This window comes from Pelodiscus sinensis, chromosome 8, assembly GCF_052426305.1.
Source record: "Pelodiscus sinensis isolate ZL-2025 chromosome 8, ASM5242630v1, whole genome shotgun sequence".
In the NCBI taxonomy this organism is placed as follows: domain Eukaryota; kingdom Metazoa; phylum Chordata; order Testudines; family Trionychidae; genus Pelodiscus; species Pelodiscus sinensis.
The window spans coordinates 48,011,936-48,084,024 of NC_143059.1; the positions used below are offsets into that span (position 1 = coordinate 48,011,936).

Consider the following 72,089-nt stretch of genomic DNA (forward strand, 5'->3'; position numbering starts at 1 on the left):
GCGCATCCAGAAATATAATCTACGCTATCATGTGCCGAAAGTGTCCGTCTGCTATGTACATTGGACAAACATCTCAGACACTTCGCCAAAGGATTAATGCCCACAAAACAGATATCAGACAAGATCACAAAGAGAAAACAGTTTCTTGCCACTTTAACCAGAAAGGACACTCTCTAAATGACTTAGCCACCTGCATTCTGCTACAAAGACCTTTTACATCTGCACTTGAAAGGGAATCCTCTGAACTGTCATTCATGTTAAAATTCGACACTTACCAACAAGGACTTAACAAGTCTTTGAACTTTCTCACCCATTACCAAGACAGTTTCCCCAATTATCACCTGTAATACCATTAACTCACAAACATCCCACTCTCCCTACCTTTAATATCAGCAATTCACAGACACTTACCTTCCTTCCTCCCCCTTCCCACCCCCCTGCATCCCCCTTCTGTTCTGCAATGTGATTTGTCCTTTTCATATTTGTTCATTTTTTTAAATTGTATCCTTTGGTATATATGGTTGTGACTACTTTCTTCCACTATTTGATCTGAGGAAGTGGGTCTGGCCCACGAAAGCTCATCATCTAATAAACCATCTTGTTGTTCTATTGACAGTTTGTCAATAGTTCAATTAACTAGTTTATTTTAATGACCATCTGGGGACTCCCCCACTGATCCTGGGTTCTACGTGGCTCTGCCATTTTGAAACACCACAGGGAGTGCAGGGCCAGCGGGGGACTGCTTGTCTCTCCCATTGGCCCCGTGCTCCCCTCAGTACTTTTGCCTTTGAAGTATAGCAACAGCCCTGGGGCTACTGCTATACTTCAAAGGTGGAGATGCCCTTATCAACTAATCGAACAAATGATGCAAATTGCATGGACTACTTGATTAGCCAATTAATCTAAATTTAACATCTCTGGTGCAGGCATCAAGGCAGGGATTTGGGGATGTGGGGAACTCAGGGCAGGGGGTGAGGGTGCCAGAGTCAAGGCAGAGGGTGGGAGGCTCAGGGCAGAGGCTTGGGAGGGCAAGGGGAAGGAGGTGAGGGTACAGGATTTGGGGAAGAGTGTGAGGGGCTTAGGACAGGTTTGGGGATGGCTGTACATGTTCCACAGACTGTGAGTTTCAGTCCCCTGTTCTAAACTTTGTATTTCTAATAGTCTTGTTTAATTGTAAATTTTAGTCAGTCAATTAAGGAAATTAAATTAGCTTTAACAGTTCTTAGCTTTAGCTTCTTCTATGTTTGAGACCTCCCACTCAAGAGCTGAGGAACCTGGACCTGAACGGTCTTGGCATACTCGAAGAGAGATTGGTCTTTTGTTTCTTACCACTAGGTTACCAAGGAAGGATGTGAGCATGTTAATCAAAGCTTTAGAAAATACAATTACATAAGTATCTTTAGAATAATAATTCTGCATTTGTAACCTTGATTCATTTTACCAATTGATTGCTATTTGATTACTATTCCATATAACTTAATAAAGTTTTAAATTATTTTTGTTTCAGTATGAGCATCCTATCATAACCCCAACAACAGAACTCCTACCACATACAATGGTACAAGGTTAGCGATAAAAGCTCTGTATCTCTTAAGCAAACAAGATAGCTGCTAGAGCAAGTAAGCCTTTTCCCTGCTCACAGGACTCAAAGCATGCTTATTTTCTACATTAATCAATCTTTTTAACAAACAGCTGCAGCTTGTCTAACCTACACCCAGTGTTTATGACAGAGGTATCCACTAAATGTTTCATGAGTACATAACAAAGTAAGCAAAGAAAAGTGTAGAGATATGTGCTTATATATTTCAATTATCATTTCAGTTTTAAAAGCATTGCAGAATTATTTTTGAGGCAATATTTAAATTCCTATAACAAATGGTGCGTTAGTAGGACACTGTTGATAATATCAATTCAAACTGCTCAGAAACAGGGTTTCCACAGCCCAGGATTGTGGTTCCTCCGCTATGCAGCACACCAAACAAGTTACAAAGAGCATTTCTGCTTCACCACACTGACTATCAAGAAGTCAGACAAGCAATTACCTCAGAAACTCCTGAGTTTCCCAGTATCACCATCTATAGCACTCCTTATACAGATGAGTGGTTATGAAAACAAATCTCATCAAATAAAAGCTTATTCTGATCCCAAAGGACCAGTCACACCCTAGGTCAATATATATCCTCTAATACAAAAGAGACACATGCATATGAATGGTATAATCATAAGGTTTTCATAAACACCTCACTTGGCACACTTTGTAAAATATTTGTTGCAAATATATAACAGTGGTTGCAACAGTGATCTATATGGTCAAATTTTAATCAGATAACATCACACTCCCAGTGGGGGAAAAAACAATATAGGCCTCCTCAGCCTCCTTTATAAGTGATTTCTTTCCAAATTATTTAGGGTATGTCTATGCTGCAATCAGAGGCATGTCTGTAGCTGTTGTAGGTTTATCCAAGCCTCCTTTGATAGAGTCAATAGAATGGTAGTGACAGTGAAGCTGCAGCAGCACAGATGGCAGTACCGCCTAAGTACCCAGGTTTCACATCCTATACTTCCGCAGTTTCACTCTATTGTTTGGAAATATGGCATTGGAAAAGGTCCAGAAAACGGCAACAAAAATGATTAGGGGTTTGGAACAGGTCCCATGTGAAGAGAGATTAAAAAGACTTCGACTTTTCAGCTTAGGAAAGAGGAGACTAAGGGGGGATATGATAGAGGTCTATGAAATCATGACTGGTATGGCAAAAATGAATAAGGAAAAGTTATTTACTTATTCTACAATATAAGAACTAGGGGTCACCAAATGAAATTAATAGGCAGCAGGTTTAAAACAAAAGGAAGTTTTTCTTCACTTAGCGCACAGTCAACCTGTGGGACTCTTTGCCAGAGGATGTGGTGAAGGCTAGAACTTTAACAGGGTTCAAAAAAGAGCTAGATGGATTCATGGAAGTTAGGTCCATCAATGGCTATTAGCCAGGACGGGTAGGAATGGTGTCCATAGACTCTGTTTCTCTGGAGGTGGGTGACAGGGGAGGGATCATGTGAGGATTACCTATAGTGATCCCTCCCTGTGGGGCATTTGGTCTTGGTCACTATCGGCAGACAAGATACTGGGCTGGATGGACCTTTGGTCTGACCCAGTATGGCTGTTCTTATGTTACTGAAGCCAGCTAGATCAAATGTGGCAGCCATTCCTCTTATTGTTGTGCACATATAGCCATAGTAAGGGATGTTCAGAAAACCTTAGAAAATTTGTCAGACAAAGATACATTGGGACAGTCTCTACTGCAGATTTTGGCCCCTGTCTGCCACTTAGGAGCTTCAAAAGAAGCGAGAGAGCAGCTGCAGCTGTCCAGCTTAGAATTCTGGGAAAGAGGTGCTCTCTGTAAGTGCAGGCACAGTGTACATGGCTCCTATCCCAGTGGCTCCCTTCTCCTATGCAAGGGATTGTGAGAGACAGTTAGGGAAAAGCTGGACCACCACTGCACTGCAGCAATCCTAAGGCAGTATATGATCATAGCTAGGAGGTACAAGTTAGCACTTGCCAAGGATAGAACTGCAATGGGAAGAGCCATAAATGGCTCCCCAAAAGCTCCAACCTCACTACAAGAGATAATTAGGACCAGTATGTTATCTTCTACGAATATTAATTAATGTTGCACAATACATGGAGTATGCATGTCAAAGGACTTTACACATTTTGGGTATTACTATGTTCACATTCCATTCAACTTTTGTTTGCCACAATATGATGTAAATATTTTAAATCATAAATTTAAGTTGGAAATAAGACAATATAATCTAACAGTTCATTCTTCACACCTTCCATAGAACAAGTCAGTCCCTGAATATTTTCTCTTTTGATATGTTTATACACAGAAAATGTGCAATTACTGTGATCAAGCCAAATTTATTTTTGTTAATTATACTGTCCCAGCAAAGTATAAGTATTGGACATTCCCCCTCAAATACTTTAATGTTAATTCCTTCCAAGGCATTTCACCCATATGTAACATTACCATGGCTCACAAGTATTTAGGCTCGCATTGCAATAAAGTCTCCAGATTTTATGTAGAATGAATATGGAAATTATCCCTAGCTCTTGATAATTACGCCTTATGAACTGATAATTATGCCTCATTAAATATTATATCATTAATTCTTTCAAAGAACTAAAACATATCTTCCAACCAATGTTTTAAAAAATTGACACTCCTTTGGGCTGCTTCCGTTTTTGAGTAGTCTCTCCCATAAACATTTCAAATTGAGCATCTAGTATCAGTGAAGGATGTCAGCTTGGGTTTTGCTATACCAATCCTATTAAGAGCTTCCCCAGCCCTTTATTGCTGTCTGAGTTTTATCTCATGGAGTTTTCCCTTTTTTTTTTTTTTTTTTTTTTTAAAGGGTTGATTTGCACCTTCTCCATAAGACAATAAAGGCCTCCTCAGGCTGTGAAATCACTTAGGTTTACACAAATCTCAGTATCCAATAGACCAAGGGATATCCACATGAATGGATTTTAGTTCCCTTCTATTATCCCTATAAATTGTCTAGGCGTAGCCTCCATGTGTAGAGGCAGAAGGAAGCATGGGATCACTCTTAGCTCTTGAGGACAGGAACTGTGTCCTGCAATAACTGTTGCAGCACCTAACACAAATAAGTCCTAATCCTGACTGAGATCACTATACCCTGTTGCAATTATAGAAACAATTATAGTTTTATTACATTTGTTTGTGAATTAGTATCTGGCAATTCTCCATGTTAGAGGCAGACTATAAATGGTTAACAAAAATGAACTAATAGGAAAAGGTCACTTGGAGTACAGCTATCACATACCCAAGATCTATATTGTTAAGCTACAGGCCTGTTTAAATTTATGGTACCACACTCTCATTTATCTTTAGCTAATATGAAAGTACATAGCACTAGTTATGATGTTAGTTCAGAATACAAAGATTAAAAGTACAGGAAGATTTAAGTGATGTTTTGATTGGACTAACAAGAAATAAAATAGACTATTTTGCTATATTCTCTCTCTCGCTCTCTTTCTCTCTGTGGGTAATGGAAAACAGACTGGAATTTATTTGAATTACATAAATCTCCTTTAATCTAATAGGCATTACATTGAAATATGAAGCATGAATTAAACCTCCCCACTATGGCTCTGATCCTGCCATTGGATTGATACAGGGAATCCTTATACCCAGACACAGCCCACACCAATCCAGCTGCAGATTGGGTCCTCTCTCTCTCTCTCCCCATTACTCTGTTCTATTTTCTGCATTCTCATGACCAGGATTCCATTTGTGTTCATTCTTTATTTTATATGAAACACTTTCATACAGTATGTTCTTATTTGAATGGTCTCCCCCTTTCTCCATGTATGTGGAAAACACAACAATAACGAAGTAAGGGGCAATGCCAGGGGGTTAATTATAACTCTCAAAGTAATTTAATTAAAAAATCCCTCCTTCATTTCTCTATGTTCCAGGGTTCTCTGTAAGTAGTAGATCACTTCTCATTCTGGACCAATTCATCTGTGCTAACCAGGGCATTGAGATTGATACCAAAGGCTCTAATTACACTGGTCTACAAATTTTTAGAAGTCGTCTGCTTCAGAGATAAAAAGTGCTATTTATTATGTATTTTGATGTGCTGAATTCAAATATGACAATTAAAACAACTGATTGGCTACTGTTTCCAAGATATTTAAGTTTTTACATTTTACGTCTATGTATATTGTGTAGATAGTAGAGTTATAATCATAAATTGTAAACCTAGGTCTTTTCATGTGTTTATGGTTGCTTTACATGATAATATTTCACCTGTCCTGTTTATGTAACACTTTAAAAATCAGCAAAAGGGTTATATAAATAAAATTTATTATGAAACCAAAGGCAAAAAACTATTATGTACATAGTTTAGTCCTATTCAGTGTCTACTCGGCACTTCTTGGCTTGTCTCTTGTATTCATTAAATGGAGCATCTCTTGTCACTGTCCAGCAATGGGCTGCAAGCACTGATGGGCTCCATTTGCCCTGATAGCGTTTCTCCATTGTTGCAATGTCCTGGTGAAATCGCTCGCCGTGCTCGTCGCTCACTGCTCCGCAGTTCGGTGGAAAAAAATCTAGATGAGAGTGCAAAAAATGTATCTTTAGTGACATGTTGCAACCAAGGCTTTTGTATGCCTTGAGGAGGTTTTCCACCAACAACCTGTAGTTGTCTGCCTTGTTTCCGAGAACATTTATTGCCACTAACTGGAAGGCTTTCCGTGCCATCTTTCCTTTGCCACGCAGTGCATGGTCAAATGCATCATCTCGAAGAAGTTCATGAATCTGAGGACCAACAAAGACACTTTCCTTTATCTTAGCTTCACTTAACCTTGGAAATTTTCCACGGAGGTACTTGAAAGCTGCTTGTGTTTTGTCCATGGTCTTGACAAAGTTCTTCATCAGACCCAGCTTGATGTATAAGGGTGATATAGGGCACTTTGTTCAGCAGAGTGATGTAAGCTTCATTATGATTGCATCATCCATGACTTCTAAAAATAACATGATGCAATTCATATCATGTATGATGCAATACCAGCTTCAGATTGCATCATTCATTGTTTTGCCTAAAAAGCAAGTACTGTGCAAACCCAGTCATAGATTTATTCATAGATCCAGTCAAAGATGTATTTTAGTCATTTCTGGTTTAAATTGAGATCCCTTCCCTTTATAACTCACATATCCTCTGCCATTCGCAAGTCAAGGGTCGTACATACTGACCCATTAGCATATCTTGAAAACTAGAGCCAATCAACAATTTTAAGCATCATTTTCGTTCTCAGTGACCCAGAATTAGTAAAGTTTGACTACATTTATTTCAGAAGCATTTTGGCTGTAGAGCAGTGTTACTTACTATATCTGTGTAGCCACCCACTCCTTACCCACCTGCAGTGGTTGTCTTCCCCATGCTGTGACATATCTGCACCTGTAGTTTCTTAAGGGCAGAGCACAATCTTGCTAATAGCAGTTACATAACTTTTTACATTTCTGATCTCTGAATAAGCCTTACATCACAGGGACTCTCTTCTCTGTGTTTGTGTGCCAGTCTAGATTGGACCTTTGAGTGCTATAAATATTTAATAATGAAGCAGCAAATAAAACTCTTTTGATTGCAAATGTTAGCTACTTACACTAATAGGTACACCTTTCAGGGTAGAAATATTACTTTCGATACAAAATGTAGCACTTGAAAAGGCCAATTTTAAAAATGCTTTCTCCAAAGGACCACAGTTAAGTCTGCTCTTTTTTTTTCCCTTGGTGCTTTAATAAAATTTCAAAGAAACAGAATAAAACTGGCATTGTTTTCTATTTTTCAAATTGTTCATTTTTCCAATAACCTGTATAAATTCTCAAATTACTCTATGGATCAACTCATGTTGCACTTCTTTCATACCACTAAGCTCCTCTTATGCTGATGACTTCATTGTTTCCATAGTAACAAATATACTTTGAAAGGGAAAAATACAAAGAACAATGTAAAACCAGAACAAAACCTGATCAGAACAAGAGGCACATATAAAACATTATTATGATGAATACTTGATTATTGTAATTTGGCTTGGAAAGAGCTGCATAGCTCATGAATAAGAATGTGTTCCTCCCCAAAAGAGCAGTTAAATTTTTATAGCATCACTATCCTGTATCTTCTTTCTAAAATTCCTCCCTCTAATATAACTATCTACCTATGATGTTTCTAAAGTGCTCAGCATTATAGAATCCAGGCAATATATTAGGAGCATGTGCTAGAATTCATGGGAACTCATTTCCTGCTATTAGTAAACAGCTAAAACAAATCATTTTATCCACAGTGATGACAGAATTGAAATGTCCTCTATATAAACTACACAATCAAACAATCCATGGGGCCACTAGTTGATTGGTAATCTAAAGGAAAATTCAAAGACAAGGCTGTTGCAGAGAAGCTATATGGATCCTTTGCATTGGCCTTCACTTCAGAGGATGTATGGGAGATCCCCACACTGAAGCCATACCTTCCAGGTGGCAAATCTGAGGACCTTCCCCTGACTAAAGTGTCGATAGAAGACATTTTGGAATCAACTGATAAATTAAACAGTACAAAGTCTCCAGGACCAAATGACATTCACCCAAGAGTTCTGAAGCAACTCAAATGTGACATGGCAGACCTACTAACTGTGCTATGTAATCTATTGCTTAAATCAACCTCAGTACCAGATAACTGGAGGACTGCTAACATAAGGCCAATTAAAAAAAAAAAAAAAAAAAGCAGCTCCAGAGGCAGTTACCAGGCAAATTGTCTAAAACTATAATAAAAGCGGAAGTTTCTTCCTAAAAGTGGGGGGCACAAGTCCTCACTCCCTCTGAGGCCCTGCCCATACCCCTTTTCTTCCCCCAAAGCCCCACCCTGTGGTCAAGCTGAAAGCCAGAGTCAGGTCAAGGAACCTGGTCTCCTTCACTGGCTTGTGTTGGTGGGGCCCAAGAGCAGTCCCTGGCCCACTTCTCTGCTTCCTAAGTTCCTCCATCTAAAGAAGGTTGGAAGGTCCATGGCTTCCCACAGCTATCCTTACCCAAGCCTGGCTTGGTGACAGGGCCTTGGGGGCCAAAAGCTGCAGCCAGACCATGCTGCAATTTTCCCCTCACATTAGGAAAATGTTCCAGGTTTCACAATAAAGTTTCAGATAAGTTACTTCATGTGAATTTATGTAATAGATATGTTTCAAATTAAATTCAATAGGTATTTTCCAGGATCAAGCCTTAAATTCAGTGGATCTTACTGTATTTCAGTTCCATTTATTATTTATAAAATGACTGTACAGTATACATAATAGTATGTAGTTTATTTACCATTTATGTACCCTAACAACTATATCGTGAATTTAATTCTGACCCTTAAAAATCAGGATATTCAGGGAAAACGTTCTTGATACATCCTTAATTCTGTCCCCTTTTCTTATTTCTTGATGGGATAGGCGTAAGAGAAGTTGAAATCTACAGCTCTGAATCTCTGGATAATTTCAATTTCTTGATAAAGATAATAGAAATGACTAAATACATTAAAATAAAATATTTTCAGAGAACTAATTATAAAGACGGTATCTTATAATATCCAACAGTACATGGAAAAAGCACTGAGAGGAATTTTATAAGAGGAGCCATTTAACAAAAGTTGTTTTACCTGCAGCTTTATTTTCTTAGCTGTAATATTGTGTCCTGCATGATCAGTGCACCTCTCATGACATCTATTAAGAAGTGTAATTTTAATGTACAGCTTTTTGCTAACAGCGACAATGAGTTAACTGCCAGAATAAAGCAAGATAGCAACCTAAATACAAAAAAAAGAGGGTCTGATAAGGAGTCAAGCAAATGATGTTTATACTTTTTCTTCACACAAACCTGAGACATGTATAAATTTGAGAAAATGGAAGCAGGCAAAAATAATCTCATCACAATTTAAGAATACCTCAGTGTTGGTAAAGTGTTATTCCTACCTTAAAATTCCCCTCTACTCACCAAGAATATAAAAAAAAGACAGAAAATGCCTTCCTTCTATATCATTCTATGGAGTGAGAGAGATGCATAGATGCTTTTTATCTGGACTCACCTTCTAGAGACACATTTATACAAGTAGATATAGCTGAACACAATAATATATCTGCTCTGCCTATGTCCTAGTTTATACTGCCAATAAGAGCAGACAACATTCATCTTGAGCCATGTCTACATTAGGAAACTATTTCAAAACTAGCCAATTAGCCCATCATAAGACGGGATTTTCAGGTGTCTCATTCACATTGGTCTTCTCTCCTGAGCCTCCGGTCTCTCGCTCCGTCTCCCTTTCTCTCTCTCCTCCTCCTCTTCCTACTGCGTCACCCCCCACAGTTCTCCTCTGCCTTCTGCCTCTCTCTCCATGGATATGTCTACACTACAAAGTTAATTCGAACTAACAGTCAAATTAACTTTAATAGCGGCTATACATGTAAACTGCTATTTCGAATTAAATTCGAAATAGCAGAGAGCTTAATTCGAACTTGGTAAACCTCCTTCTATGAGGAGTAACACCTAATTCAAATTAAGTAGTTCGAATTAAGTGCTGTGTAGCCACTTAATTCAAACTAGCTGGAGGCTAGCCCTTCCCAGGTTCCCCCTGGTGGCCACTCTGGGCCAAACCAGGAAAACTACTCTCCTCTCCCCCAGTTCCGGGGCCCTTAAAGGGGTAGACTTTGACCAGACGGCACTTGCCAGAGCCAGCCCTGCCAGTGGTCTCTACCCCTAACCCAGTGGCCCCATGATGAGCCAGGCTGCCAGTGACAGCCAGCCATCCCCCGCTCAGTCCCCCAGCACCCAGGGGCCAGCCAGGGGCCGTAGACAGCACGCGCCCTCCTGGACTAGTGCAGAGGTCATGGACCTCATTGAGGTTTGGGGGCAGGCCCCCAACGTCCATGATCTCTGCACTAGGAGGAGGAATGTGGTCGTATATGGCCGCATAGCGGCCACCATGGGCTGAAAGGGACACAGGCGCACCCAGGAGCAGGTGTGCCTGAAAGTCAAAGAGCTATGGCAGGCATACACCAGGGCCACCAAGGGTGGTGCCATAGCAGGGGCAGCCACCTGCCACTACTTCCCCACCCTCGACAAACTCCTGGGGGGCGGGGCGGTTCACACCAGCCCGGGAGGCAGCGAGCCGGGACCAGAGGGCCCTGACCGGGGCGCACTGTAGGCGCCACTGCCAGCTGTTCCAGCACCGGAGTCATCAGGGTCAGCCAGGGAGGCCATCCCGGGTCAGTGCCAGCACTGTCCCCTGCCCGGAGGGGAGGTAGGGAAGGAGACCATGGACCGTGCACGTGAGCCATGCCTCCCACAGATCATGCAGCCATCCATGCACGTGTGAGCATGTGCCATTGCACCCTTGGGCAGGTGGCTCCAGCTGCATGACACCCAGGGGCCATAGCCCAATAGGCACATGCGAGTGTGAAGAGACCTGACACGTTCCCGACTCCGGGGTGAGAACCAGCAGGACACTCTCCCTTCCCACACCCCCTCTACACAGAGTCAGGGGACATCTCCCCCTCGCCTCGGACACACTATACATGGAACAGGGGCATGGGTACAGTCTTGGGGCAGCTTCCACTCCCGGGGAGAGCCAGACATCCTGACCATGGCCTCTGTGCAAGCACAGCGGCTCTGACAGTGCAGGGCATAGTTGCCCTCACCTCACAGAAGTGGGGGCTGGGCATCATCCACTGTGTCCCCAGGGAGAACTGACCACTTCTCTTCTTTCTCTACAGCTACACCAGCTGCTCATGCAGGGCACAACACCCCACCCAGGACATGCTCCCGCACCCGTGGCCTGCTCCGGACCACCACCACGCAGCAGGAGTACTGAGACCAGCACCTGGGGGCCCTGCGAGCCCCACACCGCACCGTCCAGGCCTGGATGCTGGAGGACCTGCAGCTCTGCCGGGAGCAGCTTGCGGAGGGCCAAGCGAGGAACTGTCACCTGTAGGCCCTGCTGCAGAGCATGTTGCCCTGTGCTGGTCCTGCGCCTGCTGACCCCCCAACTACTGTCCCTCTTCCCACTCCTGCCACCCTCCCACCTCTTCCTCTTCAACCTCCACACCCTCCCCTCAATGTCCATACCCCCCATCTAAACCTCCACACCCTCCTTTCCATCCCCCCAAGGATGCCGAGGTCCCCTCCCTCGCCGTACTGGGAGGCAGTTGGCCTGGCGAGACCCCAGCACTGAGTGCTGAGCTTCCCCTCCCCCTTCTTCCTTTTGCTTCCCCCTTCCAGCTCCCTCCTCCCAGTTTTCCCCCTACCCTCTCCCACCCTCTCTCCTGCCCTCTCCCACCTCCTTTCCCCCATCTCCCCAGTTTCATTCCCCCTCCCCAGTTGTGTTCAATAAACCAAGTTAATATTTTTGAAAATACATGTCTTTTATTTGAAATCAGTAAGTGGGGGCTAGGGAGGGGTAAGTGGAAGGACGTGAGGGAGGAATGGGGCAGGAGCCCCCGATAGGGAGGACCGGGGTGGCTCTGAGGGCTCCTCTGGGTGGACGCTTTCCCGCAGGGCCTCCTAGATCCTGACAGACCCCTGATGGACCTCCCAGATGGCAGCCTGCAGCAAGTGCTGCTGGGCTGACGGCAATGACCCCATGAGACATACCGGCGTGTCCAGGGACATGGCTGGTTCCGTGTTGCAGAGTGCTGTGGTGTCCTGAGCGAGGGCAATCAGAGCACTCCGAGATACGAATGCTTTGCTGTCCCTCAGCGAGGTGGACCAGCCATGAGAAACCTGAGAACTGTCTGTTCAAGATGGGAGGTTGGGTCCCTTAAAGCACAGACCTCGGCTAGCCTCAGGCCGCAGCTCCACACACTAAGTCCGACCCTGATGCCCTTTTGGCACTGTTTCCGGCCAGCCTAACCTTCGATTCAGGGTCCACTCAATGTGGACGTGCTATTTCAAATTAGAAAAATGCTATTTTGAATTAGTTTTTGTGTCTAGATGCGTTATTTCGAATTAGCTTAATTTGAATTAACTAATTTGAATTAAGTTAATTTGAAATAGCACTGTAGTGTAGACATAACCCATATCTCTCTTTCTCCTCTCTGCCTCTCACTCTCTCTCCGCTCTCCTCTGTCTCCGTCGGGGATGCACGCTCGTCCAGGCCCCGCCACCTGGGCATGTACGTCACCACCCTGCCCCCCTTTGTCTCCCGCCATGGCACTCGGCTGACTTCTGCTCCGCTCAGCTGGGCCACCACATGGGAGCAAGCAGCATAAACTGCCTCTCTCTCTCTTCTCCTCCTACTGCCTCGCCCTCTCTCTCTCTCTCTCTCTCTCTCTCTCTCTCTCAGCTCTCGTCCGCCTCCTGCCTGTCTCTCTCTCTTTCTCTTCTCCCCCTTCTGCCTCTCACTCTGTTTCTCTTGTCTTCCTCCTGCTGCGTCTCTCTCACTCTTTCTCTCGCTGTCCTCCACCTCCTCCGTTCTCCTCTCTGTCTTCTCTGCGTCCTCTGTGTCTGCTCCGCTTTCCTCCTTTTGAATATGGCACCCTTTCCTGACGTCAGAGACACACGCTCATCCAGAACCTGCCTCCTGGCTGTGCTCTCTGGGCAGTACTGTTGCCCCCTGCCATGGCACTTGGCTGACTTTTGTGCCGCCGCACAGGAGCAAGCAGCCGTTTGGGCCCCATGCTCCCCATGCAGCACCTCAGTGATGCATGGGGAGTGAGGACCCCAAACAGCCGCTTGCACCGCTTGCTCCCATGCAGCGGCCCGACTGAGTGGCACAGAAGTCAGCCAAGCGCCATGGCGGGAGGCAACAGCGCCGCCCAGAGAGAACAGCCAGTGTTTCAGCATTACAGAGTCACAGACATTTTATTTGATTTATCTCCCAATTTAACAAATTCGAACTAGCATGTCCACACTATGGGGAAGCCTTGAAATTAGTCTGAAGCAGGCTCCATTAATGTGGATGTACTACCTCAGACTTAGAGCCTCAGGAAGCACTGGGGGGTAATTTGTTCAAATTGCTCTGGGGAGCAGTTATTTCAAAATAATAGCATTGGAGCTTCCACACTACTGTTATTTTGAAATAACTATTTCAGAATTAGCATTATTCCTGATGAAAAGCAGGAGTACAGATTTCAAATTCCACGGCCCGTTATTTTGAAATAATAGGCTTGGTAGTGTGGATGCTCTGCTAATAAATTTTATTTTGGGAGGGTTATTTCAAAATAAAGTCCTAGTGTAGACCAGGGCTTGGATATTGGTATGATGACTACTGTTAATAACCCCATATCTGCATTGTTAGTAAGAAAAGCAGCAAGAGAAACAAAAATGCCTTTGGTTACATTAGTAAACTATCAGAGTTACTTATGCTATGCCCAACAAGGTACAATATATCTGTATCTCAAATGAAGCTGAAGTGAAACCAGTCTTTTGGTTGAATAATATCAGGTACTACAGTACCACAGAAACTTGGTATCTGGGAGATATTGTAATATTGCCTGTTTCTTTGAAAAGATTCTTTTCCTATCTGACTTGACTAAGTTAATCTCCAAATAACAGATGCAGGCTAGGGAAAAAAACCCTCTCATTTTTCTATGTATTGAACTTGTCATAGTAAGCATCATTTACTCTTTTGTTTCTCACTAGAATCCTTTAATATGCAGCATTTAAAGAAAAAAGAAACCACCAGCTCTCTGGCCTTGATATGCCCCTCTTCATTGTCATACCCAGGGCTCAATCAATCAATGCTATAGTCAGCAGAGGTAAGAACCATGCTGCTGTGGCAAATGTACACTTTCTCTTGCTTGAGCTGCAGGGAATCTTCTGAAGAGTTTTCCCCAGAAAAGAAGGCTCTCTGTCCTTCCAAGTTCCAAAAATTAAAAACAACCACCAAGACAAAAAGCCTAGCTCCTTCTCTCACAATGCAATATTTCCCCTGGCAAAAAAGAGAAAAGGGGTGGGAAGGAAGACATACCCATTGCTGGTAATTCACTCCCTCACCATCAAGTGCAGCCCCACTCACCACCGTTCCAACCCTGCCCAAGACTATTACACCCATGTTAAATAGTAATGGGGCCATAGCCTCCCTGGGACAGACTTCACTCATTCCAGCACCTCACCTGAATTAATATTCAGAGTCAAAACTTGAGATTGCTTGATTATTTGATTAATCTTCAACGAGGCTATAAAATCAGGAAACACATGGGGAAATATCTGTAGGAAAATAAAGAACAGAACTTTTTAAAAGCATGATTTAGCCAAGGGAATGATTATGTGAATCAATGAGCCTATAACTGTACAAGCCAGTATCTCTAACTCACTTATTTGTCTATCTTACATGTCTCCTCTATGCTCAAACCATGATGGATAAAAGCTAATTACAACCCACATCTTATTTAGCAGCTGCCATATTGATTAACATCAGAAGGGACCTTAAAAACTAAAAACAGGAGTGTCTGAAGATGTAGCTAAAGATACTGCAATAGATTCACATTCTCTGTGTTTTGGGAATAGAGGGGTAAATGTAATAAATACTTACTAATATGTTATAAATACACATTATATGTTTAATCAAAGTGGCATGAACTTATCTGACATGAATTTGGAATGATATAGATTACAGATGGAACCTTGCTTTAGACAAAACTTTTCATTTGGTTACATGAGTTTTGAATCTTCTTGTCTTGATAAAAAGAGTGGATCAATTAACATACTGTACATTGGACAGATGAAAAGAGCAGGCTCTTCTGAAACACAATGGAAATAAGTGACTAAAATTGAATAAGTTAATATTCTGCTCACAAAACTAACTCAGCTTTTATTGTTTCATAATTTCCCTGTGCTACACCTGTCTGATGTATGCACGTTATCTCTTTCCTTTTACATACATTGTAATCCCTTCATGCTATCTTTTTGTTGTTTGTGCAGCACCTTGTGTTTTGGTCTATGGCTGTGACCCTTAAGCATTACTACAATACAAATAGTAATAATTGTTACACATTTCTATTTGTGCTAAACTGGTGTATCATTTATTTTTGCACCTATATTTTATAATCTAGTGTACAACCTTTGGGTTATGGTTGGATGAAAACTAGGAGCTGAACAGACACTGCCAGTTCCCAGTAGATTTAACAGAGTAGCTATGGTTTATAAAATATATAGGACAACACAGCTTTTCATCTTAAAATAGCACCTTGCAGTGAATTTAAAGAAAAGCTGACATTGAAAAAAATTTCAGAGACATACCCTGAATTATATTAAGTAAATCCCATTGATATACATGAAAGTTTGGAAATGTCATTAATTATAATTTTTCTAAGAGCTGGTTTTCACCAGAATGCATTAGACACATTTTTAGGGATTATTTTGCATTTTTATTTCTTGAGTGGCCTATTTTGTTGATAGTTCAAGAAGCTTAGAGACTAGCACAAAACCTTTGATGCTTTCTCACAAGCTTCTGATAAAACAACATGATGGGTCAGATCTTTGGCTGCTGTGAAGCCAATGGCACTAGCCTAAATTATGCCAACTGAAGACTCAGCTTTTTATATTTTGAAGGTTTTATTATAATTATTGGCATTTCTATGATGTTTAGTTTTCAGGAGTTGACTGCTGTTATCAATGATCCGGTCCTCCAAAATGCTGAACTCCACTGACTTTTACCATTGTTCAGTAAAGACAAATACTTACAAATTGACATTTGACGGCCATAGGAGTTAAAGGTTCAACAACTCTTCCACACAGAAGTAAGAGAAGTAATTCCCTTATTCCAACATGTCAGATCAGTGTTGAAGTAAAAGCAGCATAGAATCCCTCCATGCCAACTCCTGGACTGAAATCTACACAACACCTCTGGAGAACAGGAAGCTCCTGAAAATGTCACTTTCTGTCCTTCAAGAACCCTTCACAGATTTCCCCTATTCATGATCCATAAAGACATTTTTGCTTATCAGCTGTGTGGAGAATGAACTAGAGTCAAAGCAAAAAGATAAACACAACTTGTAAGTGAGTTTGAAAGGTCATATAAAAGTGCAGTACAGTCTCCACTTATATCCTGATTGCAATGAGCAACATACAGACATCCTTTCTCACTGGATCTAGGCCTTTTGACCCATAGGGTATGTCCAGACTACATAGCTCCGTTGACTGAGCCATGTAGATGAGTTTACTAGACATAGGAAAATGAAGTGGCAATTTAAATAATCACCGCTTCATTTATATCAAAATGGCTGCTGTGCTATGCCAATCAGCTGTTTGGCAGCACAGCGGGGCAGTCTGGACACTCCACAGTTGATAACGGAAGCCTTTGTCAACCGCTCTGGTATACCTCATTCCACGAGGCATAATGGAGTGGTCAACAAAGGCTTCCGTTGCCAACTGCGGAGCATCCAGACTGCCCCACTGTGCCGCCAAACAGCTGATCAGCACAGCGTGGTGGCCATTTTGATGTAAATGAAGCGGCGATTACAGGTATTTAAATCGCCGCTTCATTTTCCTATGTCTAGTAAACTCGGAGCCATATAGTCTTCTGGCTGTCAAACAACTGAGGAGAACCCTGCTTCTTTCCCCATTTCTCCTTTTGTCCTCCTTCACACACACTTTAGGCATTAGAGAAAGCAATCACTGCCTCCCAGCTGTGATTCCCCAGCTTCTATCACTGTCATAAATAGTAATATAACCACTCACATGTGTTCCACTTCCTCTGTCCAGGGCTGCTCTGAACAGCTGCACAGAAGCTATGTAGATGCTCATGGGAGGACCAGGGTTCCATTTATCTTCTATTGCCACAGAGACATGGTCAACTGGCATTCTGAGGGCAGCATGGTTCACGTATTTGTCCCAGAGTGGAGACAAACCATAAAGATTCAGCTAACATTGTCCATAAATTTGTTGTGCTGTATATTAAAAGTTTTTGTTTTAATTCATACCGCCTCAGTATCTTTAAATTCAAAGATGCACTTATAAATATTTTGTCATAAACAGTATTATCTTTCATCAGTTTATTACAGAAAGACCTAATTCAATCCATGTGGTACGCTCTTGCATGGCTGTGGAAAGTATTTTTGAGTATGATGTCTCAAAGGCAAATCTGGCTGTAAATTCAAATACCAAGGCTTTTGCAAAACTTTAGCTCTGCTACAGTTAAAATAAAGCAATGCTGTATTAATGGATTTAAAAGAAGAGTCTGCATGACCCACATGTCCAAAAGGTAGTCACAGAATCTATTTTAATTGGGGCCCAATATTCAGGAGGTATTGAGGGAAGCTAAAAAATGATTCCTCTTCTCCCAAACATATTTAAGCTTTTTAACTACCAAATAAATTATATTGTATATATTGTATACATGCGATTTGCTACACTGCAGGTAGAAGCTCCTCCTGCACACTAAGCCCATATCATTCTACAACATTATTTTGCTGTATAAGTGCAAAGAATGTACTAAGAACATAGGACGTTATCATCATCTAAAAACTGAGTCAAATTAATTACAATTAGCACACTTCATTAACTAGAGGCATTCTGAATCAGTCTGCATGAAGGTGCTACTGAAAGACAGAATTCTGATTTCCAACACTGTAAATGAAAAATGTGTATTTTCTTATGAACTCTTAACTTATTCTCTGTAGTTGGTTAAACAAAATATTTTCCATCATCTATCTCACCTTGCAGGTTTCTAAGGCAGCATTTAAAATAGCATGCACCGGCATTTAATTCACTGTTCCATAAGAGGAAGAGAGATGAATTTAGTGACAGGCAATATTAAAGAAGGTTCAGACCCTTATGGAAAATTTTAAAAATGCCGCTATTCACTCAAATTAAAAGAAATAGAAAGAAAAATAAATTTGCTTCAGCTGTGCTCATGTTACTTTCATATTTAGCATTCTCTAAATACCATGTTAAGAATTTACTCAAAGGAATGTTAATGGTATCAGCAAATTTTATAAGTACATTTGAGAATAGTTATGGAAAGTGAATTTTGAACTTTGAAACACATTTACACTGGAAAGCTAACCAGGAAACTTACAAAAAAAATTTGTAAATGAAACCATCTTCATTCGTCAAACACATCCAGGTTTCTATTAAAATCATACTTAGCCCTTACACAGCACCTGTCTTCCATAGAGCTCAAAGCACTGACTGAAGTAGGTAAGTATCATCCCCAAATCACAGGTGAAGAAACAGAAAAGTTAAAAGTCACACAGCCATGGCCATCTCTATGCGGGTGCCTTGCCAGGACACAGGTGCAAAATTTCTAATCTACCAGGGGATGCTCCCCCATGGCAGTCCAGGCTTCACCCCCAACTCTACTCCTTCCTCCAAGGCTTCTCTCCCCACCTTATTTCTTCCCACTTCTACACTTACCATGTCTCTTCCCATCCCTGCCCACCCCCGCCTCTCCACCATGCAGATCAGCCCCCACTCCCTAGTGCACTGCATCCTCACGCCTCTTTCCTTTCTCCCAGTGCCTCCTGATGCCAAGAAAAATCTGGCCCATGGTAGGTGCTAAGAGGGAGGGAGAGGTGAGGATCGGTGGAACTTGCTAGTGGGCAGGAAGCACTGGGGGAAGGGAAAGACTTTGGAAGGGGCCTGCTCAACTCCTGCTTCACCTCCCCACCTGAGAGTTTATTGAAGCCAAGGGATGGATTCGTATGCAGCATGTCAGTGACAGTGCCTAACCCACTGTTCTATTTACCAGATCATGCTACCTTCCCATGGGCTTGTGTAGATGAACAATTAGTGCATGGCAAGCTAGGGTATATATTTACCTCATTATTGTTAGAGGGACTCTAATGTTATAATGTTGACCTGTTCATAATGCTTATAGTGCAATTGTTGTGTACAGAAATTGGGTAAGGTGCACACTTAAAATGACGATTGTCATCAGTGACTGGAAAACAAAATGAAGTTTGTGGACAGTTGAACTTTGGACTTTTCCTACCTTAAATGTTACTTGTTGCTAAAATTGCACATGACACACTAGAACTGCACGTGGCACATCACAGCACGATAGAACTATGCACTTGGCACACTAGAACTGTGCCCGCGACACTCAATCTTTGCACCCAACACACGTGCCAATTTCCCGCCAAAGAAAAGATAAAAGTGCCACGCCCCGTGAGAGGGTGTGCGCCTTTTGTCGGTGGTCTGTGAGGACAGCACCTGTTAGGCCTTGGGACTTGTGCATCACCCATCACCTGTGCCGAAGGGTCAGGATCCAGAGACGTCTCTCTGCACCAGTCATCTCAGCCTGTCACTTCCAACCAGATTACACTGCTGTGATGAAGACCCAGTAAGGACTGTAACCGCTACCACCATTTACCATCATCATGCTTTGGTTCCTGTGGTGAATGCCTGGGATCGAGCCAACCAGCAAGGGAACACTCCCCAAGAGCTGTTCCTCCCCAAGAGCTAACCGTAGCCTAAGGGTCGAGGTCTCAAGCACCGCTTTTACCATCAGCATCAAGTATACCTACCCTTATTTGTACTGGGAATCTTTCTATCTTCTTTCTCTTCTGTCTTTGGGGTGGAGGTTGGGATTGTTGGTTGTTGTTTTGGATTTGTTTCATGTAAGTGTCATCCTAAATTTCTATAATACATGTTGTTTAACTTTAATCTGGACTCTGAGTTTTTTTGTTAGGAAAAATCATCAGTGACAGATACAGTGTCAGGGGATTTCCCTTCTGGTAACCAGAGCACTTAACGTCTTCAATCAGATCCTTATCCTAAATCCTAAATTAAATCAAAAGATTCTATTTGTTACTGAGACTCTGGGGTAACATTATCACCTGTTGCACAGTAAGGGTACGTCTAAACTACATGGCTCTGTCAACGGAGCCATGTAGATTTGTTTGTTTGGCAAAGGGAAATGAAGCCACGATTTAAATAATGAAGCTTCATTTAAATTTAAATGGCTGCCGCGCTGAGCCGATAAACAGCTGATCAGCTGTTTGTCGGCTCAGCACGCTAGTCTGGATGCTCCCGCGCCGACCTGAAAGCCCTTTATCAACCTCCCCGGTAAACCTCATCCTACAAGGCATAACAGGGAGGTCATTCCACGAGGAGTAACAGTAGTTCGAACTAGGAAGCCTAGTCCGAACTACCTAGTTCGTGCCGCGTGTAGCCGCGCGGCACGGGGTTCGAACAAGCAGGGATTTAAAAATGGCAGCGCCCAGTTTATGCAAATGAAGCCCGGGAAATTCAAATCCCGGGCTTCATTTGCAAGTGCGGTATGCCTACATTACCCTCCTAGTTCGAACTAGGAGGGTAGTGTAGCCATACCCTAGGATATGTTGAGCTAATGAGACTGAAATTATTTGTAGACGTAATTATGCATATAAAGTAAAAAATGAAGGAATTAAGAAAAAATGTAATAGTTTTTTTGTACTGCACTGACTATATTTCTATTAAAAGAGAAGTAGTAGTGCATTACAGAGGCTGGAAGTTCAACTGCTTTCAAATATATAGCTTCTGGAACCCAAGCTGATTTTAATCATATGTGTTGCTACTGTGAAATACATGCATTGCTACTAGAACAAGGTCCAATTACATCATGAAAGAGTATTGAATGTCTGGAACTAATCATGGCTTTCAAGTGCATCCACCAGGAAAGGCCACAGGAGTACCCAGGAGTAGGTGAGCCAGAAGGTGAAGGAGCTGCGGCAGGCAGACGCCAGGGCCACCAGAGGCGGCGCTGGAGCAGGGACTGCCACCTGCCCCTACTTCCTTGCCCTCAAATGAATCCTGGGGGGTGGGGCAGTCCACGCCAGACTGGGAGGCAGCGAGCCAGAAGCTGAGGACTCTGACCCGGGTGCCGCAGAGGTGCCACCACCCGCTGTCCCAGCACCGGAGTCGGCAGGGTCGTCCGGGGAGGCCATACCAGGTAAGTGCCAGAACTGTCCCCTACCCAGGGGAGAGGTAGGGAGGGAGACAAGGGACCGTGCACATGGGCCATGCCTCCCAAGGATCATGCAGCCACCTGTTCATGTGCGAGCACATGCCATACCACCTTGGGCAGGTGGCTCCAGCTGCATGACACCAAGGGGTCGTGGCCCAATAGGCACACGCGAGTGTGAAGAGACCTGACATGCTCCCGACCCCGGGGCGGGACCCAGCAGGATGCCCACCCTTCACATGCCCCCTCTACACAGAGGCAGGGGACATCTCCCCTCCACCTCAGCCACACTATACACGGATAGGGGCTTGGGTGCAGTCTTGGGGCAGCTCCCACTCCCGGGGAGAGCCAGACATCCCGACCATGGCCTCTGTGCAAGCACGTCAGCTCTGATGGTGCAGGGCACGGTCATCCGCACCTCGCAGGGGGCACTGGGCATCATCCACTGTGTCCCCAAGGAGAAATGACCACTCCTCTTCTTTCTCCACAGATGCACCAGCTGCATGTGCAGGGCACACCACCCTGCCTGGGACATGCTCCCACACCCGAGGGCTCCTCCAGACCACCAGCATGAGGCAGTGGTACTGGGACCAGCACCTGGGGGCCCTGTGAGCCCTGCACTGCACCATCTAGGAGGACCTGCAGCTCCACCGGGAGCAGCTTGCTCAGGACCTTGCCATGTGCTCACACCTGCAGGCCCTGCTGCAGAGCTTGCTGTCCCGTGTCGCCCCAGTGCCTGCTGCCCCGCCAGCTACTGTTCCTCTTCCCACTCCTGCCCCCCCACCTCTCCCTCCTCAACCTCCTCAATCTCTACACCCTCCTCCCCATTCCGCTGGGGACTCCAAGGCCCCCGCACCCGCCATGCTGGGAGACATGTGGCTCTACGAGACCCCCACCCCTGCGCGCTGAGCTTCCCCTCCCCCTTCTTCCCCTTGCTTCCCCCTTCTAGCTCCCTCCTCCCAGTTTTCTCCCCTCCCCTCTCCCACCTTCTCTCCTTCCCTCTCCCTCCTCCTTTCCCCAGTCTCCTCAGAGTTTCATTCCCCCTCCCCAGTTTTGTTCAATAAACCCAGTTAATATTTTTGAAAAAAAGTATATTTTATTTGACATCAAGAAGGGGGGTTAGGGAGGGGTAAGTGGAAGGACGTGAGGGAGGAATGGGGCAGGAGCCCCCGATGAGGAGGACCGGGGTGGCTCTGAGGGCTCCTCAGAGTGGATGCTGTCCCTCAGGGCCTCCTGGATCCCCGATGGACCTTCCGGATGGCAGCCTGTAGCAAGTGCAGCCAAGCTGATGGCAACAACCCCACGAGACGCACCGGTGTGCCCAGGAACAGGTCTGGTTCCATGTTGCAGAGTGCTGTGGTGTCCCGAGTGAGGGCAAGCAGAGCACTTCGAGACATAAATGCTTTGCTGTCCCTCAGCGAGGTAGACCAGCAAGCAAAGAAACCTGAGAACTGTCTGTCCGGGATAGGGGGTCGGGTCCTTTTAAGCACAGACCTTGGATAGCCTGAGGCAGTAGCCCCACACACTAAGTCCGACCATGATGGCCTGCTGGCACTGGTTCTGACCAGCCTTACCTTCGATTCAGGGTCCACTCAATGTGGACACGCTATTTCGAATTAGAAAAATGCTATTTCAATTTAGTTTTTGTGTCTAGACGCGTTATTTCGAATTAGCTTAATTCAAATTAACTTGTTCAAAACAAGTTAATTTGAAATAGCACTGTAGTGTGGACATACCCCCAGTTTCCAAACTAAATTAAGTAAAGTGAGAATTCTGGGATCATGGTAGGTGTTGAAGGGGGCATAGCCAGGGCACACTATGCTCCAGAGATCTTGAACCAACCTATAACAACTCAAACCAGCTTCCCAGAATTGCTGAGTATGGAAAGTGCAAAGTGGTAGCCAGGTATCTATATTCCTTTCTCCATCTGTGAGGTCTACCCAAACTCAGTGCCATCTGAGGATCTAAATTCTAGATTCTTTGGGATGGAGGACAAAAACACATTAAACGCCACATGTCCTCCTATCAAAGAACTCTACCATTCATTTCATAGCAAAGCTTTCCCGTAGTCAATAGTACTCATTGCCAGGTTTCCAAAAATTGTGATTAAAATCAACTATGTGCCCATCAACAATGCCCTTCATCAAGAAGGTAGTGTTTAGAGATGCATTTTCTGATTATCATATAAAGTATGCCTACACTGCAGGGGTTGTCCAGAAAAAACACACTTACGTCCACACTGCTATAGCATTCTTTTGACAGAAAGTCGAAAGAACAGAGGGGTTTTTCTGACAGTGGTAAACCTCTTTCTACTAGGAAGAAGCCTTTTTTCTGAAAGAGCTTTTTCAGAAAAAGGCTTGTGTGGACGAAGCTTTTTTTTCTTTTTTTCTAAAAAAGAGGTCTTCAGGAAATAACACAGGTGCCCTGGTGGCCACTCCATTCAAACTAATCAGAACTCTATAGTTCCTGTCTCCTGCCAGATCTTAAAACTGCAGGCATCCAGAACAAGCCTTGTGGTAGGAAGCCAGCCCTGGAAGCTGCACTTGACCACACGGCTCTGACTGGCACCCACATTTGGACCCGTGGCCCAGCCACAAGCCCTCCGAAACCCCCCTGGCCCTCACAGGGAGCAACACCACAGCTCTCAGGACCCAGCCAGGGGGAGCAAACAGTGTGCACCCTCCTGGTCCAGAGCGAAGATCCTGTCCCTCCTCCGGCAAAGTGGGGAGGAGGAGACCATGCGGGATCTCTGCTCCCAGCACAGAAATGCCGACATCTATGGCCGGATGGCCGAAGCCCTGGTGGAGAGGAGATACCCTTTCCCTCCCGGACATTGGAACAAGTCCCAAGTAAGGGGAAGGAGCTCCACCAGAGCCAGGGAGTGCAGCTCCCACACTGGGACAGAACCCTACTCCTGCCCCTAATTTCAGGAGCTCCACCAGATTCTGGGGAAACCTTTTCCCCACCCATGGTGGTGGACTCGGAGCTTGAGACGCTCGTTGTCGCCCGCCTGGAGCTCCTTGCTGAGAAGGAGGAGAAGGAACATCAGGTGCAGGAGGAAGAGGACACAGCCAGTACTGTCACCCTCACCCTCAAGCCGGTACCCCAGGCATCCTCTGATGGCAGGGAGGGATCATCAGGTGAGTGCTCTCAGTTTTACACACACACACACACACACACACACACACACACACACACACACACACACAGTGCGGGGGAGGCGGGCGAGACAGGTGTGATCGTTGCTTGGCCTTCTCTGCCTGGACATCGTGCTGCAGTCCATGCATGTGGAAGCATGTGCAAAACCAGTCTGGCCACGGAACACCCCCAGGATCCTGCTGACAGCTTCAGGAAGGCCACACATCTGACCCCTGGAAGCAGGCTGGGCACAAGGGTGCTTGCATGACCCTATAGAGACCGAGAAGGGCTGCACAAGCACACAGGCATGCCTGCACACGCAAGGCACCACCCACTCCCGTGGACAGCGCTGTCAGGCGCAAGTGTGTGTGCAGGCCCCTCTCCTACCCATGGGATTCCACTGTGGCTGGATACTTCCCTTGCTTGCTTGTTCGTGGGACAGGGGGAAGCGGGAAGCATGGTCCCCTAAGCACCTCGGGGCCACACATGGCCTTGCTCCTAGGACATCTCCATCCTCTGGCCCAAGGACTGTTGGTTGCTGCTCACAGAGGACAAGGCCTCAGGGACAGTTTGTGCCTGGGTGACTGACTGCCTCTTTATTCTCCACAGCCAGACCAGCCATCACTGAGGGGTGATCCACGCCACCCGAGGCAGCTACAAGCTCACGAGGGTTCATGAGGACCTCCTGTGGCAGCATGTGGGCATCCTGTGTGACATGCAGTAGACCCTAGTGCAGAAGGTTCAGGAGGATGCTGAGTGGTGGAGTCGCATGTGTGACCAGCTTGTGTGGCAGGGTAACAACACGTGTCCCATCATACAGGAAATGATAGCACACTCGGCTGCTGTCCCTACTCCTGCCCCCCACCCTCCTGCCCCCTCTGCTATGCCCATTCCCCCTCCGTCCCTCTGCTATGCCCATTCCCCCCATCCCCAAAGCAATGTCTCTGCCCTCTATCCCTGCTATACCTCTGCCATCCCTGATCCCAGCCCCCCCTCCTGCACACCCACCTGTTGTCCCAGGCCCCACCCAACCCTAAGTTCGCCGAGGACCCCGGAGCCAACATGTAACTTCCAGCCACCCCATGTGTCACTCCCAGCCCTGAACCCGCCTTCTCCCTCTCCCATCTAGGTTCTCAGCCCCCTTCCTGCACAGCTTATTTTATTCTAAAAAAAAAAATACAAAGTTTGTTTTGTTCAAATCAAAACAGGTGTGTTTATTGAAAGTTCAGGAAAGGGGTGAAAAGTGGTTGTGGTGGGAAAGGGATAGTAGAGCAAGGCACAGGCCTCCAGTGGGGAGGCCCTGGGGAGAGTTACTGGGGTCCCGGTGAGTAACTCTCCCTCAGGGCCTCCTGGATGCGCACACCCAACTGATGGGCCTGGTGGATGGTAGCAGTCCATGGCTGTTTGAAGGCCCTCTCTTTGTGGCTGGCCTCTCCCCCCACTCCGGTAGGAAGGCGTCCCCCTTCCTCTCCACAGTGTTGTGGAGAGCACAACATGCTGACACCACCTCAGGGATGTTGTGCTTCCCCACGTCGAGGCCGGTCAGGAGGCACCTGAACTGAGCCTTTAGGCATCTGAAGGAGCATTCGACCTGCATGAGGTCCAGGCTGAGGAGAGCATTGAATTGGTCCCTGCTGGGGTCCAGGTGGTCTGTGTACAGCTTCATCAGCCACGGCATCAGGGGGTCGACAGCGTCCCCCATGACGCACAGTGGCATTTGCACGTCCCAACCCCAAAGTCACATTGGGGGAAGAATGTGCCAGCCTCCAGCTTCTGATAGAGGCTGGAGTTTCTCAATACATGGGCGTCATGTGCCCTTCCCAACCACCCAACGAAAATGTCTGTAAACTGTCCATGGTGATTGACCAGGGCCCGCAGAACCATTGAGAAATCACCCTTCCTGTTAATATACTGGGCAGCTCAATGATGTGGTGTGCAGACTGGGATATGGGTTCCATCAATTTCCCCCCTGCAGTCGGGGATCCCCAGGGCAGCAAATCCTAAGACGATTGGGTCCAGGTTTCCCAAGTGAAGAGTTGGAATTGATGGCCCTCACAACCTGCAGAAGAAGACAAACAAACAGACAAAACAGAGAATGAGAGGGAGTGCCTGAGCCTTTGGGAGGTGCCCACCCCTCCCCTTTCATCCCTTCAAACATCCCATGAGGCTGCCCCCCTAGCAGCAGGGCTGTGTGAGGGTGGGACGGCACAACCCCCGGGGACAGGGCTTCCTCCTCCACTCCAGCTCACCCCCCCTGCACCCTCCTCTTTCCCTAGGGTCTCCCTTTCCAGGACTTTCCCCCTTCCACCTGCTGCAGGAACTGCAGCCCAAGAGTGCCTTACCTCTATGAGGAGGGCCCCAATGGTGGACTTCCCCATGCTGAACTAGTTGCCCACCGTCCAGTAATGGTCTGAGGTGGTGAGCTTCCAGATGGCGATGGTGACCCACTTCTCCAGGGAGATGGTGTGCCACAGGTGGGTGCCCTCATTGGAGGGCAGGGGCTAGCCAGGCACACAGCTCCATAAAGGTGGCCTTCCACATGTGGAAGTTTTGGAGCCATTGCTGGTCATCCCACTGCTCCATAACCAGCCAATCCCACCAGTCAGAACTGGTGTCCAGCCTTGAAACGTGTCTCTCCACTGTGGTGTGAGGTTGCAAGTGTCTTGCTCCCACATACAGGGAGAAGATAGTGTCGAGCTCATGCAGGGCCATGAAGGAAGCCTCCACAAACGTCTACAGAAACTGCAGCATGGCAGTGTGGGGCCATCATATGCCCAGAGGCATCTCTGGCTCCATGGCAAGGAGTGTGCTGTGGTGTACAAAAGCTGGGCAACCAGAGCATGCACTGGTAAAGCTTTGCTGTCCCTCGGAGAGGTAGGCAAGCACGCAGCAGAAGCAGAGAAACGGCTGTCCAGGGGGATCCCTTTAAGTGCGTGTCTCAGCTAGGCTTAGGCAACAGCACTCTCAAGCAACTAGTGACCTAATGCCCTGTCTGAACTGGTTCCAGGTGGCCTTATATGTAAAATAGCATCCACCATTGCACTTTGGCTGTGTAGATGCTCTCTTTCGAAAAAAGGTTTTCCAGAAGATCTCTTCCGGAAAAGCTTCTTCCGGAAGAAGCTTGCAGTCTAGATGTAGTCACAGGAATTTAGCATTAAGGCTATCGGTTTGAACAGATAAGTCCCCATCCATGAAGTGCAATTTTCCCCCTTTATTTTTAGTATTGGCCCAACTCATTTCAATTTCTTTGTAATCTTAGAAGTACAGGCAAATATGTCAGCACACCTTGTGATTTATGTTTACTGTACAGTGTCTATTGTTGCTACCATGAGTAATGTATCTCAGTTATCAACTAAAACCATCATTTTCTGTTGAGACCTTGTATTTAGCTCACTTTTCAATCATATGCTGCATGCTTTTTGGAATGTTAGTGAAGCTGAGGGTGCTGGCGTATGTGTTTCACTGACACATATTGTGAGCAATTTAATGTTGAATGTGGAACTTTTTAATTAATTCTTTTAACTAGACTGTCTAATTGCTACATTCACTTTAACAAGTTTTTGCCTATAGACCATTTCAATGAGGTTAGTTATTGACCTCCTCCCTGATTTATTTGCTTTGAATTGAATAGACATGGTGTATTTATTTTTACCCTGGCAAATGCAAGCAATTAAATCAGATAAATTGAACGTGATTTACTGAAGAAGTGGCTTGTTTCATATACTGACATCTACAGTGACAACACTTCTATGCTGCAGCAAGTCATGCTGCAAATAGTCCTCCTCAGAGATCACAATCCAGACATCACTCTCTATAAAAGAACTCTGAGTTTCAAACTTCAGAGTGTTTTAGAAAATCGCTTTTAATACTCCAACTCCATTTCAACCCACATTACCATGACGCAGCCCATCTCCAATCCTGCACTGATGTGCAAAGATGGGCTGAAAATGACTTGGTATCCTTCAGAATTTCCAGGCTAGATCTATGGTGGATGATTAGAAATTGTGGATAGTATATTTTATTATATGGGGATTTTGGGGAGGGGATTGTTCTAAATTCATTGCTGCATTCTCCTTGTATAAAAGGAAGGTGGTGGCATTAAACAGTAGCAATGACATTCACACTGATAGATCTAGAAGAGACCTGCACCCCCATTCTCCTCCACCCCAAAATATTAACCTTACTTACAAATATCACTTTATGATACTTAAACCCAAACTGTTTCATCAAACTCACTTATTTTGCACTATTTATATTTCTTTATTCTGGCTAAAATTTACCCTGGAGTAAAGTGTCCACATAAGGCTCCTCATATCAACTCATTTCTGCTGTGGGAATGAACAGGAAGAGCTGCAAGCAGAGTAATCATGCAAAGAGACCTCTGTCTCTGAACTGGTTTAGAGGGTCTGCAGCTTGTACTCCAATTCTCTGAACCTATCCCACAGAGAAGGAAGGCTATTAATGTCATGCTGCCTCTGCATTTCACCCCTTCCCCCTGAACAACATCACAATTTACTTGCAAAAATTCCAATTACTCAGGCTTAATGCAATGAAGATAATTTCACTCTACAAACATTTTTTTCAGCTCGGATAGTCTCTTTTATTCATTTCTAAGTAGTCAGTGTCTCCCATTCACTTACAGTCACTTTCTAGTCCATTTCACCTTCAGATGGTCATGAAACTCAATACTGAATGTTCTTAAGATTCTAAGTTCATATCATCTTAGATTCTAAGTCAAGATGTGATCATCTAGTCTGATCTGGTGCACGGCACAGGCACAGAATTTCCCCCCAAACCATTTCCAGAGCAGAGCTTTTAGAAAAATTCCAGTCTTGATCTTAAAATGATCAGGGAAGTAGCATCCACCACAATTGTTTGTAAGTTGTTCCAATGGTTAATTATACTCACTGTTAAAAATCTACACCTTGTTTCCAGTCTGAATATGTGTAGCTTCAGCTTCCAGTCATTCGGATCATGCTATACTTTTATCTGTTACATGGAAGAGACCATTATTAAACATTTCCCCATGTGGGAATGTATACACTATAAGCAAGTGACCACTATCCTTCTTTATACTGAGCTTGGGGGCAGTGGGTGAACCCTTAGCCTGGGAAGGCTAGCCACCACCCCCCTGTTCCAGCCCTTTCACTTTCCATGGGAGCCCAAGTAGTCCATCCAGCACCCCAAAATCACCCACTGTGGGTGCTGGCTCCTGCCCAAGGATAGTGGCCCTGGAGCATTGGAGAGCCAGACAGCATAGTTCCAGACTTCCCTAATCTTAGAGTTGCTGGAGAGCTGGACAGCACGGCTTCAGCTTCTCCCAACCCCAGAGCCTCAGATGGTATAGCCCAGCCTCCTCAGGCCACATTGGCCAGCCTGACTCCCAGCCAATCCTCTACCAATGAAGTTGTAATGATCATGAGGATTAGCCAGGAGCCTGGGAACGAAGGGTACGTCTACACTACAGCGCTAGTTCGAACTAACTTAGTTCGAATTAGTTAATTCGAACTAAGCTAATTCGAACTAACGCGTCTAGAACTAAAAACTAGTTCTAATTAGCGTTTTGCTAATTCGAACTAGCAAGTCCACATTGAGTGGACTCTGAACAGGGCTTAAAGATGGCCGGAAGCAGTGCCGGCAGGGCATAAGAGGAGGACTTAGAGCATGGAGATGCTGTCTCAGGCTAGCCAAGGGCTGCGCTTAAAGGGTCCCGACCCCCACCCCGGACACACAGTTCTAAGGGGTGCCCCGCTTGCAAAGAAGTTCTGGCTTGGAGTGCCCGGAGTACCCACACTGGGCACATCACACCACTCGGCCATCAGCCCGGCTGCACTTGCCGCAGGCTGCCATCTGGGGAGAGTGGGCAATTGGGGGGCTGCAGGACAGCTTCCACCCCCAGAAGCCCGCAGAGCCAGCCCAGTCCTCCCCATCGGGGGCTCGTACCCCATTCCTCCCTCACCTCCTTCCACTTACCCTTCCCTAGCCCCCCTTCTTATTGATGTACAAAATAAAGATAACGTTTCTTCCAACATTGACTCTGTCTTTATTGAACAAAACTGGGGGAGACTGGGAAAAGGAGGTGGGAGAGGGGAAGAGAAAGGCTGGGAGAGTGGAGGGCAACTAACATGATCAGGGGTTGGGAACAGGTCCCAGATGAAGAAAGGCTACAGAGACTGGGACTGTTCAGCTTAGAAAAGAGGAGACGGAGGGGGGACAGGATAGAGATCTCTAAAAGCAGGGGTTGGGTGGAGACAGTGCATTCAGAAAAGTTCTTCCTGAGTTCCCATAAAGAAGGACTAGAGGATACCAAAGGAAAGGAATGGGTAGCAGGCTTGAAACTAGTAAGAGAAAGTTGTTGTTCTTGACAAAGCAAATAGTTAACCTGCGGAACTCCTTGCTGCAGGAGGCTGTGAAGGCTACAACTAGAACAGAGTTTAAAGGGAAGTGAGATCAAGTCATGGAGGTTGGGTCCATGGAGTGGTCTTAGCCAGGGGGTAGGAGTGGTGTCCCTGCCCAAAGTTTGTGGAAGGCTGGAGAGGGATGGCATGAGACAAATGGCTTGGTCACTGTCTTCGGTCCATCCCCTCCAGGGTCCCTAGGGTTGGCCGCTGTCAGCAGACAGGCTACTGGGCTAGATGGACCTTTGGTCTGACCCAGGATGGCCATTGTAAGCTCAGGGATCAGGGTGGGGGGTCTCAGTGGACCCCCTTGATTTTCATGCACACCTGCTCTTGGGTGGCCAGGCTGGCAGCTCTCCTACCCTAGACGGCCACTTTCCTGTGCATAGTGCGGAGATCGTGGACGAGGTCCACGATGTCCGCACTAGCCCAGGAATGTGCCCGCCTCTTGCGGTCCAGGGCAAGCTCCCGGGAGCCGCCAGCCTGGTCCCGGGAAGAGGGGGTGGGCTGGGGGACATCGGGTGGGTGGCTCTGTGCCGTGCCAGGTGCAGGGTCTGCTGGCTGGGTGCTGGCAGGCTTGCACCTGGCATGGGCACCGTAGCCAGCCCATGCCCCTTTAAGGGGTCCGGGGCCGGGAGGGGGGCATAGAGTTTCCCTGGTGTTGGCCAGAGTGGCCACCAGGGAAACTTGGGGAGGGCTAGCCTCCCACTAGTTCGAATTAAGGGGCTACACACCCCTTAATTCGAACTAGCTAGTTCGAACTAGGCTTAATCCTCGTAAAATGAGGTTTACCTAGTTCGAACTAAGCGCTCCGCTAGTTCGATTCAAATTCGAACTAGCGGAGCGCTAGTGTAGCGCCTAGGAAAGTTAGTTTGAACTAACGTCTGTTAGTTCGAACTAACTTTTCAGTGTAGACATACCCGAAGGGTTTAACCTTACCTAAGTCAGATAGAGTTGGCCAATAGGAATGTAGGTAGGAATTTCAAACTGGGACAAAGGAATTTTGGGGTTTTCTCTTTTTTGTCTCTGGGGCAGTTTTCTCTCCAGCTACTGAGGAAGTCAGACAGAATGTCTCCCTCCAAGAACAGACTCTTCACTCTTCTGTAAGTAGGGTAAAGTTTAGATACATTTGTTCAGTTTTATTGTTTGATGGTTTGGGAAATGGGATCTGATGTCTGTGCATTTAAAAATGGGTTTTGCTCTCCTTTGTAACTAAGCTCCTGGCCCATGGTGGGTTTCCCCTCCAAGAATATACTACTTTGTGACTTTTCCATCTAGTCATTATGCTTTCAACAGGAATATTGTGGTGATGATAAAAGTTCTCTTTTCTTTTTATTAACCTGGTATTGGTTAATTTTTGTGTCCTGGTTTGTACTTTAGGGGTGTGATTTCCCAAGTAGTCTCTCCCTGGTTTCTTTATCATTACTTGGGTGGTGGCAGCGGAGTTTTATCCACAAAATCTAGGTTAAGATTTTGGGGAAAATTTTTTACCAAAGCCTGAAAAGATAAGGTTTGGGGAGACTTTTGTGGGCCCCCAATTCTGCATTTATTGTGCCAGAGTGGGGAAGGAGCCTTGACAGAAGCCCACTCTCACAGCTGAGTCACCAGCCCCAGCATTGGGCAGGCAGCATAGCCAGAGCAGCAGGATCCTCTGGCACAGGAACAGCAGGCAGGAAAGGGTCTGGAGTTGGAGGATGGGCGGGACCACATCAAGCAGTTTGGGAAGGCAGAGCCTTCCTGTACCTATGATACCTGCTGCCCATGGGTAAGCTAAATAGACTGTACTTGAGTCTAGTATTATAAGGCATGTATTCTAATATTCTAATCATTTTTGTGGCTCTTCTGAGTCCTCTCCAATTTATCAACAATTTTCTTGCATTTTGATCACCAGAACTGGAAAATATATTCCAGAAGTAAAATAACCTCTCTACTCATATTTCAGATTCCCTTATTTATGTATTTAAGGATCACATTAGGCCTTTTAGCCACAATGTCACACTTGGCATTCACAGTTGGCTGATTATTCACCATTACCCACTAAATTTTCTTCACAGTCACCACTTCCCAGAATATAATCCCTGAGCCTCTAATATAACCTATATTCCTTGATCCTAAATATATGAATTTACCTTTAGTCAGAGTAAAACACATATTGTTTGCCTGTACCCAATTTACCAACAGATTCAGATTACTCTAGTAGTGACCAGTCGCCTTTATTATTTACCACTCCTCCAGTTTGGCTATGTCTTCACAGCAGCGTTTTTTCAGAACAACAAAATGTGCATCCACACAGCAATCTATTATTGAGAAATAACGTTCAGGTGGAGGACTTCTGACTCTGACTTCTATAACCCTCATTTCACGAGAGTAAGGGAAGTCTAAGGAAAAGTGTTCTTCTTTCTACTTCCTGCTGTGTAGACAGTGTCAAAAGCTGGATTAAGCTGTTTTAACTTCAGCTACGCAACTGACCTAGCTGAAGTTGTGTATCTTAATTTGACTTTTGCCCTGATGTGTAGACATGCCTTTTTTGTGTCATCCACAAAAGTTATCAGTGATTATTATGTTTTCTTCCAATCGATTAAAAAAAAAGTTAATGTTTGGATTTCAATCATGTATGAGAAAGGTTTACTTATTTAAATAATAACCAGTATAGAAAGAAATTGTTTTAATTCCAATTTCTAGAAGTCTTAAGCTCTCTAAAAGTTTATTTTTATAAAGAGAAAATAATGCACCACTTTAGGCTAAATTCAGTTGAACAGTTCTATTTGTGGTTGTACCAGCATTTTCATTATTGATTCCAATTATATTTTGTTGGGCAAGGATCTATAATAAAAAACATTGTGAAGATTAAAATTTAGCAAACAGTTTCATTTTTAACACTGTTTGAAAGATGTTGCGTTCCTTACACATCCCATACTTCCACTGAAATGTTTTTTTCTTGTTACTATTTAGATTCTAATGAATAAAAAAGTGGGTTATTTTTAAATATGCAAATTGACAGGTGGCAAAGTTTGTGATATGGACCAATAAAATACTCCTCCTATTCTGCAGCAACTTTTCACAAAATCTGCCTGATTTTAATTATGATAAATTACTGAGCTTGCACCAGCCAAAAAATCACATTAGACAATATTAGACTGTTGTGAATTTGTTATATATTTTATAATATAATTACATTTTAAAACTATATGACTGTACAATTCTACTTTTCAATAATTCACAAAGTACTGTACACTTACTTGAAGAAACGAAATTACAATAAGTTTGTGACCAAAAAAATGAAAATAAGGAAAAACACTTTCAAGTCTGACCTGCAATACAGAAGGCATCTTCTCAAATTACTTATATTATACGTATGCATTGTCCTACCCAAAAATCCTGAGGCTTTTATTACTTTGTGTAACAATTCACTGTACTTTCAGCATGCTTTCTGCTTACTAAAATTAGTATTGTGCAACAGACTTCAGTGTTTTTGTGTCAAAGAAGAAATAATAAATTCCCTATTGTTTTTTTTTTCCTAGCTGGTGTATCACTGTGTTTGCAAGTAGTGATAAAAGTCAGCTATAAGCCTTGCTTTTATATTAACCAGTCTCTTTTTCTTTCTTGGGGCAGATTATTTGACATGTGAGACTCACAAACTCATTTAAAACACAGTTTTCATCAGACAGAAGAGGTTCACTCAGACAAGAGCCTACCATGCCCACATTCCAATTTACGTTGACTCTCTGCAGGGGCTCCAACAACTGTATTTTCAGTTCAGCAGTCCAGTCAGGGGAATTGGGTGAAGAAGTACTTTCAGTCCTAAAGGGAGGGAAGAGTAAGTAATTCAGGGAATGTCTACACTACCCCGCTAGTTCGAACTAGCGGGGGTAATGTAGTCATCTGCAGTTGCAAATGAAGCCCGGGATTTGAATTTCCCGGGATTAGGTTTCTAATCCGAACTAGCTGTACTCCTCGTTCCACGAGGAGTACAGCTAGTTCGGATTAGGAAGCCTAATCCGAACTAGCTACTCCGTGCCACGTGTAGCCGCGCGGCACGGGGTTCGAACTAGCCAGCATTTAAAAATGGCGCTGGCCGGCTTCATGCAAATGAAGCCCGGGAAATTCAAATCCCGGGCTTCATTTGCAACTGCGGATGACTACATTACCCCTGCTAGTTCGAACTAGTGGGGTAGTGTAGACATACCCTCAGAGAATGGGCTCTTTAAGCAGAAGACACTATCCCGCCTCAGTTTCCCAACTAAAATTTAAGGAAGAACAGAATAAGCAATTTTTACGATTGATGGGTATGTAAAACAAGCAGGGGATTTTGGTTAAAATGTATAAGTCTTTGTAAAATATGACAATTGTCTATATTCTAATATAAAAGGCTCTTCACTCCATCAAGAATATTATGCTTCCCTACTGTATTCCTTTGAGGATTTTTTTAAACTATAGTTCCAAGTACCTAAGAGCTGTACATTTTCTGAAGAAAACATTACATATTGCTGATCTAGGAATACTAGAAGGTTTACATTAATTTTTCAGTTCTCTCATTGTGCTGTGATATCCATGCAGCACTCTGTGAAATCCACAGGAGGCACTCAGTGTCCTCTGCAAAATGAAAAAGAAAATAATTTTATAGTGCAAGTGAGCAACTATCATGAACAAATTGTAACAATTTAATATGTTTATTGAACGCTACATTTTCAGCACCTTCAGCAGGCTCTTGCACCTTTTGGGATCCATTGTATAGATCAAATAACTAGCTATCTGTCCCCTCCGGCAATAAAATGTTAATAGACTAAAGCTTTTGAATTGCATTACTATGTGAGTGATGCAATTTAGTGTTATAAGATGCCATCAATAATACATAAAAGGTATTGTATAACGCAATATGATGATTTTAATTCCTAAAAGCAAGTCTGAAGAAACACTGGCTGAAATACAGCATTGCGTAGGTAATGACAGTGTTTATATAGTCCTGTTAAATTTCATATGCTGTGAAATGGACAAAGAAATATGAAAGCATTTTTTTAAAAATCAACCAACTTAATGAAGGCATAATTCTAAAAGGTCCCTGCACACTGAAGCTAAATCATCATGTCTTTTTTACCTTTAATTAACTGTGCAGAAAATAGATTGTACAAATGTTAATTTCAACAGGCTTCATATTTGCATTTGGACAGATTCAAAGAGATTAATATCTTGTAAACAGGATTTATTTTTATCCTGCCAATGCAGGCACTGAACTTATCTTCTGTCATGATGACGTAATATTAATTTGTCACTATGAACAGTCATGGGGATACATTTATACAGAATTCTCACCACCAAAGGATCTGGTTCTTAATGACAGAAATGATACAATATTTGGGACATATGGTAACTAGTAGTCTGAAGTAGTATCCTGAAATATCAACATCTCTTTTTCCTGAAAATATATTCCCCTGATTTACCAAGGACTGACTAATTCTTTTAACTCATCTGATCAAGCCATTCCTTGTGTCTAGAGTCCTCTCTAATGATGGTGTTGAGAAGTGCCGTAGCTCATCCCAGTTCTGAGGGCCAAGAGTGAGTGGTCATGGGACGCAGTGAGTGTCTACATCTGATGATCATGTATTTTATTAGGTATGCACGAGAGAAAGTTTGCCAAGCAAAATAAGCAGTACTGGTAAAAATACTGGCAGGGAGATGAGACCTTTCATATCCAACATACATTAGATGCACCTCTTGCTCATGTTCATTTCTGTGTGCAAGGAAAACACAGAGGAATTGCATTCCTGAGCTATTTCCCATTGGAGGGGGCTTATCTGGGATCCTAGTCTCTAGTATGGGCCTTTTATGGCTGCCTGGCCAGGGCGTAACTATTGGAAGTTTGACTACTGAGTAAACTATGTTTGAGCTCTCTTATTCAATTGAACAACAACAATTGTGGCTAAAGAAACCATAGCCATGTATAGAAGAATCCTTACTTGCCAAGTTTTGAATAGCAATACCATGTTTTGATACACCATGCAAATACAGTTAGAGTCTATGTTGCTACTTTATGTGACCTGCAACATTTTCATGTCACATGATACATGTCTCAAATGACATTAATTCTACAATAATTTATAGTTTTTACTACATGTTGTGTCAACAAAAGGTCAGTCCAGCAAACGAAAGTGACATCTAGAGTTTGCCAATATAGTAACATCAATCGGGATTGTGGTTAGAGGAGCATAAAAGTATTTTCGCCAGTGGTACTTCTTTTGCCTGGCAAACCTTCTCTCATGCATACCTGATGAAATATATGATCTACGGATGTAGACACTTTGGTAACATGTAAAAAGGAACATGGGGCCAAATTCTCAACTTGTATAAATCTACGTAGCTTTACAGAAGGCAAAGGAACCTGGAAGATTTACAACAGCTGGAGATTTGGTTTGTATTGTGCATGCTGAATGTTTTACTCAAAAAGAAACCCTTAAGTTCATACACATCTTTTTTAAGCCAACACACACAGATAAAGTAAGGAGAATATGAAATACATAGATACAACAGCAATTGGACACTACATAGCTGGTGCAAGAGGTATACAGAAAGATTACTTTTAGTTGTATACAAAAAGATTACTAAGGAGTCTAGTTTATTATTCTAGTTTTTAAATGTGCATAGCACTTAGTCGTCTTAGAAAAATTTGATAAGGAATATCAGGTGTGAAATATTCTGCAGAAAGTAGATCCAAATATAAAAGCGTTCTTCATAAAAATATTCTCTGAACCATTCTTATGAGGAGACCAGGCTTTTCAAATCTGCATTTGATGTGCTAGGTTGTGACATCTGAAATCAGTTTGTAACATGACATGAGAGATTCAATCTGACAGGATGAATCAGCTGAAGAGGCAGCAACTGAAATCTTTAAAAACATGTTTTTTTCCTGAGCACTGCAGTTTTGCAAAAAGCATCATTTAAAAAAGAAAATAAAGTTGCACATCCAGTGCCTACTACTGTACCCTTGCCTGAATTTCATAGTCTAAGTAGGTCACACAAACATGGAATGTTTTAACTGTACCTATATGCTTGCAATGTAAATACATTTTATTACTTAACTACTTCATAGTATATATTCCTATTTCAAATCCTTGCTGTCATTTAAAATGGTTTTTAATTTCCGTAAGGGAAATATTTTAAAAATAATTTTGTATCTGTGAAAAGTGACAGATTAATGACCTGGTAGACTGAAGTGGAAGCCTGGCTTCACTTCACTCTGCCTCTCATTGTTAATTAGTATGATTAATTTTATGCCATCTTCAAGTGTGTTAGGGGCGTTATAAAAGGGATTATTTTGCCCTGAAGAGCTTACAGTTTAAACAATGAATGTGACAAAAAAGAAGAGGAACATAACATACCAGAGAGGGTAAGGAAGGACTCACATTAAAGATATATAATTAGATGACCTTCAGTATATGTATATACCTCTCAGTACAGCTAGGCCGAATTCAGAGCTGATACAGTTGTATAAATTAGTTCCCTCCAAACTTACACAGTTACATTCTCTTACGCCTACTTACATCCATTTTCTTTGTACATGTGGGAGTCTAAGGTGGTGTAATTTACATGTCAATGAGTCAGAAGAAGGCATACATTAAAACAAAGTGGCAAATACTTCAACTTACTTCTAATTAAACAACCTTCTGGCTCCTCATTAAACTACTGCACATTGATTGTATGGAAATAGGATAAGGAAATCTAAGTGTAAGACTGAATGTAATGTTGTCTAACTTACAGTACCTTAACTGGAATTTGGGTCATATAAGACATGAGTCAAGATTTTATTTTCAATTTAAACATATAGACACATTCATTCACATATTCTCCAGTCTGAAAACTCCCCCACTAATTTCCGATTACTGCAGTTTGCATTCCAAGGCAATGCATTCCTTGGCCCCTCTGAAGTGCAAATACACTAAAAAAAAGTTTGCTAATGCTCAAATCCATATATCATCTGTTAGTATGCAATTGAACAAGTTAAAAGAAAGGACTTTTGCCTATGTTTTTCTCCTTTTTCTTCATACAGGTTCAATTCTTAGGTAGATCAAAGCTCTAAAATTAGCTGCATCTCACCAGCCTCCTCCATCAAAATAAAATTGTGATTTTAAATATGACTTCAAAATCTCATGGCTTTAGAAAGAAGCATGTGCAGAGATTTCAAACTTTTGCCTCATATTTTTTCTTGTTTGCCCATTGTTATTATTATTATAAATTATTATTAAGAGGATATTTGGAATAGAATTTTTGTTAATGATATGCTCACAGACAAGACGTCATATTCATCACCTGTTGTGCCATAGCCATTGTATCATCAGCATAAGCACATAAGATTAATAAGTAATTAACCATTAGGCTGTCATAGGCATCAACCCGTCACATTCATGTCTAAAGTGTGCAATATAGCAGCTGTCTAAGATTCCATAATCGTCCTTTGAATATTTCCATTTAGACTGAAGAAGTTGTTCCAACCATACAAGACAAAAGTGCTTTCTGGGATTTGAGGCAATATGAAAGGAGAGCATATTACAGTTCCATCATTTTTCATCACCATTTGATCTTCTTAAACAATATATTCTAAATTAGGGGTCTATTGTCATTTCAGAAACTGTCGCTGAAGAATTTTATAGTGTTCTGAGGGAAAAGTTACAGACTGTGTAAAAAAAAAAAAAATGTATCCACAGTCCAAATAGCAAGGAAGTTAAAAACAAAACAAAACACAGCTTCAAAAATGATGGTTTGTTTTGAAAGCAGCGGGAAAGATCTCTGCCCACCAAGAGCAACAAACCTATATGTAATTATGTACTAATAATTACATAGCTGTCATCACTTCATTTATTATTAACTTTCAGTATTAGTGCTGTTTAGAGGATTTTCATTTTTTTATTTTTACCAACATTGGAACAGCAGGATTTATTACTCCTTTCTGGCATTTATACAGAATCAATACTCTGCAATTTAAATGACCTACAAAAGTAATATGAAGCAAACCAGCCAGGGCCAGAGTAAGTCCTTTGTGCCACTCCAGTGGCTGTGAAGCTGTCTTAACCTGCCAATTAAAGATTTCCCTCATATTAGGAAATCCCTGTATGGGATTTTTCCTAGCTGTACACCACACCCAGATCACAAGCTCCTGACCTAGGAAGAGAGTTTAGGTGTGGCCAGTGGAAGAGCTGCAGGGACCCATCATTATCACTTGCTTGGGACCATTACCCACCCTGCAAGTTACAGCAGCCCGTTGTCTGCTCTAACTTGCCCCAGTGGAAGAATTGGTATCTGGTTAACCCCACTATTAGAAGTAAGCTTATAATAGAACACCATTTTTACACTCTGCTCACATCCTGCACCAGTCATAGCTTAGATGAGGCCTAGTTTCTACTCTAAATCTCCCTTTGCCCTAGTTAATCACCACTTTCCCAAATATTTTACTCATTGGATGATTTTCCTCATGCTTAATCTCATTCCTCAAAATGTTATGGAAGTGCTCATTGCTAACACATATCCATGTTTTCTCCTCAGTGCTTTGAAACACCAACATTTTATTGGGAAACTGAATGAACCTTAATTGAGAGAATGGAGATTCACACTGTTTGATTTTAGAAGTGGTGTGGGTCTTGAACCCCAACTGGCCATCTCTGAGGTAAAATAAAAGCTCTTTGAGGGGTGTAACTGTTGGTTTTGAGAGCTGATGGTGGAGATCTGAAAATTTAGAGTGACTGAGATTTCCTTTCAGGACAAACTGTAGTTTTCCACCACAGTTTGACGACACATACAAGGTGGTAGAGCCTCAACCCAGGAGAATTGTCTATTCTCCATTTCAATGGAACTGTGACAATTTTCACCATCTGAGGCTCTGCCCAAGTTGCCCGTAGGTCAGAAATAACCTGTAATCAGAGTTCCATTTGAAGTCAGTAGAAACTACAGGAGCTCAGCAGCTCTGACAATCAGTCCATAGAACAGAATTTCAGCTGGTATAAATTGGCATAGCTCTATTGTCTCCAGTATAGTGATGTATAATAGCTGACCATCTGGCCTTACGTTTGGAGCTAGCAGGCAATTTTACTGTCCTCAATAGGCCCTCCATGGATCTATTCCTGGCAGAGTAGCTTTACTTCCAAAGCTAGTTTATAATCTATGAGATCCATCCTGGAGAAGCAATATTGCAGAGCATCCAACACTTTGGGATATATACTTGGGTCTTCAGCAACCACTTAGTCCTGTTTTATTGTCATGTCCAAACTTTTCTGGGACAAAGCCCAAGCTCATCAATGGAGTTGATGGCTACGTCTACACTGGCCACAATTTCTGGAAAAGACATGCAAATCAGGTAAGTCAGGATAGGGAAATCCGCGGGGGATTTAAATATCCCCCGCGGATTTAAATAAACATGTCCGCCGCTTTTTTTCCGGCTTGGGGAAAAGCTGGAAAAAAAGCGTCTAGACTGGCGCGATCCTCTGGAATAAAGCCCTTTTCCGGAGGATACCTTATTCCTACCTCCCTTTATTCCGGAGGATCGCGCCAGTCTAGACGCTTTTTTTCCAGCTTTTCCCCAAGCCGGAAAAAAAGTGGCGGACATGTTTATTTAAATCCGCGGGGGATATTTAAATCCCCCGCGGATTTCCCTATCCTGACTTACCTGATTTGCATGGCTTTTCCGGAAATTGTGGCCAGTGTAGATGTAGCCGATGTGTCTCCACTAATGTCTGTGTGAAATGAGTAGGCAACATAACATGTACTGCATTCACTGTTCTCAAACTTTCTTGAAATGAAGCATAAACTAAATCGTTTACTCCATTTCTATCACTGAAAAAATTCATAATGGAGGTACCAAGTGCAAGTTAAAAATAAACTGAACTGATAAAAAAAGACTTGCAGGTTTAACCCCAATTAACAGTACTCTGATTTTGTTGTAATACCTGATAGTGTACTTGCCAAAATGTAAAATAAAGCATTATTTCTAGATGAGAAACTTATACTAGTTAAGACAGGGAGAGATCGATTTTTTTTTAATAGTTGGAAAATTTGATATTTTTCAAAATGTGCTTTATGGATATCAACTAGTTTATGCCTTGCAGATCTGCAATTTCCTGAGGAGGCCTCTCTGAATCTTGTAACACATGCTGCATGAATAATTTGTAAAACAATTATCAGCCGAAGTAAATATGTGGCCTGACAATTTGAAATATGTGACTCAGGAAGATGAAGAACTAATTTTAAAGAGACAAATTTATCTCCAGAATGAGACTCTATTGAGTTCCATGGACTTACACCAGGGACAAGTTGGGCGAAGTGGGGTGTGTGTAGTGCAGAGAGCAGCTTTGCAAGTTTCCCCAGGCAGCTCTGACAAAGTATGTCAATTCTAAGCCACAGCACACCCTTTATTGTAGTCCTGGGGCTCCCTTGAGCGCAGGCAGGCCATTTTACCAAATTATGTGGTGATTTTGTGATGCTAATAAAAGCCTAAGATGTATTTGATGCCAGGTCCTCAGAGGCAAAGACAATTGGACTATCTCTGTGCACTTTCTAACCCTCAGAAGAGGTATAATAAATTATCACTCCACACAAGGCCACAGGAAATAAAGGCATACCAGGGGCATTCATCAGTGTGCATTGGAGAAACTTTTCTACTTTGCTTCTAACAAGACAGATTTTTTTTTTTGGATGAACATCAAAAGAAAAATCAGTGTGGTATCAAAGATTTCTTAGAATTATAAATGTGTGTGTGTCACCTATAACCCACAGTGCCGCCTAATTAAAATATAAAAAAGTAACATTCATAATCTACAGGGGAGATTTTCTATGACCAGTGCTTTGAAAGCTCCTCTGGATCAAAAAACAAACACACACTCCTCACCCACACACATTAACACTAATTGCATCCCTGTTGAAAATGTCAGACGGCGCATATGTTTCTGAGGCCTGGCTTGACATGAATAATTCATACATGAGGGAGTCCCAGGCCCAGCCTTAGTGCAAGGTGGGCAAGACAGTTGCCTTGGGCCCCGGGCCTTCAAGGCCCCACACTGCCTGGCACCCTCCCGTCCAGCTGGTCGCTCGCTGCCCTGGCTGGGAGCCACCCGGCAACGCAGTGCAGCCAACCACAACATGCCACCTTGGGCCCTGCAAACTCTTTGGCCAGGCCTGCGGAGGCCTAATTTCTTGAAAGATAGAATTCTGATGCTAAACAGACTATTAAATAAAGATAAGTAAATAGGTTAGTACGCTAAATATGTGTAGTTATAGCCATGCCAGTCCCATGATATTAGAAAAGGTGGGTGACATATCTTTCATTGGCCCAATGTCTGTTGGACAGAAAGAAGCTTTTGAGTCACACACAGCTCTTCTTCAGGTCTGGGGAAAGTATTCTGCTCACCACCACAAAATGCAAGATGGCACTGATTTGTGTAGTATAAGAAGTTAGCGCATATACGTTGTACCTCTCTAGTCTGGCAGCGTCTGGTCTGGCAACATCCATGGTACAGCATGATTTTAGTTAGCCGGATAGCCACTTAATTATGGGTGTGGCCAAATTTCAGCCACTAGTTCTGACTCTGTGTTCCGTGCTATTTAGCTCTAATTTACCTCTAAATGCCTACTAAGAGCCCTGTAAGCAGTGGAAGTGTTGGTAACGGTGCAAGAAAATATTGACCTCCTGTGGTCCAGCAAATTTTCTGGTTTGGTACTGACCAGGTCCTGACGGGGCTGGACAAGAGAGGTTCAATGTGCACAACACTGGAAGATATCAAATTTAACCATCTGAGATGGAAATTCTGCAACATTCAATAGCAACATGTACTGAGCAAATGCCAGAAACAAAATATCATCCCCAGTAGTCTCACCACCTATTACCCTCTGACATCTGTCTTGAATGGTCTCATAGAATGTGTGCTAAAAACTTACAGTATTAAACATCTTGCATGTTTCTGTGACACTGGGATTATTTTTCCCAGACCTAAAGAAGTTTCTGTGGCTCAAAACCTATCTCTCTCACCAATAGAAGTTGGACCAATAAAAGATATTCCCCTTCATTCATTTTGCTTCTCTAATAAGCTAAAAAGACAGAATATCTGAGCTAGCTAAAATAAGAGGGAGAACACCCAGGGAACCAATTACTAACCCCAATTACTAACCAGATAAAATAAATTAGGAAAATAGAGATGAGGTCAAGCAAGAACAATGCACAGACAGAGCATACTACATAGTGATTGGTTTCAGCAAATAACCAAACTAATCCAAAGACATGATCCAATGCATAATAAATGCAATGTAACATGTAAGTGTATATAAAAGAAGAGGTTTTCTGTTTTACTTCGGATGTCTAGTACATGCACTTGAGTCTGATCAAATCAGCATAGGTTTGCTGTATGCTGAGTGACAAATGCTGGAGTCAAACAGTACTTTGGATCCAAGAGAACTGGATGAAGCGTTCTCCCAAACTAGACAAGCTGTTCTAGGTAAGTCATGTGAAAAAGATCTCAGAGAGAATCCTAGCACCATGCAGGACACAATGAGGATGTAGACTAAATATAAAAACCCTGGAATTCATAAGTACCTTTCCTGATGGGTTTTCCTTTAAATAATCTCATGCCTCTCCTACACACCCACACATTCCAAAATGAGTCAATTAAGTGACGGATCTGGTTGATGGTGGCTGTCTGTCAATATAGAGAGTATTTTAACATAGGAAATGTTTATTCAGCACATTTTACAGCTCTACAGGTTACAGGAAGTAAGTGACTTTTCAAACACTAGAACAGGAATGGTGAATTTATGGCCTCCTTCCCCAACCCCACACACACAGCGGGGAGCCAGTACTTGTACTAGCATCCCCCACAACCTACCACTGCCACTCCAGCCACATGGGGGTGGAACACCAGTCCCAGCTTCACACTGCCCCCCATCCCTACAGGTGCGATCAAGGTAAGCTGAAGGCCACAGCTCCCTGCAAGCACTGCCCTCATTACTCCCATTGGCCAGAAATAATGGCCAATGGGAGTGGTGGGGGGTGCCCATAAGAGCAAGGCATCATGGAGCCACCTGTGCCCCCAGGAGCTGTGCCAGGTAGGCACTCCAATCCCCTGCCACTTCCCACTCCATCCCTCCCTACTAGACCCTGCACCCTACCTCCAGCCTACTTCTACAACCTCCTACCTTTCAGATCCTGCATTCCCTCCCACGACCTGCTCCACATCCTCTCTCCCAGCCCTCTCCTACACCCTCCTTCCCATTCAAACCCTACATCCTCACACCAGCCAGTTCCTGACAGTCCCTTACACACAGAGAACCGCTCATTATTGGCCCCATCCACCCACCCCAGAGCCTGGGGGGCACAAAACCTACTAATCCTGGGCCTCCAGAAGAATTAATCTAGCACTAGAGATAAGACCTGAGTCTTGGTGCCTTTCCCCCCTTCTCTGTGGGCTGGAGCTTGAGAGTAGAGAGGTAATATTTTCCTTGCTTTTCATTTGGGAGCCACATCTGCGAGGGTATTTTTTTCCCTCCTTCCCACTTGGGGGACAGGTCAACCACTGACTGATTTTTCTATGGGTCAGTGGCCCCTGACCCAAAAAAGCTGCTGTGGAGTGACTCTACTGATACTCCACACCCCGGGGGCAGAATATTTTTCTCCCCTCTCCAGCCCCTTTAAAATATCTCAAGACACAGCCCAGATAACTGGGAAACAGATTTGAGTAGGATTAAGATAGTTCACCTCAAAATTTAAGAAGAATTTTGCCAAGCAAACATTTGCAATTGTTTAGACCATATAACTAAAAGCATCCTACAAATCATTTACTTCTATTTATATGCAGATAGTTCTGTTGTATACATGAATGACTTTCCAATTACTTCAACAGTGAACTAAGAGCATATGCTTTCCACATTGATACTAATCATCTTTTTTCTCTGGTTCTTTCATTGTATGATTCTCTTCCCCCAGAAGTGAAAGTCAGAGGGTACCAGGGCTCCCTCTAAGGTGCATGCCTGCACGGACATGGACACCAAGAATTTGAGGCCCACCCACCTCCTCAGCAGGGCTGGGCAGGGATTGCTCAGCTGCTCTGGGGTGGGGCAACATGAGAAGCAGCTGCCCTGCCCCGGGGCAGCTGAGCAGCAACTACACAGCCCTGGATCCAGCTTCAGCCTTTCCCCAGGACTGGAGCTGTGGCCAGGGCGGGGCTGTGTGGTGTACAGGCGGTGGCTTCTCCAGCATCTGAGGCTGGGGCTTAAGTCAACACATATTGGGCAGCAGCAGGAGCTTTGGCAGCTGGGCCCAGAGCTACCGAGTGGTGGGTAGCAGCGGCTGCGCCAGTGGCTGGGTCCGGGCCCAAGACACTGTGTGGTGGGTGGCAATGGGAGCTCCGACAGCCAGGGCAAGAGCCTCTGCATGGTGGCTGTTCCGGCAGCTGGGGTCAGGGCCTGAGCTGCCTCATAAGGATTGGTGGCAGTGGCTGTTCAGTGGTTTGGGGAGGGTGGAAAGCATCAGGTATCTGGTGGGTAGGGGCCATGGGAAGGGAGCAGGAAGAGGCGGAGCAAGGGTGGAGTGGAGATGGGACCCTGGGGCATAAAATTCAGTACCTATGTACTGTACCATCATATTCTTACTTTTTACAAGACTACAATGGATTGAGACCTTGTGAAGTAGGTATCCTTTGAAAATTCATAATTTGCTAAATATTATTTTCCTGATCTATTTTATCTGGTAACATTGTATATAATTGTATAATTCTCCTGTCTGATGTTTCTAAGATATATTCCAAATCTGAGGAAGCTGCTTAGATCAGTTCTTCAGAGACAAAGAACTAGCCAGCAGCTCAGCCAGGTGCCTGCATAGTGAAAGAGACTGTCACCAGATAAACAGCCATTTTTTAGTAGGTAGAAGAGGATGAGTGAGAATTTTTTTCCCTGGCAGACAGACTTGCTGATTTTTTAACCCAACTGGAAAGAATTCTTATAGAAAAGAAATGCTATAAAAAGGGACAACGCCAGACACAAATCACCTCACTCCCATCATCTCTGTTCATGACATCAACAAGGTTTGAAAGACTAAAGCAGGGAATTGAATTAGGAGGAAAGTCCTGAATGAAAGATACTGCTACAAGCATGTGGCAAGAGAAATCCTGTTGCTTTAAGTTCACTTAGCTTTGGTAAATAGGTCTTAGTTTGTGTTTTACTTTTTATTTCTTTGTAACCAAATCTGACTTTTTTGCCTTATTACTTATAAGCACTTAACAAATCTATCTTTCTGTAGTTAATACACTTGTTTTATTATTTTAACTAAGCCAGTATGTTTGGATTGAAATGTGTAGAGCCTTCCATTTGAGGTAATAGGGCTCATGTGTATCATTTTTTGATTCATGAAATAAACTGTTTATGAGGTTATATTGTTCTAGAGGGAACTAGGCAGTACAGGATGTACATTTCTGGGGACAGGTCTGGGAGTGGGAATTTGCTGGTGTCGATATAAGTCAGCAATGTCTGGCTAGAGCACTCATAACATTCTCCTGGGTGTGATTTTGGATGCTCTGAATGAACAGGCCAGGAGTCGTTCTTCTCACAATAAAGCAGTGTAAAAGGCCCCCTCGCCCAAGTTGGAGAATTGAAGGGACTCGGCTGTTCAACCATCCAGACTACCCAGGCTTATGTCACATGCACACAGGAAAAATATAATGCTTTATCTCCTCCAACTTTGAATGCTCCTAGCAATGGAGAGTTCAGCTCACTTTTTAGGAGACAATTAGTTTGAATTATATTGTGAGCTCACTGATAGCAAAGATAAACTGTCCTTATGCATTCACACTGAACCATGAACACTGATGGTTCTCAATCAGTAACATCTGCAGACTCCAATCAGAGATAAAACAGTCATAAATTAAACAATTCCAACAAAGTGGATAAGGTAGTACCTTTTTTGAATCAACTTCTATTGGTGGAAGAGACAAAGTTTTGAGCTTACAGAGAATTCTTCTTTAGGTCTGGGAAAGGTACTCGGGGTGTCACTGCTAAATACAAGATAGGGCAGACACTTTAGCCTAAGGAGTTTACACATGTTGCAAGGGACTATTCAAGATTCTGAAATCATAGGCCGTAGACGTTTTAGTGGGACTGTAAGCTCGAAAGCTTGTCTCTTTCAAAAAGAGAAGTTGGTTTAATAAAAGGTATTACCTCCGGGTACGTCTACACTACAGCGCTAGTTCGAACTAACTTAGGGTATGTCTAGACTACATGCCTCTGCCAACAGAGTCATGTAAATTAGACATACCGACATAGTCAATGATGAGGGGATTTAAATATCCCTGGCTTCATTAGAATAAAAATGGCTGCTGCATTGTGGCGGCTCAGCTGTTTGTTGGCACAAAGCGGCAGTCAAGACGGGATTGGTTGACAAGGAAAGCTGCTGTGGACCGATACCTTATGCCTCATGATATGAGGTTTACAGGATCAGTCGACAATGGCTTTCCTTGTCAACCGATCCCCATCTTGACTGCCGCTTTGTGCTGACAAACAGCTGAGCCGGCACAACACGGCAGCCATTTTTATTCTAATGAAGCGGGAAATATTTAAATCCCCACTTCATTGACTATGTCGGTATGTCTAATTTACATGTCTGTCAGCAGAGGCATGTAGTCTAGACATACCCTTTGTGTCTCTAATATCCTGGGACCAACATGGCCATAACTGCACTGCAAAGGGTTAATTACAACATTTAAAATCTCATTAATCTTTGAAGTTAAGATCCCAGTTTAATTAAAGGGGACTTCATACCTCTCAGGGTCTTTGTTACAGGGTCCCCTGTAGGCTCAGGCTCAGAAAGAAAGCATTTTATCAGTTTGCAATTGGCTCACATTTGGATAATTTTATTTGCAAAACACAAGTGCTAAATGTTTCTTTTAAGGAAAGCTTAGATTCTGCACTATCTTGGTATACTATGGAGGCCAAATAGATATATCAAATTGGCTAGATCTGGCCCACAAAATGTGTATGTGACACTCTAGTCTAAGAGATCTTACCACAAGAATGTTATTCCTGATATTTCATTGTTACTAAAATAATTTGAATTTGATTTTATGAAAAAAGAAAATCAGACGACCTGCAAGTTAAATTTAAATTAATTTTGAATGACTGGCTCTCACAGTGCAGTAAGTAATTATGCAGTAACATAGTTCTAATTCCAACTTTGTTTGGATTCTAAAATAGCTGGGTTTATATACATAATTTTGTTAGTAACTGGTGGGTGCCACATGACAAGCACACATGACGTCAATATTGGTGCACAAGACAAAACTCACTGTGCTCGTGGATGGAAAATATTAGAGGGAACACTGGAGGGTACACCCTGGTGTGCAGCTCTGGCAAAAACTATCTGAGCTGTGTCAAAAGCTAGCAGGGAACTATTTAAAGAACTGCCAGGAGCCCAAGTTGTGATAGGATAGTACCTGTAAACAAATTAATTACTTTCACCGCTGCTCCCCCAGCACAGAGATCAAACTTAAAAAAAAAAAGTGACTAGACTATCCCCACCTAGCTCAGGAGCAGAGAGGAAAATTCAGATCTAAGTTGATCTTCTTAGGAGAGAGAGACATGAAAAGTAGGGAAAATTCAGTCTGTGGCTTCATCTCATCACTTTCATCATTAATTTGAGGCTCTTCAGGGCATGGAGCAAGGCACCAGCTGTTCTTTTGACATCCTCTGATAAACACAGATCTCCAAATGGATGTATTGAGACTCAGTGGTACTTAAATCACCATTATTAAGTTTCCCGAGTCTCTTCTGTGGAGGCAGGAAAAGGGAATAAGGGAATTTGTGTGCAGCCATCTTGGTCTTGTTAACAAGAGAGCAAGAGTCAGGCTAAGTCTGTGGCCTGACAACGTGAGATCTGTAATTAGACGCTGCCTTCGCCTCTCGCCTCCATACGGAGATAAGGATAGAATGCTGACTCTGGTAGGGACCTTGAGATAAGGAGCATCTGGGTGGAACTAAATAACTGTTAGCCATTGGTGTTTGTAATGGGAAGGAGACTAATTGCTATTGTTGTTATATCTAATAGACAGTATATAAACTGCTTCATAATTGCTTGTATTCGAAGATCTGCCTCGGTGAGGGAGGGACTCCCCCCCTGTCCGAAACAGTTTTTCCCTTGCTGCAGCTCATAATAAAACTGCCTCTAGCTACTTGTTGCTTACAAACTCAGAGTGAGGACAATGTTTTCTTCCACACTTCCATAACTGCAACGAGGAAAAAGGGGCCCACTGTAAGAATCTGAAGGACTAGTACTTTGTGCGGTGGGAAGGGGTTAGGCCAGTGATGCTTCTGCCTTGCTAGTGGCTAGATTTCTGCTGGAGGACTCTGTGAAGTGAGGAAGTACCCCCCAGAAGGGCCTGAGTGAGAGCCCTTCACAGCCCACTGATAGGCTGATGTGGCCGATGCTAGTTTTAAATTCAGGAAGCCATCACAGGGAATTATCTGAACAACTATGAAGACTATCAGCCTGTTTCTGCTCCAGCCCTTGCTTGCTGCAAACTACAGACTCTGGGTTCTGATCCAGGTTTGTCCTGGACTTTGCTATTTGCTTCTTGTCTATACCCTGGCACCTGATCCCAGCTTCCTGATATCCTGACTCAGGTCAGTTCTGCCTACAATGGGTGCCTGACTCCGGCTTCCTGGCATTCTGTCCCAGCTCTCTCCCAACCCTACTACTTTTATGGTGACTGAACTTTAACAGCGGGCCAATGCACACAAGTAGTCCATGGCCTGGCCCTGCCCAAGCCAATTGTTCATTGTTCCTGAAGGTTACAAAAGCCAGGGAAGCAGCACATAAGGCAGGCTTCCATTCAGATAGCCCTGCCTCTGCATCTATGGGGCTTCTCCTTTCCAATCAGACCCCAATGTCAATCCCAATGTCTCTGAAGACACCTCTAATCACAAGGGAGGAAATGCTTGGAAACTATGTAATTTTCTGAGGCCTGTGAACTCTCTCTTGGTTTGCTAAACAATAGGCCAGAAATGTTATTGAAAAAGTCACTGTTGTGAATGCTTTTGAGCTTAGCAGTCAGCTAGAGACTAGTTTCGGAAGCCAGGCTATGGATGGTAATTGGCATAAATGAAACAAGTATATTGGTCATGACTTGTTCATTTTAATATAAACTGATTGCATTGTTTCCTTCAGGGCACTTATTATTGGAAGAGGAATAAGATTTCCTGTGAATCTCTAAATAGTTAAGTATCTCAAGTGTCCAAAGGTAGAGTGTGATGGACCCACCTCCCATGATGCATGATTGAGAGGTGGGAAGATTGGGTTTACAGAAACACACCCAGCATCCATCTCCCAGCCCCCTGCCAAAGATGGAAGAACCATCTTGTTCCTTCTCCTTTGAGCCATCTGCCACCTTTCCAGCCATGACAGACCCTTCCTTTTTTCCCATTGGGTAAACCCTCAGGAGATTCAGAGATATTGTCTCTTCTCCCCTACACATCCCCTGTGGCATTTCCCTCCCGCTCTGGGATTTCAGCACAATATTCCTTACCACTAACAATCCCTGGGATGGACTCAGACATATTAAAAAGGACATTTCCCAAAATACCTGGCACAATATTCTCAGGAATTGATTACACAGTGCACAGTCTTTTCCAGGTGATGAAATATTCGGTGAGAACTCTGGACATATCATACGCAGAACACAGTTGGTGCCACTTTTGGGTTTTTGGGAAGGAGGGTCCTGTAGCATTGGGGTACTTACCCTTGAAGTCAAGTAGGGTCAATTCATACCATCTTCTTTTTCTTCTTCTCTCAAGCAGAATTTAGGGCTTCTAGTTCAAGCTGTTTCAATTTCAAGGCTCTTTGATAAGCTTTTTCTTCTTCCTCAAGTTGCATTAGTTTTAGGGTTTGCTCATGGGCAGCCAGGGCTGGCCTTACCATGAGGCGAACTGAGGCAGCTACCTCAAGTGCCAGACTGTGAGGAGAGGAGGGTGTGCCACTAGGACCCAGAGTGTAGAAAATTGTGTCTGCTGCTGGTGCATATGTATTCTCTCTGCTCTAGATGCACAGAGATGGTGGAGTGCTGTGCTGGAGGAAGGAGGGAACAAAAGACATAACAGGCAGGCAGGAGAAAAGGTGGCATGGGAGCGTCATTTGAGCTCCCCGCCTCAGGTGCCAAAATATTGTGGGCCAGCCTGTGGGCAGCTTAGGCATCTATCTCAAGTCTCTTTAAATCAGTGGTCCCCAACGCGGTGCCCGCGGGCGCCATGGCACCCGCCTAGGCATTTGTGCGCGCCCACTGACAACCTGGGCCGGCCCCGCCCCCGGCGCGCAGAGCACTGGAGACGCCGGCCCCAGGTGCGCGACACGCACCGGCGCCTGGTGCGCGGCGTTCGGGCGGCCCCAGCCCCGGGACACATGTGGGTGTGCGGCGCCAGTGCCGGCCCCAGGTGCGCGGCTCGGGCAGCGGCGCTGGCCCCGGGCCTACGGCCCACAGCACAAGGCGCTCAGGCGGCCCCGGCCCTAGGCACATGCCGGCGCCGGGTGCAAGGGCATCCCCGCCCCTGGCGTGCCCCAGGATGCGCGGCCCTGCCCCCCAGGTGCCCGGCGCGTGAGTGGCCCTGCCCCCCGGGGCGCCCGGCACGTGAGTGGCCCCGCCCCCCGGGAGCCTCTAAAGGTTGGAGACCACTGCTTTAAATCCATTTGTCCCTTACGTTCAGCCTCCCTGTTTGCTGCTTGAGGAGCAGTACAGAAACCAAACTCTTCAGGTCCAAGGAATGTGCAGTTTTGGGTCCAGCTTCCAGGGATATCACTTCCCAAATGGGATCAGAATCCCAAATGAAATATTTAGGTAAGCTCCCTTTAACAATGAAAGGAAGATGGATACAGTGATTGGTCCCCAGGTAACAATTATTTACACTGGACTTGATAGTAAATAAAAGTGATTCTATTAAGTACCAACAGCAGGATTTAGGAGGTTGCAAGTGAAAACAGGCAGAGCAAAGTAGATTAAGTAAAGTAGAAATGTAAAGTAACAGAAAACACTTAACTAATGATAACACTAATACCTCAATACAAACTTATTACAAACTCACCCTAAAATTGTTCTTATTCCATCTAAGCCTCCAAACCAGGGAAGTTCCTCTCCCTGGGGTCTCTGTTTCACTTTCTTGGGAGTGCCATGTCAGCCAAAGACCAAGAAACTGCTAGCTTCCATTGTTTTATAGATTCCTCCTTTGGGTGGGAATTCTGTTTCTATATTCCACACTTTGATAGAAAAAAAATCACAGCTGGTCAGACCCTACGAGTTGGAGGGGGGAGGGGGTCCACAGGACTTCCTAGGACCACCCACTTAAAGAAGCAAAGAGGCTGTTTACAGTTGACCAGACCTTGAAGGAAACACTCAATGGCTTCCTTTTGCACTTTTAAACCCATAAACCATTCCATACTCCATATATCTAACTGTACATCCAAGAATGATACATTCACCATAATAAGATACACAGACCCAGTGGATTATGACATTAAGATTGATAAATTACATGATGCCATTTGTCCCAAGCATTTTGTCCCAAGTTATGCATATTTGTTCCCATAAGTCCACTTAATAAAGCATGAGGGAGTCCGTCACAGAGCCCAATTTTCACTCCTTAATTCTTAACCAAACTTGAAGTAGAAAATACAGTTTACATCAGGAGTGGGCAAAAGGGCCTTCACGGGACAGATCCAGCCTGTCAAGTGGATGGATCCAGCCAGTGGAGGACCTGCTGCTCCCCCGCCCCCAGGCCAATTAGGGACTGGGGGCAGGGAGCACCCGAAGCCTTCTCTGCTCTGACTGTGCCCTGCGAGCAGTGTGCAGTGAGTGCAGAGTGGAGAAGGCTTTGCATGCTCCCCCACTCCCACGCATTAATTGGCCTGGTGGTAGGGGAACGTGCAAAGTCACCTCCCGCCCTGCAAGGAACACATGGCATTTTGAAGTGCCGTGTGCTGCTCGCAGGCAGGGGGAAAAGTGGAGGAGGCTTCATGCGCTCCCCTACCCCCAGACCCTGATTAGCCTGGGAGTGGGGGAGCATGCCAAGCCTCTTCCAGGGCATAGGTGCCTAATGGGAAAGGGGGAGGTAAAGGGGCTCCCCCACCCTCAGACTAATCATGGTCTGGGAGTGGGGTAGCCCCGTCCCTTCTCCTTTAGGACCCACCCCTTCTGGGGTTACCCAGGGCTACTTCAAAAATTTTTGAAGTGGCCCCAGGCAAAAATTATTGCCCACCCCGATTTACATGCTTAACTTTAGGCAACCAAGTCTGCAAATGGGGATCTCTAAAATACTGATTCAGTTCTGATTTCTAGTTTGCTTGCTACAACAAAAGACTGGAATACTAGTATGTCTCTCTATTTGGGAATTTATCAGGTGTAGGAAGAATCCTTAAATACTACAGAATCAATGGAGCAAGTTTATAACACCCTTTTGCATAGTTTATATTGTAAGGGCAGTGTCCAAGGAAAAGGGCAGGGGTTCAGAAAAGTGCTGTGCTCCAGCTTTTGCCTGAGGCTGTTCTACACAACAAATAGATTTGCATTGACTCTTCTCCCTCTCTCCTCCCCCCCCCCCCTCCCCCCCCACAAACCTGATCCCTGAGCAACAAAAACATTTGAAATACTGGAATTTAGGGGTTTGCCTTTAGAAAATGCACAAATTTTGAATGAAGACTTCCATTTCAAAATTTTGAAATTATTTACCAGATCAAAATATGAACATGTCCAAAAAAGATTTCAGCCCCATAAAATTAGTTTGGAATGGAAGTACAATAACTTTTGAGAGAAGTCACTTATAAATATTTTCAATTTTTGCCTGGTCCTTTGTATCACTCTATTTTGGAAATTCAGTTTTGGTGTTGGACTTAAAAACCCTTTAGGCAGTTGGTAAGATTTCAGAACATAGCAATCGACTAATGACTGAAGTCAGAATTGTTGAGCACTTAATATCAGTCTTTCTTCAACGTCAATTTATATTTTAATTACATATCTTTGCATTTTGTCTCAAAATGCAAGACGTTTTACTCAGGATTTTGAAATACTGTATCAATGCCAGGTTTCACAGGGTGATTAATTTGATTTCCCTTAATTCATGTGAGTTAGTTTAGTTATTGTTACTCCAGACTTCAACTTTATGGCTCATTTCTAATAGTCATGTTATTAAGAATCCACCATATTCTGCTAAATTGCAAAGTCTTTATATGTCAATATTCATAAATGTTTTGATATCTAAAACGTAGAGGTTTCAGGGCCTCATCACAAATTAGCACATTATTTCCTATGAACAGTGATAATAAAAGTTATAAGATGTTAACGGAGAAGATATATATAATTATTTTTGGCAGCTGTGTAGGCTGGATTTGAAATAAGACAGATGGCTGTTGTTTTTTCTTTTTAAAAGAATGCTTACAGTAATACATTAAAAACAAGAAAAATAAAAAATTGTACCTATTTCAGGTCCTTCACATTAAGATTTGTAAATGCATAACAAACCTGGGAGTGGAACTTTTATGCTTAAATTTGATTTTAACCATGTGAGCAATTCCATTGATTTGAGTACCTACTAGATAATAACCCTCTTTTTAAAGTATGTTGAGCTCAAAAGATGAAACATGTTAATATAAGAGCTAGTTAATATATATCTTGCTGAATTGGGTCTTTAAAATATATTCATAATTTTGTCTCTAAAATTTAGGACTAAAACTTATTGCATTGTTATGGGCATTTAGCACTCAAATTATATTTCATTTAATTAGAATATCAACAATATTTCCAAAAATTTTAAAAATGTGTTACTTGCTTAAAAGATTGTTCATTATCATTACACTGTACATGGAGCAGAATGCAGAACAGCATCCTTACTGGCGTGGTAAGGGGCAGAGAATCCAAAATGCAACCATTCTCTTCTCCTCTATTGAAAACCAAAGGATTATTCTCACCATTAAGTGTCTTGAATGTTGGTGATGTAAACACAGGACATTAACAATAGAGCTCTTCCTCTAATATAACTGATAGGCCCTGCAGGAGGGAAAGAGTTAGATTTAACAAACCTTTGTGCAACATTGAACAAACTCCAAGTTTCACCATAAAAAAGTTTCATTAATAGGAAAAAAAAAACCAAATTGTTCAGAAAAAAAATCCCTAATTTCCATGATTACAACGCTTAAGGAGAGATTCTGTTTTCCTCCTCATCAGTATGAAATAGCATTTGAGCGAGGGAGCAGAAGGGGGAGAACTTTCCTACAAAAAAGGAATGGTAATATTGATTGGAATATTTTGTCATCTGAATTCAGTTGTCAACTCCTATGAACAAGCACTGAACAACTGATGTTTCAACACCACCAAAAACACTGTCAAATATTTATGTCAAAAAATTGTTCCAATCCAAATTTCTTCTAGCAGATCTGGAGTTCAACTCCCAGCTACATTTTCCTTTCATATTTCAATTCAATTTGATGTTGCTTTTAAGTATACTAAAATTATTTATATCTTGTTGCTAGAGTGGGATCTAGTGGTTAAATCTGAGGACAAGGAGTCTTAATTATTGGTGTCTAATTCCAAACTCTTCCAGACAGAGCTAATATTCAATAACATTGGTGAATCGGCTGGAGATGCCCAGAATTTGCATATTATTAGTCCTATACAGACAGTTTTCCATATATTTAGAGATTAAGTACATTGTGTTTCAAGAATAATATAAAAAATAGTTATTTTGTGAGTGTCATTAGAAGGCTCTAGATCAGTTACTCTGTGTACCTCCAAAGCCAACCTTTTACTAATCTGCAGGGACAGGGTTTTTTTTTTTTTTTTAAATGAGTATTAACTATAATCACACAAGGCTGAAGACAGACTTTGCCTGGCCTTGGGCAATGGTAGGGGAGCTCAGCACTGAACCCCGAAAAGGGGTGGGGCTTGGGATAGAAGGGGCAGGGCTAAATACAGCCAGCCCTCTGAGCCACCCAGGTTGTGCTACCTCTCCTCCAGACAGCTTTCAGCACCACCCAGATCACACCACACAGGGCTCTGGGAGCAATTTAAACAGTCTGGGGTCCTAGCCGCTACTCCTTCTGCAGTAGCAGCTGTTGCAGCACAGAGCCCTGGCCCTTTTAAATTACCAGGCTCTAGAACAACTGCCCTCCCCCATATCGGCAGCCCTGTAATCACATGAGCTAAATGAAGAAAATAGAATGAGCCTCTTAAAATGAAACAAAATGTCAGCAAAGAAAACCAAATTTAAAAAAAATCTCAGGCTTCTTGAACCCAGAGTTTAGAATATGCTGTCCAAATGGCTCATCTATTTACACCCCATTATTCTGAGCCTTTTGCACATTTAGAAAAAAAGCCGTTCTACTCCAGTATTATCAGCACATCTTTAAAGTGCACAGCTCTGTAGACTACAGAGTTTTAGGCCTATAGCAACCCTTCAAATCCGTTAGCTAAAACGTACTATTTTCATAATTACTATGTTTTGGTATTCTATTTTTGTACAAAAATATAAGAGCATTTTTTCTGTAAGATCAATGAGCGATTTCTCTTCCATATATGATCTATTCTTAACAGTGCATGAGAAAAAATACTTTAAAAACCATACAAAATATGACTAAAAATTAAATAATTACACGATCATAAAACTGGCCCAAAAGTTGAAAATGGCTATTAAAAATACTGAAAAATCTATTACTTTTTAGTTAGCTTATAAAAGCAAAAGTGTATTTCTGCAATAATATACGTAAGAATAAGAGAATTTATCTGACCAAATTTAAATAAGAGGTTCATCTGATTAGAGGTGCAGTGAATCATTTAAAATTCTTCAGTATTCTTTGTATTTCAATTAAATGCAGTTTACAGGCAGAACAGTGAGCCAGAGATTCATTATAGCATGTCAGATTTTGTTCTGAACGTTACCACTAAACATGTGACTACTGCCTTTGAATAGTAGCCACTACTATTTTTTTTAGTTGGAAGCATTGACGTTAAAAGATGTGAAGGGCTTTTGTACTGGGCATAAAATAAATTAGCGATCTTTTTGTTTACTGTTATAATTAGTTCCAAAATGAATGAGAAGTGCATAAAGTTTAACTTAAAGTTAACAAACTTAATGTGGAGATAGTTATGATGACTGGTTCACAACCGCAGAAAATAGACAAAAATAGAAAAATGATGACCAAGATCACACCTTTTACATGCAATGATGGAGAGGACCCTCTGCATGCTGAAGGTATTGCCTCATAACCACCACAGTGCCTTCTTCCCTCTCTGTACTGTCTGGGATCCATGTGGGTTTGAATGGGACAGTAGGAAGGAGAGATATGCCACTGTCTTCATCTTTCCCCTCCCCTCCACACACAGAGTGCTCAGAGAGATTATAAACCCTAGAAATCTCTCTTCTGTGGATCCCCACTTCCAGAGTACTGGAGACATCTACAGAGAGTGTGATGATCAAACCAAATGGCTCCCTGAGGCCACATTATCAGCAAGACATCAGGGTGTTTGAGAGAAAGGGTCGTGATATTTGGTCCAGAAGCACAACGCTCCCTTATCTGGTCCTAATCTCCAGCAGATGTCAGAAGATCCATGGAGTTGTATGCCCCAAAACCTCACCTAATGAGATATAGTCTCCCCATGTTTTTACAAAAATGTCATCTACCTAAATTCCCTCCTCTTTCCCACTTTTTTTTCCAGAAGCCTACAGATTTATAAGAAGTGAGTTTTAAAATGTGTATCTGTATCTCAAAGGTGATGGGGAATTAATGATTATTTCTTTAGCGAGTCCTGTAAAGGCAGTATATTAGCAAAATGGACTCCAGCCTATCTATTCTCACTCCCAGTTATCGAAAGAGCTATCACTGAGAACATCAAAGCTGTTGAAATATTCGAGATGTTTCATTTTTCCTATTTTATACTGTGTGCAAGGACATGTTTACCTGCAATTACAGACAGTAGTCATTATTAAACACAAGCAAAACAAAAATGTATGTACTGTAGTTTTAAAGTGTTAAATATTATGGTGAGTTGCATAGCTATCGAAAAACAACATTGTAAAGGATGCTATATAAATACATTTTATTAATAATGACTAGCAATTGAGAATACACATATGCCTTCCATCTTCTAAAGGGAATCTCTTTTCTTAATAAAAACAGTTTGCATCAAGGCTCATAAGTGATCCCCTTAGTGAAGCAAGGAAATGTTGGTCAAGCAGAGAAGTCAGGAGGTTGCCACATTTGGTTTAACATAGCTCCCAAAACCATCATGTATTTCAAAATGGACTTTCCAGCTCAAAGCCAGAGCAATGAGCAAAGAGAAACATAAGCCCAATTTGAGAAAAGCAACATCTAGCAATGTTGGAATGGAGAACACAGAATTATCCAGGAAGCCTCTAGAGCAGGGGTGTCCAAACTTTTTTTTAAAGAGGGCCAGATTTGATGAAGTGAACATGCGTGAGGGCCGACCATTTTGCCTGACATTCTTTGAACCATTAAAATTAAATGCAAATTAACTATTTTATGCAAAGTTTATTGCAAATGGCATACTTTTCATTTCGTCACATGGATGACAAATCTAAACAGGTGTTAAATCACTCTGCCTTTCATATCTGAAGGCCAGATGAAAAAAAAAATCCAGGAAGCTGAAATATATGTCAGGAACATTGTAAAGTACATTACATATTATTGGTAATAAAGGTTGTCTGTCAACTTTTAAGTTCAAAAAATATGAACAGGAACATAACACCAAGTATACATGTTGTGTCCAAATATATTTATAACTGATTTAGACCAACTGACATTAACTGAGATTTTACAATGTATTCATCTCAATACATATGGATTCGTTGGGGGCCATAAAAGATAGATATTGCCAAATTACCCGGGGGGCCGTATTAAACCAGAACACGGGCCACAATTGGCCCGCGGGCCGGACTTTGGACATGCCTGCTCTAGAGAGAAGCAGCTTTGGCTATTGGTCTTTGATTTGTGCTTCTAAACCCACTTCTAGTCAAAATCCCTATCTGTTGTAATGTTGTATTTGAAAATAAAACAAAACTGGACAGGGGAACTATGTATTAATCCTGTGTCTACTGTCTGCACCTAAAAGAAATAACCAACCACTCAGGTCCAAAATTCACTAATTGCCTGGCACTGCAGTAGCATTTTTCCATGAAAGCTATGTAAGGGCATGTCTACACAGTAGCATTATTTCAAAAAAACAAAAATGAGCACCTACCCAGCAAGTGTGTTCTTTCAAACTAATATCGAAATAACGGGCTTCTTATTCCAACTTCGGCAACCCTCATTTTATGAGGAATGACACCTATTTCGAAATAGTTATTTCAAAACAGGGGGTGTGTAGACACCACAGCTGTAGTTATTTCAAAATAAGTGGCCTGCAGGTCTTCCCACAGGTGCCTTGCTGGACACTGTCCACACTCATCAGAACTGTATAGTTCCCCTTCTCCTGCAGCTCTTAAAGCTGTAGCCACATGTGAAATGGCTCATGAAACACAGCAGGCCCTGCTAGTCCTGTGCCATACAGGAGTGCCTTCCTCTACCCTACCTCTGACATGGCAGACCCCAGCATGTCATCTGAGGCCCCCACTGCTGCCAGCCCAGCTGCAGCTAGCTCCCTGCCTGGGTTTGAAAGAGGAAGGCACCTTCGTGGACTGATGAGGAGATCATGGACCTCACTGAGATCTCCGGGGGGGGGGGGGGGAAGCAACATCCTGAATGGTGAAATGCCAATGTATATAACCGCATGGCTGACAGCCTAACAGGAGCTCTTGCAGCTAACCCAGATCACGTACACAATTCACACTATAACTGTGGACCACTTGGTGGCTGCTCCTGCTGCCGCTCCAGCTCCTGCCCCTTCATCGTCTTTCCCTAGCTCCCCTGTGGCCACTGAGGGCCCCACACGAGGCAATGGGACCACAAGAGGAAGGCACCACTCTCATCCCCATCCCTGAGCCTCTCCTCCCCTCCTTCCTTCTCTTTCCCCTTCCAAGGTTCTTTCTCCAGTTACAATTACCCCAATTAAACACAAAATAGAGTTTCTTATTTCAAAACCAAAGATCTGCTTTATTGTATCAACAAGGTAACAGGAGAGAGTGGGGAGCAGGGGAAGGGAGGGGTGTGGGAGTAAAGGCACAGAGGGGCAATGCACAAGACTCTTGTGGGGAGGCCCAGGGGACAGTGTCACTGGGGTCCAAGTGTGAAACTCTCCCTCATGACCTCTCAGAGGTGCACAGCCCCCTGATGGGCATGCTAGATGGTAGCCATTTGTGGCTGTTCAGAGGCCCTAGCCAACTGCTTGGCCTCTGCCCTCTTGGGAGGTCCCTGAGCCCAAGCCCCCCTCAGACACACAAGGATCAACCCCCTAATTATCCCATCTCCCTCAAGGCTTTGTGAAGGCAGGACTAAAAAAAAGCTTCCAGTAAGGAGTCTCCACCACTCCCTTGCCCTTCCCTAGGGAACCACATTCCAGCAGTTCACCACCCTTCCTGGGACAATAGCACAAGAGTGCCATACCTGCATGACCACGAGGATCAATCTCTCCACACTGAACTGGTTCCCAGTGGAGTGGTAGCTGTCTGGCATGGTGATCTTTCAAATAGCGATGGTGACCCGCTTCTAGAGAGGGATAGATGGTCACACGTGGGTATCCCATCAGTTGCGGGCAGGAGTGAGCCACTTACACAGCTCTAGGAAGGTATCCTTCTGCATGAGCAAATTCTGGAGCTACTGCTGGTTGTCCCACCGCTCCATGACAATCTGGTTCCACCAGTTGGAGCTGGTGTCCAGTCGCCAGAAGTGACAGTGCACAGTGTACAGGGAAGGGTGAGGGGTCGTGCTGCATGAACAGAGCCTGAAGAGAGGAGAGGAGGGGCCCTGCAATGAGCTACAGGTTCTGTTCCTGCAGGGCCACGAGGGTAGGTGGTGTGGTGTGGAGCAGGTGGTGTGGAATGGAGTCTAAGAGCTGTTGACTGTTCAGAGGCAGGTCTGGCTCCATGACTGGAGTGCTGTGGTGTCTGCAAGGTCAACTAGAGCAGGCAGTGAAAAAAATGTGCTGTCTCTCAAAGACATAGGCAATGGAGAAGCGCCTAAGACACAACTGTACGGGGGAGGTCGGAGGGGAGTTGTCCCTTTAAGCATGAGCTTCAGGCAGAAGCACCAGGACATGAGTGCTGTCCTGATGCTCTGTCTGACGTGTTTCCGGAAGGTTTTAAATGTGCTTAAGGTTCCAGTCAGCGTGGACGCTCTATTTCAAAATAGCTCAGCGCTATTTTGATGGGCATTTGTAGTGTGGACATGCTATTTTGAAATAAGCTATTTCAGAAGGTTTTTTTTCTGATACAACATATTTTGAAATAGACGTGCAATGTAGACGTACCCCAAGTGATCAGTAAGGCACAGCAAGTGCTACTCCATGTATACTGTTGATTTAAAACCTTTGTTAAATTTATAAAATTAAGCTCTTCTATCTTGTGTGTCATCTGAATTATGTGGAGCTGATTATTATTGTTAAGATGCAGTTTGTTCTTTCTTCACTGCATGCCATATGTAGGAATTAATCATATAGTAATCTATACATCTACTTAGAAGCATTTGTGAACTACTAGTAATTGTTTTAATAAATTCCAGCCTAGAAAATAATTTGCTGCAGTAAGCCACCCACAGCGGTATTAAAAAAAAAAAAATCAAGTAACCCAATTAGGGGAGTATATTTTATCAACTAAAATGTGTTAAACAAATAGCCCTCACTGTTTACATGAATTCTTTACATTTATTTACAAGAATGTATGTTAAAGAGGCAAATGTCTTCAGACAGATGTTGTAAGTGAAGTTTTCACTGTATCATGATACAAAGTGAGCCATTATTTTATAATATCTCAGAGGGATTGCCAAGTGGGTTTGTAACTTTAAAAACAGTGGGTAGTCTTATGGCATCTTAGAGACTAACAAAAATATATAGGATCATGAGATTTCATGAGTAAGACTCACTTCATCAGATGGTCTTCATCAGATGTGTCATTATTAAACACAAAGCTCATCAGATGTGAGGAAGTGGGTCTTATAGGATCATGAGCAAGACCCACTTCCTCACATCTGATAAGCTTTGTGTTTAATGACACATCTGATGAAGTGAGTCTTACTCATGAAATCTCATGATCCTATATATTTTTGTTAGTCTCTAAGGTGCAACAGGTCTACTGTTTGTTATTATAGCATTGCTACCTTAAAATATTATTCTAATATTTAGAATAACTTCAATGTAGTTAATCACAATTTCTCTGCAAAGTCTCAAGATCAGTATATGTCCACCAACTGGTAGACATATCTAAAGTAGACAGATCTAATTAGCAATTTTCCTACACACACATCTGGTAGCAGGAACTGTTATATATCCTGCACTGTGGTCTTGTTGAGACTTGAACCATGATCTTAACATGAACTATCAACAACTCTACCAGAGGACATGTAACAATATTATTGTGCCTCTGAAACCACTGACAGCATGGGCTGGCTTACCCAGCATGGACCACTATCTTTCTAGAATCAACATATAGCTTTCAGATGCTAAGTAACTAGGGTCAGAAATCTAGAAGCAGAATTGAAGATACTCAGCACCTCTAGCTATCAGGCCACTTTTAAGTGCCTAAATATGGTTTAAAGAAGTCCAAATATTTCAAACATTACACCTTAAAATTAGGATTATAAATACGTTTAGGCTCTCAAATAAAAATATTATTTTAAAAGGTGCTCGGAATACAATGTTCCCTATTCATTTGGTTCTGGGAGAGGAATGTCCTGAAAAAAAAAATCAGGTCCCTTTTATATAGAAGACTAAATGGAGGTTTTGGGACTTTACTTTAGGCATGCAAATTTGAACAGTGAGATTGAAACAACAATCCTGCCTATTGAGGATATGCTTTTCTCTTTTTTTCCCCCCTCCTTTTTTTTTTTTTTTTTTTTTTGAGAACTGCCATTAAGAATTATTTCAGAAAAAGATGCCATAGCATCAACTAATTAGCTTCTGATACTGAAACAGTATTCCCAGAATTGCTGCATACACAGAGAGATATCCTTCCTCAATCACACCAATATGTATAACAGCAGCATCTCCAGATGCTTCAATTATTGAAGCAAAAAAAAAAAAAAAGTTGTGTGTTTGACTATGTTGCAAATCTTTTCCAAGTATCTAACCCTCAAAGGCACTGAGTTAGTTAAAAAGCTGAGCAAGTGAAAAATTAGACTGCAGAATGCTACACTAAAGATTTATCACCCAGGAAACAGATAATTCCTTAAAAAATGGGGATATCTGGTGACTAATAGGGAGCATAGCTGTTAACCCTCCCATTATGCATCCCTCAAATTGTGCTATAATTCTTACAATAATGTTATGATGGAAGTAATTAATGGCCACCATCAATCACACACCTAATTGAAGCTTATGGATGTGCTAAGCACCCTTTTTGAGGGGCTACATGCAGGAGCAATTCAGTTCCTCTTCTTGCTACAACAGTGGAAATAACAGAAGCCACCACCCAAAACACAAGCAAGTATGGCAAAGCCTGAGCAGAAACTATGGCATGCGGCCAAAGGAGTTTTCCTGGGGATTGATTGTGAACACAGGGAATAGGCCACTATATGCAAGAGTCAGAAGCAAAAAAACAAGGGAAACAGGGATGAGCATGACTCAGGCAGCAATCTGGCACAGTACTCACTGCAAAGACAGGCTTGGATTTATGTTGCTAACAAATTCAGGAAAACAGGACATTGTATATATTCTTTGTAAGTGAACAAGACTGCACCCAAGAAATTTCTTTCTGCCATGTAACATTAATTTATCTTCCTAAAACAATTATAATGATACTGTTTGTAGGAAGGAAGGTTAACTATAGTTCTTGTTAAGCATACCGTTAGCTTTGATTTCTTGGTCTTGTTATATAGTCAACATTAATTTTTATTAACAAAGTGAGATCAGGGGAGAAAAAAAAGCATCAAACCTGTTTCATTTACAACAGTCTTAGACCAATCCCTCCAAAGATTTAGTTACATGCTTATTTTCATATACATGTGATCGCGTAGATTTCCCTGGGTTTTGAGTCTGCTCCACAGTATTTTACAATAACATGCTGATCTATAAATCACAGATTCCAGTGCCAGAAGGCATCACTGCAATCAAATATGACCATAGACAATCCCCAGAATAATTCTGGAGGCCAAGTCCATCTTTAGACAGGTGCAGGACCCAGGGCAACCCCCACTTTGCCCCAGGCCCAACCTCCATTCCATCCCTTCTCCAAACCCTGTCAATGCCCCAGCCCTCCTGTCTGCATTGTACCCCTTCTTCTATACCCCTCCCACAAGCAATGCAACCTGGGGAATTACTAGAGGACCTGGCACTGGTAGCAGGGATCAGTCCCCTCCCCTACCATACCCACTTATTGTGGCGATGGAAAGTGGAGGGATTAGGTTAGGAGATGGTGGGGCAGAGAAGAGTAGGCTTGGGCTGGATCACCTGCTTCCTGAGCCACTGGTGGTGTATGCAGGGGCAGGCCCAATTCTGCTACTGGCATCAAGCTCCCCAGTAAACCTGCAGGCCTCTCTAGGCCTTGCAGAGCCCCACCAAAGCACAGGGGCCTAATTTTAAAATGGTCAGTGATGTATAATCTATCTTGACCCGTCTTAAGTGGTTCCCATGATTAACAATGCCATATTTCTGTTCCAAAATCAGTTATTAATTGTCTAACAAGTTCCTCAGCCAATTCTTTACAAATTCTTGAATGATCTGGACCTACTGATTTAGAAATGTCTAAGTGATATTGCTACATTGAACAATCTGAGCAAAATACATTAATCATTGTTTTAAGGAGTAACATTTTTAATGTTGTGCTAATAGCAGTTCAAAGAGCTTGTTTGCCTTTTTCATTGTTGTCCTACATTGTTAACATGGTTTTAGTTTATTAACCACACTTCCCTCCCCCCCGCAAGTATTTTTCCTTTGTTCCATATTGAACTTTCGGTAGCATCAACAGTTATTTATGATTCCTGGTGTCCCTGCTCAATTTTTTTTCCTACTGTAAAATATAATCCACATATAACCTATGTCATCTGAAAATATAACAACTTCTATAACAATGCCTCATTCAAGGTCACAGATTCACATCTAAACAATAGAGAGATTGATATGTAATCTATGTGCCACCTCACTTTCCTATTCTGAACTGTATCCTTTTAACAAAGACTTTTTCTTTTTTTCTAAGCATATTATTATTATTTACTATTTACTTATTGTAGTGTCTTGAAGGAATGACCCCATTAGGCTAGCCACTCTACAAACATACAATCAACAAACAATCGAGGTCCCAAACAGTTTACAATCTAGGCTGAAATTCTTGTCCCACTAAAGTCAATGAGAAACTTCCCATCCATGTAAATGGGTCCAGGATTACACTGTAAATAATCCTATTTTGCATACAGCATGTTAAACTGAAGTTGCTTTTCCAAACTTAGATTGGAATTTCCTACACAACAAGCCATTATTTTGAAATATTGTCGAGATGGAGGACTTATTACTCTGACTCCTTTCATGAGGAGTAAGGGAAGTCAAAGGAAGAGTGCTCTTCCTTCGACTTCCTGCTGTGTAGACAGAGCCAAAAGCCTAATTAAGCTATTTTGATGTCAGCTACACAAACAAAGAGAGAAACAAAGTTTTCATTTTACGCATTGTCTTTCCTCAGGGCAAGTACAACAATATATTTGTGCATTAACAGCCAATCCAAGATCTCTCTGAACTGGGAAAATAATAACATGCTGCCCACTCATGAGGAGCCAATTGCCGCATTTCAGCCTATAGTGAATTTTTATGGCCAAGTTATAAGAAACAATGATTGGGGTATTATAACAGAATTGCCTACAGTCCCTTAATATAAATGTTGAGATATTATAGAAAAAACAGCATATTATTCTTCCTAAGAAGAGAATATTCAGCATAGCTATGGGTAATGTGGCACATAACATACTTTATAAGCTCATATATATATTAGGAACATTTACATAGCAGTCTCTTCAGGACAACCTCCCAACAAATGAGACAAATAAATTACATGCATTCCATCTGCAGGATCTAAACTAAATTCTTTTGATTAATAAGCCATTAATGGTAATGGTAATGAGTATGTCACTACACATACCATAAAATATGTAAAGCATGGATGATTCTCAATAGATCTTGGCAAGTGCCTCATTTAACCTTCAGAGCTTATGAAAAACTGTTTGAACATCTTAGGTTTAAACACAGAAACTATTGATTGTTTACAGCACTGTATGACCTTTTGTGACAAGCAGGAAAATTTATGAGATATTAGGTTATAATTCAGTCATACAATATGCTCTAAATTACATTGGTGTTCAAATTCTGACATTGTTTCTGCACATTTATTTTAATTTTGGGTCTCATCTAAGCTGAACCAATCTTTGAAGAAGCTATGTATATAAAACAAATTCAGACTGAAATGCTCATTATAAAATCCCAAATGCAGATGAACTGTTTGATGTGGGCTAATTTTATCCTGAAAAACAAAAGAAACTTTTGTAATCAAAGAACACCTCTAATTAAATGAACTTGAGGGCAAGAAGTTTTGTATACTGTGAACTATGTTTTTTTTCTTTCAGGGAATTGGTTAATTCATTATTATTTGTATTGCAGGTATTGCTAGGAGCCTCAGCCATAAACCAAGGGCCAATTTCCTAGGAATGGTACAAACACAGAACAAAAACACAGTCCATGCCCCCAAAGAGCCAGTGATTAGACTATGATCTGGTAAAATTACAAAATGCTTCTAATCAGTTCATCAGTATCCAGCAAGGCAAATGTTCATTACATTGGCCCTTATCCATGAGCTCTTACTAAAGCTATTAGGAGTTGAGGGCATTCTGTATCCCCCAGTATCTCATCCAATGCTTGCAAGAATTGAAATGTAACATGATGCTTAATTTTACAATAATCCTACCACATGGAAACTCATTCATCTATCTCCTAATTATATCTTTAATGCTCACTTTAATTCATACTCTTATCATGGGCACTGAGAGATGGTAGTGATAGTAAATTACAGTGTTTCTCTGAACCCCATAATTATAAATAACAAGTGACTGTGGAAAAGGCTCTTTGCAACATAAACATAAAAGAAAACATACAGAAATACCTTATGTAGCTACTGTAGAAGCCTCATCAGTAGCTAATAGTTGCTACCAACTCCTGTTATCACTGGAAATACTGGCAGTTCTTTGAATTATCTTGGATAGTCACTATAATGTGCAGTCACATAATGGTAGAAGAGTTTATGGACACTTTGCATGCAAAAAAAATTAAGTCAGTTTTCTATATTTTATTTCAGATACTTCCATATAGACAGGAAGCTAAAGCTAGGGGTTTCCCCCATAACATCAAGTCAGGGGAAAACACCTGTGATGCCAAGCATGCTTTGTTCTCTAGTTGGTTAAACATACACACTTATTTTCCCACTTCCAATCCCTGACAACTTCCTGACATCAGTTAATTTAAATTTTTTTTCATAGAATCATAGGACTGGAAAGGACCACGAGAGGTCATCGAGTCCAGCCCCCCACCCTCAAGGCAGGACCAAGCTCTGTCTACACCATCCCTGACAGATGTCTATCTAACCTGTTCTTAAATATCTCCAGAGAGGGAGATTCCACCACCTCCCTTGGCAATTTATTCCAATATTTGACCACCCTGACAGTTAGGAATTTTTTCCTAATGTCCAATCTAAACCTCCCTTGCTGCAGTTTAAGCCCATTACTCCTTGTCCTGTCCTCAGAAACCAAGAGGAACAAATTTTCTCCTTCCTCCTTGTGACACCCTTTTAGAGATTTGAAAACCGCTATCATGTCCCCCCTTAATCTTCTTATTTCCAAACTAAACAAGCCCAGTTCATGAAGCCTGGCTTCATAGGCCATGTTCTCTAAACCTTTAATCATTCTTGTCGCTCTTCTCTGTACCCTTTCCAATTTCTCCACATCTTTCTTGAAATGTGGTGCCCAGAACTGGACACAGTACTCCAGCTGAGGCCTAACTAGTGCAGAGTAGAGCGGCAGAATGACTTCACGAGTTTTGCTTACAACACACCTGTTGATACAACCTAGAATCATATTTGCTTTTTTTGCAGCAGCATCACACTGTTGACTCATATTCAACTTGTGGTCCACTATGACCCCTAGATCCCTTTCCGCCATGCTCCTTCCTAGACAGTCGCTTCCCATCTTGTATGTATGGAACTGATTGTTCCTTCCTAAGTGGAGCACTTTGCATTTCTCTTTATTAAACTTCATCCTGTTTACCTCTGACCATTTCTCCAACTTGCTAAGGTCATTTTGAATTATGTCCCTATCCTCCAAAGAAGTTGCAACCCCACCCACTTTGGTATCATCTGCAAACTTAATAAGCATACTCTCTATCCCAATATCTACATCATTGATGAAGATATTGAACAGTATGGGTCCCAAAACAGACCCTTTGTTTCAACTGGAAACAAAGTTTCTCTGTTTTCTGCTCTGACATTGCTTGCTGGTCCTATTGCCATTTTCCTCCTTTTCTATCCTTGCAATACCTCTGTTACCTCACCTCTATTTCCCTACCCTGTATGCTTTTCACCTTCTCCTATCTCTTAGGCTATGTCTAGATTGCAGGCTTCTTTCGGGAAGAACCTTTTTTTGAAGTAGATCTTCTGAAAAAACTTCTTCCAAATGAGAGCATCCACATCTACAAGCGCATTGAAAAAGCAATCTGCTTTTTCGAAAGATAGTGTCCATTCATTGTGGATGCGATCTCACATTTAGGCTGTGATTACTCTGGATGGACTGGCCACCAGGACACATATGCTTTTTCTTCTTTCCTCTTCTTCCAAAAGAACTCTCTTCCCTGTCCACATGTCTCTTTCCAAAAGAGGTCTTTCAGAAAAAGTCTTCTTCCTCATAGAAAGAGGACTACCAACACCAGAAAAAAACCTTTTATTTTGATTTACTTTCAGATGAACGTGATTGCAGTGTAGATGTAACTCAGGTTTTGTTGGAAAAATGGCCGTTTTCCTAACAAAACACTGCAGTGTAGACATACCCACTGTTACTAGTCCCTTTTCCCCTATTCTTTGATTGAAATGATTTTATTAGCGAATATTTGAAACAAATAAAAATCATTGCTCAATTTAACAAATTAAGACACATGAAATCCGGGAGTCCAGGGCAGGTTGTAAGGAAAGCAAATAGCAAACCTTGTTAAGCTATAAACTTAACAAATCTGACAAATCTGAGAAATTGTCCCAGACTAAGGTATCATTAGAGAAGGTTTTGGAACAAATTGATAAACTTAACAGTAACAAGTCACTGGGACCAAATAGCATTCACCCAAGAGTTCTAAAATGGGAAATTGCAGAACTGTTAACTGTGGTTTGGAACCTATCCTTTAAATCAGTTTCCATACCTAATGATTGGAAGATAGCTCTAGAGGTGACCCTGGCAATTACAGACCTGTAAGTCTAATGTCAGTACTGGGCAAATTAGTGGAAACTATAGTAAAGAATAAAATAGTCAGACACATGGATGAATGTAATTTGTTGGGGGAAGTCAACATGGTTTCTGTAAAGGGAAATCATGCCTTACTAATCTGCTGGAGTTCTTTCAGGGGTTCAACAAACATGTGGACAAGGGGGATCCAGTGGATATAGTATACTTAGATTTCCAGAAAGCCTTTGACAAGGTCCCTCACCAAAGTCTCTTAAGTAAAGTAAGTTGTCATGAGATAAGAAAGAAGGTCCTTTCATGGATTGATAACTGGTTAAAAGACAGGAAACAAAGAGTAGGAATAAATGGTAAGTTTTTAGAGTGAAGAGAGGTAACTACTGGCATCCCCCAAGGGTCTGTCCTGGGACCCATCCTTATTCAACTTATTTATAAATGATCTAGAGAGGAGGTAAACAGTGAGGCTATGTCTAGACTGCAGGGGTTTTCCGGGATACCTCTGGTATCCTGAAAAAACTTTGTCACATCCAAAGAACACATTTGCTCTTCCGCTTTGTTTTGCAGAAGAGCAAACACACTCTTTCGAGGAGCCCTGTATATCTTGCCCTGTATATCTGTATAGCTCCACCAAAAAAGGAGGCTTTTCTGCCATTTGGCCCTGTCTAGACTGGGCAGAATGGCAGAAAAGCCTCTTCCGGAAAAGCAATTGGAAAAAGCTATGCAAATTGTGGAGTGCAATTTGTGTCGCTTTTTCCAAAAAGGACTGTAGTGTAGACCTAGCCTGAGGTAGCAAAATTTGCAGACGATACTAAGCTGCTCAAGATAGTTAAAGCCAAAGCAGGCTGTGATTAATTTGGCTACAATTACTCGAGAGAGGTCTTAGAGTCATTGTGGATAGTTCTCTGAAAACATCCATTCAGTGTGCAGTGACGGTCAAAAAAGCAAATAGAATGCTAGGTATTATTAAAAAAGGGATAGAGAATTAGATAGAAAATATCTTATTGCCTCTGTATAAAACCATGGTACACTCTCCTTTTGACTACTGCGTACAGATGTGGTCACCTCATCTCAAAAAAGATATAGTGGCACTGGAAAAGGTTCAGAAAAGGCCAACAAAAATGATTAGGGATTTGGAACTGGTCCCATATGAAGAGAGATTGAAAAGACTTGGACTTTTCAGCTTAGAAAAGAGGAGACTAAGGGAAAATATGATAGAAGTCTATAGAATCTTGACTGGTATGGAAAAAGTGAACGAGGAAAAATTATTTACTTATTCCTACAATATCTGGTATTGACCACTATCGGACCACTATCGGAGACAGGATACTGGGCTAGATGGACCTTTGGTCTGACCCAGAATGGCCGTTCTTATGTTAACCCACCTTGCTTCTTATACAAGAGATGGAGCGTTAACATTTAAGACAATATTAATTAAATCTTAAGGTGACCACCCAGTAGGTAAGATAAATGTGTCTCACATAATCACAGATCATAAATCTGTGGGTGGAGGAGGCCCCACAATGTGGGCTTGTCGTACATCATCTTCACTACGTCACTGGTTT

At 42.8% G+C, this 72,089-nt stretch overlaps 1 long non-coding RNA gene across 1 annotated transcript; it reads right to left on the minus strand.

The window, feature by feature from the left end:
* Positions 1–25,810: 25,810 nt before the first annotated feature.
* LOC142830507 (uncharacterized) lies at positions 25,811–37,173 on the minus strand. Its single transcript, XR_012905803.2, has 4 exons — positions 35,486–37,173; positions 34,667–34,772; positions 29,482–29,562; positions 25,811–26,632 (listed from the first exon to the last, which is right to left on the minus strand). It is a non-coding gene; the product is annotated as an uncharacterized LOC142830507 (long non-coding RNA).
* Positions 37,174–72,089: the final 34,916 nt, after the last annotated feature.